Below are 72,089 nucleotides of genomic sequence, written 5' to 3' on the forward strand. Positions count from 1 at the left end.
TTGTTTGTATATGCTTCGAGATCGCATACACCAAAAATCGCAAAAAACAAACATTCAAAGATTAAGTAATGAGACAAAAAATTTCGACGGTTATCAACGAAAAATCACGATTTAACAGTTATTTTAACTCTGATTTAGATGATTTTTTTACAGCTACACTCCTTGACCCTAAATGAATACAATGAATGAACTCGATCCTCAATTTAAAATATTTACAATGAATGAATGAACTCGATCTTCAATTTAAAATATTTACACTAATGAAAGTATAAACTCTTAAGTGTTAATGAATCTATTGTTTTGATGGGATACGCATTCTACGAAACTAGTTTCAACAATCTAACCATCAAACATGTTTGTATATACTTCAAGATCGCATACACCAAAATCGCAAAAAAACAGAAATTCAAAGATCAAGTAATGGGACAAAACTTTTTAACGGTTGTAAACAAAAAATCACGATTTGACGGTTATTTTACCTCCGATTTTGATAATTTTTTACATCTACACTCCTTGATCCTATATGAATACAATGAACTAATTTGATCGTCAATTTAAAATATTTACACAAGTGGATACCACAAAATCTTATGTTATACCACAAAGTTATTAACTTTGCACGACGAAGGTGTGCATTCGTCACGCAAAATAGCTTTGCGCGACCTAGATGCACCTTCGTCATGCAAAATAGTTTTGCATGACAGCAGTCTTCGTCACGCAAAGCTATTTTGCGCAATGAATGCACACCTTTGTCGTGCAAAGTGGTTTTGCGCAACAACCCCATCGTGGCGTCGCACAAGTTATATTTAAAAAAAAAAATTAAAATTGACTGAAAATGTGACTTTACTCCCTTCAAATTCTTTTCTTTTTTTTTCTTTTTTTTCTTTTTTTTTACATAAAACCCACAATAATATATTTTTGTAACAAAAACTAGATCCAAACTACAATAATAAATTTAAAGCTACTTAATAAATATATATACCATTGAACTTGATCGGATATGCATTCTACGAAACTAGTTTCAACGATCCAACCGTTAAACATGTTTGTATATACTTCAATATCGCATACGCCAAAAATCTCAAAAAACAAACATTTAGAGATTAAGTAACGGGACAAAGTTATATTTTTAAGAACCAAATGCCATCCAAAATCCAATCATAGCCCCTCTGAATTCTTTTCACGCCATACGAAGATGGACAGGCCATTCCATCTATTTGTCAAGCTAGAAGAAAATGCATCTATTAGGAAGATATTCTTAATCTAATATATATGTTGATTGTTGACTGTAAAATACACGAACAAATTATCCAACATATTAACTCATATGTTCACAACAACTTTATTTACAAACACAAAAGAACAAGGTACAGCAACGTTGTAGTTATAGAATTGTTAGCAAAAAGCTAACCAGACTCTGATTCTTTACATGAAGAACAAAGTCATCGATCTAAAGCAGAAAAGTACGGAGCTTGTTGGGACTTTCTTTTCGGAGTTTGAGAATTCTCATCCTTCCTTGAGCTTAATGGTGAAGTTTGTGGCATGAGCTCCGACAATCGAATTCTTTCATTGCTTATTTTGTTCTCTGGAAAACAAAATATTGGGATCATGCATGTAGCTTATGTATATCTTTCTAGTACAAAATCAATACGGCTGATCTTCACTCAAATAAACTAAGACTTCATCCTAAAAACTTGATTTATAACCAAAGTGAAAGGTACCTGAAGAGATAACGAAAAAAAGGACGGGAAGCAAGAAGCCTAGTGGAAGCGACTTTATGGTACTGGTGAGGTTGCATATAAAGAGTCCTTTGGAGGCGGGGATGGGGGTGCTGATAAGGGTAGGGAAATGGAGAGCATCCTGGAGACGCCGGTGGGGCTGGTTAATGGGTTAACTTTGGTGACTTCTTCATCATCTAAATACACAATATCCTGCATTGTCAGCTGGTGGTATTCCATAATTTCCCTAAGGAACTGATTCTCACGTGCATAAACTGAATTCTCGTTAGCTAATCAAGCATTCTCTGCTAGAAGTGTCTCCAGGTGAAGGTGGATCTGATACAATCCCATATATATACACGTCAGAAACATTTCTAAATTACATTTATTGATCTAAGAAGAAAACATTGAGAAAAGAACATACAACAGTTTCTGGATTATGGGGAGTTGCAATCATAAGGCACTTGTCCTCATTTAAACAGCTCAATTGCAAAAGGGAAAAGACTAAATCAACTGAATGTGGAAAAAAGAAGGTCTACAATGTATACAGGTCCAATCACGAATAAGAGATTAGAGAAAAACTAAATTATTTTGATAGCTACAATGTCATAAGGTTTAGCACATTGTTAACCAGGAGCCCTTAATCAAGAAAATTACAAAATAGTTAATCAATAGTTAGGGTACTGATGCCATACCTTCAAGAAGCAAGAGCGCATGTCAATCGTTGAAATCATCTTAGCTCTTTGTACCAAACCAAAATTAGGAGAATTCTCCCAAGAGATATAAAGTAATTCAAGTGGTATCTTGCTCCATAGACAATATCCTCCTGCATTTGTTTTTCGTTTTTTTCTAGTTTTTTTCTTTCTTTTCCATGCTGTCAGAAAGTTTCCGATAAAAAAAGAAACGTTAGTGATAGATTCACGGGTCTGGACCAGGGCTGCAAATGGGTGGTATGCCAGGTGGCGGTGCGGGCTCCAGAACGACACAACGCGGATGTGGCCAAACTAAGAAGAATCGATGAGATCGTGCAGCAGTAGCTATGGTCCGGCGTGCTGGATGACTGGTTGGCGGGTCAAATCGCAGTGTAGTTGTAGGTTTGGTCAAGCAACAGTTGCGGGAAAAAAAATAATAATAATAAAAAAGACAAGTTAGTGATAGAAAGTCAGTTTTCCAATCTTTTGCTGCTTCGGTTTTTAACTTTTTATTACCCTGAGTTATGGAGAAAAAAAAAAAAAAATTAACGAAAATCTTTCGTTACTGTTCATTTTAACAAAAAATCACATTTTTACATTAAAAAATCAATCTTATTATTATTCACTTTACCCTTTATTTTGTCATTTTTGTTAAAACTCAAAGTTTTCAAACTATTTTCATTAGTTTTCCTAAAAAAAAAAAGTTTTAGCATGTAGCGTTGCTGCGGGATTAGAAATTGCATGAAAGATCATGTTTAAAATATAAAAAAGTTTGTGTTATAGTAAATTGTTTCAATTTAGGTACAATGAATTGAAACTTTTAACAATTATACCCAATGTTATGAGAATAAAGGTTTTGGCTGGAATAACACTGATTTTTTTATGTGTTCCCTTTCTGCATTGCGGTTCCTGCTAGAATAAGAACAAATTTACCAAATGATTGCATATTTTGGTAAGAGATTAACAAATCAGGTATAATTTATGAGAGTAAATGTAAGAACGGATAAAATACTATAAATAAATATAAGTTTTATAGAAAAGCTTTTCAATCCAACCTAATAGCATCTCTCGAACCATTCATTATGCATGTTCATGTCATTTTAATATCGAACATTTTAGGAATCTAAGCTCATCAAAACGTAACTCCGACAAAATACACATAACAAATCAACACTTAATTTCGCATGATACAACTAAAAAGAGTATAGATACACCAATGAAGCAACTTTTTCGTTCCCAATGGTCATTTTTATGTGTTTTGCTTGCTTTTAGCAACCCAACAACAAATAATCATTTTGCGACTTGAAGCACAGAAATGCAAAATATCCATAGCCAAAAACTCAATAAAAAAGCAAGGAATCGATAACCCAGTAAGGAAAAACAACAAAGAAAGACATTGGGTTACCATAGTCAAACGCTCTCATTTGCCTTGAAATGGGGGTACCACCATAGACACATATCCAAACCAGAAGCAACGGCTCATATTCTCTTAATCCATTGGTTTATCAAACACAAAACACATAGCCCTAAGATCCTGTAGTACGATTTGGATTTTTCTTGTGCATGCATACACTACAAAAGTAATATAGTTAATTGAAAGAAAAAGACTCTGACTTATCACTTGCAGCCATGTTTCCATTTGCTTCTTGTGTTTTCTTAATTTTTCTTCTATAATTAAAAATAAATCACATACATACTCCAAAAACCAAAAAGAAATTGTTGCAAAGGGGAAATTAGAAAATCATACCACCATCAAACATTGCACGGAAGGCATCTGAAGAAGCAAGCACGAAAATTCTGTGATCATAGAACCGTCTATCTGTAATTGGTCAGTACACAATCAAAAATTTAAAGAGGTCCTTTATGTTAACAATGCAATCACTCATGCTAATTGAATAGGAAGAGCTTAAATAAAGATAAATGATTTAAACCTTCGACTAAAAAAATGACATTGGACAGTGTAGGATTGTTTACATACTGCTTCCCCAAATAGACCTGTATGAAGATTTATCCACCATCACAGGCAATTCAAACCAAATAAATACTGCTAATCGGATTAAATAGCTACAAAATGATGCTTTCGTCATTTTGTGCAAGAAAGTGAGTGAGAACTCAAGATCGGAGATCCAAAAAATGCGAGGTTTCAGAACAAAAAAAAAGAAAAGAAGCTAAAGGTGAGGTTCAGAGCAAGAAAAGCTTTAGTGAGACAGATATTGAAAAGGAGGGAAGGCTCGAGAACTTCTGGAACCAAACCAACGTGTCGATATAGTATAGAAATAGACAGACGCGTGGCTTGTGAATAGTGTTAGAGCAATGAGGGACAAAAAAATGAAACCAGAAGCTGGAGCAATAACGGACGTGTGGGTAATTAGGCCATCTTTAACCGAGGACCGGTCAGAGGGCTTGTTTTAGCCTTCTGGCTTTTCAAGACATTAATATTTTAATAAACAGTACATGGTCATATTTGCCTTCATCTTCAACCGAGGGTCAAAGGGCCAGAAGGCTCGTTTTAGTCCTGTTACAAAAAACCGTATTCAACCGAGAGCTATAGGACCAAACATAATTTATTATTTAAATTTAAAAACTACAACGACTTAAATTAAAAAACAACTTATATTTAAAAACTACAACTAAAATTTAAAAACGACAAATCAAATTTAAAAACTACAAATTAAATTCGAAAACAACATTAACTTAAATTTAAAAACTACAACTTAAATTTAATATCCTTAATCAACATCATCTTCATCATCCGCCATCGTAGGAGTATGGTCAGAGGTCAACAGCTGCTGTCGGCTCATAATTTTTTATTTTTTTTTATCAAAATAGGTCTTACTCATTGAAGTGTAAGTTTAAGTGTTCCTTTCCATATTCTTATCATCCATCTCTTCTTGTATTTGTTTGGCCCATTCTTTATGCCTACACTTCCTTTCTTCCGCCTCAAGGGCATTTTGCTCCGCCAATAATCACAATTAGGCACCACTTCATGTTGAGCAGCGTAATCATCATTTGCCTTACCATTTTCCTTCAACCTCCACGCCTTGTTTCGTCCCATAGCCCTAGGTATGGAACCTTCACCCGATGACGGATTTTCTACCCTTGTTTGTTGAATGGTTGGAGATCCATCTTCATCCATATCTGCAGCTGATGATGCAGTTCCAAACACCGACATAGGAGCTCTCTGTGGTGGATCTTCAAATAACACCCACCCTTTACAAATTTCCCAACAACTGTGAAATTGAAAGGGTTTTGTGCTGCTCTCCATATACAATTCCTCCGCTTGGCGTACCTAGAAAAAAATTAAAGGAAATTAATTTATGAAATTAAATGTAATATAATTAAATATTTAAAATAAATTGTGAAAACACTTACTTCGTCGTAGTAATTAGCACCGCTTTCATGTCTACTTGCGGCTACTAACAATGCTTGATGCCATTTGTTCAAACTTGGCTGAAGATATTTCTTCCATCTTGAAGAACAACTCTCGTGGTTTCGAATATTCACTGGAGTGGTGCCTTCATAGAACTCTAAGTATTTTTTTGGACACACGAGTCCAAACACCGTCATTTGTTTGACAATTCCCCTTCACACTATCTTCCGACACCCATCTATAAGCCTTGCAAAGAGCTTCATCTTCTTTTCGGGTCCAAGCCATACCCTTCATTGCAGACGAGGCCATTTCAAAATTATTAAAAAAATTGAAGGATAGATTTTTGAAAGAGGAAGGAAAATATGAGAATTGAAATGGTGTAGGAATGGTGCAAATTTTGTGTGGAATGGTTCAGGTATTTATAGGAAAAAAATAGAATTTATAAAAAAAAAAAAAAAAAAAAAAATTGAATCTAACGGTAACTGGCGCCAGCTAGCCGTTAGATTCAAAATTCTTTTTAAGAATTCCTGTCGGTTATAACTGATAGGAAAGATGATTTTTCTGGCCAGCCTCGGGCTGGCTAGCTGGCTGCATGCAGCTAGCTCTCTAACCCTCCAACCCTCCAGTCCTCTCCGATTCCGTGGGGCCCTCTCAGATTCCACAGCCCTCTGGCCTAGCCCTCGATTGGAGAGCTATTTTCAACCATCTGGACCCTTCGGTTGGAGATGACCTTAGGGCAAAAAGGTCTTTTTACTATGGAAAAAGCGCAAAATATCGCATACAAAGAAGCATTCAGAGGGCGTTTTAGCCCGTTTACTGTTAATGAACAGTGATTTTGCATTGAGTTTTAGTAGAGGTATAATAAGCTTTTTTTGGTATTGGCTTTTTAAAAAACGTCAACAACACCAAAGTGGTACTAAATAATCCTTAGCAGTCGCTTAACACTACAGTGTGATGGTATTCCTCTTTACTAGGAGAAATTTTTCCAAGTGACGGGAACACCATGACACGTGGTGTTCCCTCACACATTAGGATTTGACATCTTGAATATCTTTCAATTTTATATTTCAATAAATAAATAAAACTAAATCTTAATGTGTGAGGGAACACCACGTGTCATGGTGTTCCCGTCACTTGGAAAAATTTCTCCTTTACTAGGAAGTAGGTCTTAGGTTCATATCTCGTGGATGACGAATTCAGTACTAAATTAGGTTGCCCATTGTATGATTTAGTCGAACTTCCTTTCCCTTTTAGTGTAAACATGTATCGAGGTACTAAAAAAAAGGGTAAACTACATTTTACCCCCTCGAGTTTGGGTGTAAATGCAACCTCATACATCATATTTAAGACATTTCAATGTCATACACAAACTTGTATTTAGTTGCAATTTCATACATTCGATAGTTAAACCGTTAATTTAACAATTAAGTAACGACGTGACAAATGTATAACCTATATTTTTGCTCACAGTTAAATTTTTCCACGTAGATTAAAAAATAAATTTTAAATAAAAGGTCAAATGGGTTTAAAAAGTTGTAGAATGTTATGGAAAAGGAAAATGGCATCTTCTAAGACTTCGACATGTCAACACCGAGGATCCTCAACGGACTGGTTAGACCCGTTCCCAACGACCCACTTCCACTGGGCTTCACCCGTAGCGGCAGGCTTTGTAGGCCTAAGCAAATTGTCTTCCTGCAGTGCACCTCCCTCTTCGTCTCTCCTGTTGGGCAGATTTGAGATTTCAAAAATTTTGAATTTCTGTGTTCGAAATAAAATACCAGATGGGTGTGAAGGGGTTTCTTCACCGGAGGAAGAGTGAAGGGTGGAGCAGCAACCACAAAGATGGTGAATCGAATTCGAGGTTGTCCCCGGTGAGGAACTCCAGGAGGACGCGCGGACAAATCTCAACGAACTAGGATCTGATTAAGATTCCAGCATCCATCAATGAACCTTCCAGATCGGCAATGAACACCACATCTGCCAATCTGTAATTCGTGTTGAGCATTGGAAATATTGGCGAGTGCTACTTCTCCTACAACAAGCCACATAAAATAAATAATACTATAGAAGTATTTTCATTGCCACAATTAATTACATAAAATAAACAAAATAAGATAAAAGACTTATCTTTCGTAAGTAGAGAACGTTCTTCGTTGATTCTTGATTAGAATAAGACTTTAGGTTGAGGCGTATACGTTCACTGTCTTTAAGAGTATATTTTGCCCATCAGAGACAATGCCTCGGTGTAACAAGTTATGACACTCTACCTTTCAGGATACAACAACCTATGATACTTGTAAGCATACACTCGCAATACTGAAATCGGATGAACAACTCGATTTTTCCTTTGGTACAAAACAATTGAATAATATAACAACACTTCAAGGAATAAGAAAATGGTCGTATGAAAATTGGAAAAACAACTCCCTCTAATGAAATACCCGTACCCTTGTTATATATATCTTTCCTTTGTTACATGTTTTCATAATAATAAATATAATAATTATATAGCTATTAATATATATTAGAAATTAGGTAACTTAATTGTTCAAAACAAAATGGAAGGATAAATATCTTATCATAAATCAAGAGTAAAAGCATATAAAGACAGCAACAATAAGATTGATATAATAGCCAACCAAAACTGAAAATAAAGTAAATCAAAACACATTTAGTGGTTTGCAAATAACCAATTCAATAATAGCAATTATTGCGGAATAAAAATATTTTAATTTGAAAACATATTTTAATTATATTTGCAAAACATATTTGCCGTGAAAGTTGATCAACATGGGATTGGAGACTGTTTGGGTGATTATCTCCGCGTCAACGTTGAACTTAACGTGTTTCAACCATTACGCAGGATTCTCAAAGTCCGTCTTCCCAATGGGATTAGGGTGGATGTTGATCTCCTATACGAGAGGCTTACTGCCTACTGTTCCTTATGCGGGTGTTTTGATCATGTCAGACTTGGTTGTCAGCGGTATGCTGGTGGTACTATCAATGCAGCAACGGCCCCGTACGGATCTTGGCTTCATGCTGAGGTTAAATGTGCTGGCCGTCGCAACCTTCGTGGGTGTAGATTTGGCCTGGGTGAAGAGGATTTTTTGTGGATTCCGAGGAGGAGCGGTCGCCGGAGAATGGCCCACCACTGAATCTTGATCGTAAGAATGATGCGCCCATTTTGCTCCATCAACCTCGGCATTTGGCTCCAGAAGGAGAGAGTTTGATTGAGGAGAATCCCCGCGTTGACTTGGCGCCATTGATACCTAATTTAGATCTTGCATGTAACTCCCCAATTCATGGTATGCCTAATTCAGGAGAGGTTTTTCAGTGTGACCGTTACACGAGATGGTACACCACGTGTTGCTATATAAATGGTGAGATATGTGTTTTAAAAAGTTAATAACTGAAAAAATAAAATTTCTCACCACTTACATAAAAACACATGGTGAACGACCCGTGTTCCCGTCATAACTAAAAATTTCTTCTAATTCAGCTCCTTCTGTTTTTATGGACCCTCATGATTTTGTACACGTGGTGGGCCCAGTGTTACCGGGTAAGAGTTGGTAACACGTCTCGACCTCGATATTCCCCGAATATCCGGATAGGCACCTGCTAGCCGACACCTGAGGGTGACGAAAGTCATTTATTGAATACAAGAGTAATGATTAGGAGGAAATATACACGAATAAATAATCATAGAGGAAATTAAGTGAATTAAACAGAGTTTAAGAAGATAGCTAGAGTGCACAGAACATGCTCGATACGAAGATCACAAAGAAAAGATCATTACAAGATATCACACAAGTGGATGATAGACCGCTACTGGTAGGGAAATGCCTCGTACGTTGTGTCGTAGTCCTCGTTTCTAAGACCTGAATGGGGGCGCAAAACAAAGGTGAGTGGACCAAGTTCATATATACAATAATAATAAAACAGTTATCAAGATACTAACCCCCACAGTTTATATAAAGAAAACTACTAGCATAATAAGTGATAGGTTTACTGAAAACCCTAGCACGCCAAAAACATCTCAAAAGACATATCGCAGAAAAACATCACGGAAATCAAAATATCAATCATCTCACAGATCGTCTCGTAAGCACGGTGTGCTGCTAGTAAGATCATTGAATAAATATAACTCCCGGCCCTATGCCAGCACCGTGGTCTCTGCGCCCGTAGCCAGAGATTACCAACTCCCGGCCCAATGCTTGCTCCGTGTCCCTCAGCCCGTAGCTAGGGATTATTTTTCCCGGCCTAACTGCCAACACCAGATCCTCGCCCTAGGCGGCATAGTGTCCTCTAGGTACGCACAAATAGTTACGCCTCTTATAAATAACCACTTCATAGTATAAAGTCATTCATCATCTATACTATAAAGAGGGGTTTCCAAATATGTTCTAGCATCCTATCGTCATCCATCAGATAGTCTACCAGTTCATGGTTTTTATAGAAAATACGATATATTAAAATATAGCTTAATATAGGCCAACAATTAATTCCTTACAAAATAACGAGACGATAATCAACATTTCAATAAACATGCTTAACATAAATTAAATCCATAAACTCGTAATGCTTTTCATTTATGCAGTTAAACTATGAGATCATGTAATTTTAGAAGGGGTCTACTCACAGATACTCCGTAGTAGCAGAGTTGTGCGGAAAAGGATTAAGGAAATCCCCACTAGCAAGTTCACCTAAGCACAAAAATGTACAATTTATCAAACTATGCCCAAACGGTAGAATTTTAGGAAATGGACACCAAAAACAGATTTAGAACATCGAAATTGGCCTAGGAGAGATTTTGGGTTTTTGGATCCTAAGGTTTTTGGTTAAAAAGGGTTAGGGTGAAAATGGGTGGTTTGAGCTTAAGCCCAAACCAACACACACACACGCACGTGCACCACACACACTCACACATGCTTACACACACACACACACATATTCACACGGACACACATACACACGCTGCACACACGCACATGCACGGCATGCACACGCATATGCACGGCATGCACACCCACACACACAATCCACATACACACGCACACACTCACGCACTGCACAGCCTAAAGGCCTCACACACGGGGCCGGGCTTTAAGCCCTTTCTAAACAAAAGCGGCCCAAGGCCCTTTGGGTCATTAAAATAACTAAGAAAAATTAATTAAAAGACAAGGAATGGGTTGGGTTTGGTCTACGGGCCCAAAGCCCGTGGGTGTCCTGAATGGCCTGAAGGGCCTGCATGCTGATCGGAGAAGAACGCCAGAAAATGGTGATCGGAATTCGTCCCGATTCCGATTTGGACCTAAAACTAAGTAAAAATAGGAAGTTAAATCATAAAAATGATGCTGAAAAAGAAGGGAAGCAAGATTTTACCACAAATATAATCAAATGAGGTCGAGATTGGCCGAGTTTGATTCCAAAGCTCACTAGATTTTCATGCCGGGTTCTGGAAGAACGAAAATAGAGTGCATGCACAGATTAGAACCTTCCATTTGGACTGAGAACAACTCAGCAAAATAGAATAGGGCAGCGAGCCTTACCTGTCTTGGAGTTTCAGAGATTTGAAGCTCTTGGCTTCAATGGCAGAACACACAGAGGTGTCCTAATGATGCATGCAGGATTACAGTTGAGTTCTTCAAGCCATAAGGATTCTAGATATGTGGTTATTTTGTTGGATTTGTTTAGATTTCGAAAAGGGAGGGGACGAGAGCTCTCGGAGCTCAGGGGAAAGTGGAACTTCTGAGAGTTAGAGAGAGAAAGAGAGAAAGCTAAGTTTTTCAGAAAATAAGGAAGGAAGAGGATAGGGCTCACGGGTTGGGTCATTGGACCTAACCTTGGGCCTTAAGTTAACACAAAGGGAGTTGGGCTTGGCCTAATGAAATCTAAGTTATTTTGGGTAAGGGTTATCACAGTTGGGAAGAGCCCAATGGGTTTGCAGAGCCCACCGGCCCAAACTTGGACGGGCCTCTTCTGTCTCAAGATGGATGAGTGATTTCTACTCAGGGCTTGATCAACATCTCCAGCTCGGACCCTTTTAACTTAACTCCCACAATTCAATAGGTACTAGGTTCTCCAGCTGGAGCTTCTGCCACTCGATCGAGAGGGTCTGCGCGTGAAGGTTATGGCAAGCGCCGGAGTTCCAGTTCATGATGGCTTGCATCTTCAACAGACAAATTTGGAGATAAACGTGTTAGTGACTCCTCTATGGCAGAGCTTGGTGCTCCTCAAATGACCCCGCATCTTGCAATCTGCTTCTTCTGCTCCGAATTCATCGGCTGCGGCTGTGTCAGGACAGTCCCGCGGGTCGTCATGAATTGTGTTGCCTAAAACTGTCGTGAAGCACTGGAAATCTTGGTTTCCCAGCAGGTTCCCCAAATTCTCTTTCTCATTGAGACTAAAGAATTTTAGAAAGTTGAGGAATTAGAAGGAATTGGAGAGATTTCATAATGTATTTTAAGCATCTACATAATCTTACCCCCTCCCATGATATTTCAAGAGAATTGAATCAAAATTTTATATGAAATCTCTACAAATCAATTAAACTCCATAAAAATCTATAGATTTATAAATCCATTAAAATCTCTCAGTTTGTCAATTGAATACACCTCTCTAAATGTGATGTAAAGAGAATTGATTATCTTAAATTTCATCTTGGTTTCATCGATTATTGTTTTTCAATTCCTAGTAATGGTCGTTCGGGTGGTATTGTGAACTTTTGGAACAATATTGTGCCTCAAGCAGTTTCATTTTGAAGAGGCTTGGCTTCAATGTGAGGACTGCGCTTAAGTGGTTTCCATTGGTTGGTCTAAGCGGGCTTTTGGAACGCCATCCTATCGGGTTTGTGAGAAGATCAAAGCAGCTCGTATTGAGTTGTTAAAATGGATAAGATCTTTGGCGTCAGTGTGGGAAGAAACAAAGGTTGTTAGAGATCAGATGTAAGTTCTCTTCCAACACCCCACGGATTCGGTGGAATGAGACCGTGGGAGTACTTTGCATAGCAAGCCTGAGTCCTTATTGTCTCAAGAAAAGTCTCACCGAAGCAGCGTTCTAAAATAGCTTGGTTGCGCAATGGTGACCGTAACACTCGATACTTCCACCAAAAGGCTTCGAATCTTCGCCGAAAAAATTTATATCAAACGTCTTTTCAACGCCAATGGTATCTGGCAATCGCATCTAGGGGACATCGAACATGTGGTAGTTGAGTATTTTACCTTTATGTTCACTTTTAATGGAGAGTCTCCATGTGATGAGATTTTGGATTCAGTCCATGGGCGAGTCACCTCGGAGATGAATCGTACTCTATGTGCTCTGTATTTTAACAAGGAAATCAAAGAGGCTCTTTTCCAAATGGATCCTCATATAGCCCCGGTGCCGGATGGCATGTCTCTTTTTCTTTTTCTTTTTTCAGAAATTCTGGGATATCATCAATGCCGATGTCGTTTTTGCAGTGAGGTCCTTCCTTACTTTCGGCTGTACTCTCAAGCAACTCAACTACACGATGGTTTCCCTTATTCCGAAGGTTGCTAAACCTCAGCATATATCTCAGTTAAGACCGATTGCCTTGTGTAATGTTCTACATAAGATTGGGGCCCAGGTTATTGTTAACCGTTTAAAAGGTATCATCGATGTCATTTTTTAACAACAAGGAGGTTTCATGCCAGGGCACCTTATTTCAGACAACTCTCTTGTAGCTTCTGCACTGGGACATTATCTCCATAATCTCCAAAGAGGTAAACGGGGCTTCTTAGCGCTAAAGCTCGATATAAGCAAGGCATATGACCGTGTGGAGTAGAGTTTCTTAAGGAAAATCATGTTAAAACTCAATTTTGATGCACATTAGACTAATATTGTTATGACCTGTGTTAGTTCTATCTCATACTCTTTTCTGGTTAACGGTGAGATTACTGGATATATATCCTCGACTCGTGCCCTTAGACAAAGGGAACATCTTTCTCCCTATCTATTTTTGCTATGTGTTGAAGGTTTGACCAGCTTAATTGCACGGAATGAACAGCTGGACCGAATACATGGTGTTTCAATTTGTCGTGGGGCTCCCAGCATTTCCCACTTATTGCTCCTATGAGCTCCTTTAGGAATGTTGGATCCTTAAAAAGATTCTGAGATCTTATGAGTTGGCTTAGGGTCAATGTATTAATTTTGAGAAGTGTGCAGTTTCGTTTACCCCTAACATTAAGTGAGATATTCAAGATCAGTTGGCTGCTTTCTTGGGCGTGGTTTGGGTGGATGTGCATGATCGTTACTTGGGCCTTCCTATTGTTCTTGGGCGTAATCATTCAAAGCGGTTTTCTTATATTAAAGATCGTTTCTGGAAGAAGTTGAAGGGTTGGAAGGACAAACTTCTCAGTGCAGCAGGTAAGGAAATTCTTATTAAAGTGGTTGGTCAGTCTTTTCCTATATACTCGATGAATTGCCTTTTACTCGCCAAAACTTTTTTGTGAGGATCTACAATGCATCTTATGTCGTTTAGGTGGGGTGATAGCGACGACACTAATCAAATACATTGGCTTTCGTGGGAGAATATGTGTAGGCTGAAGAATGAGGGGGTCTTGGTTTTCGTTCAATCTATGACTTTAACTTGGTCTTACTGGCCAAACAAGGCTGGCGTTTGCTCCAGAACCTCTAGGTATTGGCATCTCGATTGCTGAAAGCAAAGTATTTTTCCCATAATTCCTTTTGGCAGGCGTCCTTGGGGGCCTTACCATCTGTGTGTTAGAGAGGTATCTTGGAGGCTCGATCAATCCTTGAGAAAGGTTCTCGTTTGCGCGTGGGAAATGGAGGATCGATTTGTATTTGGCATGACCGGTGCCTTGACCGCCGTACCTATTCCATCCTCTTGATGATTGTGGGGTGGATTGGTCTCTAATTTGATTCTTCTTGCGTCGGCTTCCTGGAATCATGAGTTGGTTAATGAGTTGTTTCCATCAAGCGATGCTTCACTCATTCTTTCTATTATGTTGAGCGGCAGACTACCTCCGGATAAGTTGATGTGGCACTATGATTCGAAGGGTCTATTCTCGGTGAAAAACGCCTATAAAGTCACCTACAGCATGCGTAATCAAGCTTCTGGTTCGCAGCTGAGCGCTATTCGTATTTCTATGTGTAAGGTGTAAAAACTTTAGCACACTCAGGATTCACTTCAATTGCATACCCAATCAATAATGGGATGCATGTATTTATAAGAACACTACTACAAAAGGGGATATTACTGTCGGAGTAAAAACAACAAGAAACACTACTTACTGTCGAATTATTGGTAAAAATCCGACATTAAATCGTGCAATGTCAAATAGAGGAACCGACACCAATGCTATCGTCACAAAAAGAGTATTGACATCGCTAAGGCTCGTTAATCCACCACCATGGAGTAAAGTAATATAAAACAAAAAGGAACAAATGCGTCACTTAAAACTAACATAGGTACTGACGTCGCTTATAAGCGACATAGAAAGGAACAAAGGCGTCACTCCAAACCGACATTAAGTAACACAAACAATTAAAATATCACAATTACCGTTGCTTCCAACCGACATCACTTGAGTTAAATAAATAAAATAGTCAAGCTGTTGTCGGTCGTAACCGACATTACCTAACATCTCAATAAAACTGGTAAAGGTACTGACGTCGCTTATAAGCGACACTAGATATACTAAAAATAAATAAATAAATAAATCTTTCTTAGGGTCCGCCAACCGTTTAGCATTAGCTTCATCATTCCTTCTCAATTCATTGTTCTCAGTCATCAACACTACTACTGAACTCCTGGATGATCTTCTGGAAGAATTATTTTGCACTAGTTATGTGGTTCATTGTTTTCAATCGCCTATTATGCTTATTTTTTGCAGCAATCTCCTAAAAAAGAAAAAAAGAAAAAAAGAATTTATTAAACAAATTTCAAGCTGTAATAAAATAAATAATAAAAAGTTTTCCTTTGTTTTTTCTTTATTCCAGTAGGACACCAAATCAGCCCACTGTCGAGGATTCATATTAGGAGGTGTGTTCTTGTGCTCCTCGATCGGTTTATCAGTATAATGTTTTCTTTTTTTTTTTGCCATATCATCTTCTTGAAAAATAATAGTTTCCTATACTCACCAAAAAAATCAAGCAAATTAATTATTACTATAAGCATTGACTTATTATACTCTCTTCAAGTAACAAAAATATTTATACCTTTATTCTATTCCAGAAAGCTTCCCCGCGATCTTCCTTGATCATGCGCTAATCTCTCACCAACAGAATATTTCTAGAATCTCTAACCTCCGCCGGTACATGTTTTGAACAAGCACTAGAATTTTCACTAATGCATTTTCCAAACACATCAAAAGAACAAGGTTGTTCCTTCCAATTGGGAATTGAGGGTCCCCGTCCTCGTTGAGTTGTTATCAATACAGAAAAAAAAGAATTAAAAACCAAGGACCAAAAAAAAAATTTCAATTTGGGCATCATACTAGTTAGACAACAAAACAAAAAATTGAAACTAATAACCATAATAAATTAAAAATGGACCACCTTCGACTTCTTCCTCTTCGAATTGGATTTCGTCAGCATGCTCGTCTTCAAAATGATCCATAGTAAAACAATCTGCAAGAAGAACTACAAAAACGAAAAAGTGAAAAGGGAGATGAAATGGAAGCACGGATGAAATTGGGAAGGAGAAGGAGAGACTAAAATAAGGGAAAAAACGAAAGCACATATGAAATGGGGAAAACGGGATTTAAATATGGATGCTGAGTTGGCGTCGGTTGAAACCGACATTATGTCCCTAACCTCGTATTAAAACCCACTGGCGTCGCACTAAGTGAGGCTTAGTGTCGGTTGAAACCGCCACCCACTTCTAACATGCATTACGTCAAATTAAATACACCCACTTTTTTGACAACATTTATTGGACCAAACTTGATGTCGGTTTAGTCAAACTTGATGTCGGTTTAGTTAAACTTGATGTCGGTTTAAACCGACACCATCACTGACACACTTTACTGTTACATTAAATTGAACAACCACTTTCTGACATAGTTTTTTAAAATTCACATGGCGTTGCTTTAGTTAACCTTGGTGTCGATTAAAACCGACACTATATCAGAACAAGCGGGAAAGTTCCTGCCTAGTGTATTTCAAATTATCTGACCAATGCAAGGAAAATAGTTTTTTTTTTTTTTTTTTTAATTCCACATACAAAAAAAAAATAATGAGTGTTTTTTTTTTTTTTTGGTTACCTCATATAACATTTTAAGATTTTATTAAATAAAATTGAACTTAAATAAAATACATAATAAAAAACAAAAATATGGTCTAATTAATACTTAAAACACATAAAACAGTTAATATATTTATTCCATGTCATCATAGGTTATGTCGTCGTCGGCATTGGCATAACTAGCGAACTAGGTAGGCAACGGTAATGATTCATGAAAATGAGTCTCTTCCACGCCAACCCTTGTATGAAAATTTTCATGGTCAAGTATCTGATCATCCAAATTTGTTATGGCATAATCATCAATTGCATCGTTATCCTCTAATACGTCAAACATTCAGATATTAAGTGACGGCACAAAACTTTTCGACAATTATACACGAAAAATCACGATTTAACAGTTATTTTAACTCCGATTTTAATGATTTTTTACAGCTACACTCCTTGATCCTATATGAATACAATGAACTAATTTGATCGTCAATTTAAAATATTTACACTAGTGGATACCACAAAATCTTATTTCATAGTTAATGAAAGTATGAATAAACTCTTAAGTGTTAGTGAATCTACTGTTTTGATGGGATACGCATTCTATGAAACTAGTTTCCACGATCCAACCATCAAACATGTTTGTATATACTTTGAGATCGTATACACTAAAAATTGCAAAAAAACAAACATTCAGAGATCAAGTAACGGGACAAAACTTTTCGACGGTTATAAACGAAAAATCACGATTTACGGTTATTTTAACTCTGATTTTGATGATTTTTTACAGCTACACTCTTTGACCCTGTATGAATACAATGAATGAATTCGATCTTCAATTTTAAAATATTTACACTAGTGGATACCACAAAATCTTATGTCATACTTAATGAAAGTATAAATAAACTCTAAGTGTTAGTGAATCTATCATTTTCATGGGATAAGCATTCTACGAAACTAATTTCAATGATCCAACCATCAAACTTGTTTATATATGCTTCGAGATCACATACGCCAAAAATTGCAAAAAACAAACATTCAGAGATCAAATAACAGGACAAAACTTTCCGACGGTTATAAAATGAAAAATCACGATTTAACGGTTATTTTATGACACACCCCGACCGAGATCAGGGCATGCTGGCCGTCACGTGGAAGTAACGTAACCATGTGCAAAGTGCGGAAGCTAAGAAATAATAATAAAAGTATGAATAAAAATAGAACTAGCTATACACAAAGTAAATAACATACATGTGCAAGCATATGTGTGAGAAACAAAGTTCAGAGCACGGAAGACCTAGTGCAGTCCGGGAGAAACAACACTAAATAAACACACCCAAAAGTGGTCCTACACTGGTGATAATCTATCAGATAAGCTGGGAAAATCCTCTGGGGAGCCACCAAAAGCGCTAGTCAAACTAGAACCTGGAGGGGCGCAAAACAGAAAGCGTGAGTGGGCAAAAACAAAGCTTTTCAAAAATCATTTCATAAACAAAGTTATAACCCCTCGTCGTAAAACCAGTATACTTCCCAGAAAAATATAATATATACATATATATAAATCATGCTCAGAAATATGCCATGTCAAATGCCTCGAAATAAAATGCAAGTACTCAGGTAATGCCAAACAATGCCATGTAATCTGTTAGGCAGAGTCACCTAACGTGACCTGTACGGCTGAATCTAGAGCTCAAATCTCCAACTCACTAACTACACCTGCACACGAGTCGGAACCACCTAAAGTGGTATGTACGACAGGATTGGGTGTATAATAAGTACGCTCAAGTGCTACGATCACGTGAAGATTGGGCGAATGATCGCGGGTCACCTACGAGTCGGAACCACCTAAAGTGGTATGTACGACAGGACTGTGCACCTAACTTGGATCCAAGATGAGCGTGTGGTGCGGGAGGTGAACATCACGTGAAGGACTGTGCCCAACACTGGGCGGGAGCACTAACACCAGGGGTGCAAGTTATGAGCTCTCTATGCATCTCAAATCACTACTAAACATAAACATAAACCATAACTTACCTAGTACTTACCTATGCGTCTGCAGCACCAAACATATGTATATATGCAACTAATAATGCATAATTAAACAACAAATATAATGCATAGCATATAAAACATCTAAACGTTTCATTTCACTTTCTAGGAAAAACACAAGTATATAGGTATATACGGAAAACCAAAAGCCCACTCACTGGTATGTAGAAGGGTCATAACCCCCTTGCCTCGAGTGAGCGCGCTCGTCCTCAGGATAGGTCTCACCTATATGCGAAACAACTATAAAAACGTAAATTTTAAAGCACATAACCAACATTACGAAATAACTTCTCATACAATGCTCAAATGGGGTGTATGAATACACCAACGCGATCTACTCAACCTCACGAACATCCCCATATTTTTCAAATACTTTTTCCAACACCGCACATGCCCCCACGCACCAGCCAAGGCACGGCCACACACGCCGCCCACGCGCAGGCACGTGCCTAGCACACTGACGGCGTCAGTTAACGCCGCCAAGAATATTCTGTTAAGTTTAACTGATTCCGTTAGCGCCGTTAGGAATATTCCGTCAACTTCTCCGGCCAACCTCCGGCGCCGGAAAACCGGGAAAATTTCAAAACTTGATATCTCACTCGTTTTTCATCCAAATTCCACAAAATTGGTACCAAAATGAAGCTTACAACAAGAGGAACAAATCCTTACCACTTTCAAGCACTAAAACCAACGGAATCTCGCCGAGAAAACACCACCAACTCTGACCAAACCTGCAACTCACAATCCCGACATCCAAAACCTTCAAACGAACCACCCCGAGCCTCCTAAGGACCTCACCAAGCTTCCTACAAGCTTGAAATTCCCAAAAACATAAGAATTAACGTGTGCATGAACAGTGACCAAATCGGGGATCTCGAGTTAGACGTGAAAACGAAGGTATCCTTACCTGAAATGGGTATGGTTAAACTCCTAACAACCTCACGAGCACAAATGTATAGTTTGTTTCCTCGATCTACCACGTTCTCACTTGTTTTGGTGTTGTCCGTACGTATGGAGATAGGAAAGAGAGAAAGAGAGAGAAGGACAGGGATACGGGACAGGGAAGGGATGAGGGTGAGTGTGGGGGTGTGTGTGTGGTCCAAAATCAACCAACCAAAACCCCAAAATGACCACACAACGAAACAAACATACTAAGCTGTCATTCCATCCCTACAGTACGAAAAGTTCGGAACGGGCTGTCACATTTTAACTCCGATTTTGATTATTTTTTTATAGCTACACTCCTTCATCCTATATGAATACAATGAATGAATTCGATCTTCAATTTAAAATATTTACGCTAGTGGATATCATAAAATCTTATGTTATACTTGATGAAAGTATAAATAAACTCTTAAGTGTTAGTGAATCTATTGTTTTGATGGGATACGCATTCTACGAAACTAATTTCAACGATCCAACCGTCAAACTTGTTTGTATATGCTTCGAAATCGCATACGCCAAAAATTGCAAAAAAAAAAATTTAGAGATCAAGCAACGGGACAAAACTTTTCGACGGTTATCAACGAAAAATCACGATTTAATGGTTATTTTAACTCCTATTTTGATGATTTTTTACAGCTACACTCCTAGACCTTATATGAATACAATGAATGAACTCAATCTTCAATTTAAAATATTTACACTAGTGGATACCACAAAATCTTATGTTAATACTTAATGAAAGTATGAATAAACTCTTAAGTGTTAGTGAATCTATTGTTTTGGTGGCATACGCATTCTACGAAACTAGTTTCAATGATCCAACCATCAAACATGTTTGTATATACTTCGAGATCGCATACACCAAAAATTGCAAAAAACAAACATTCAGAGATCAAGTAACGAGACAAAACTTTTCGATGGTTATAAATGAATTAGCTCCGATTTTGATGATCTTTTACAGCTACACTCCTTGATCTTATATGAATACAATGAACTAATTTGATCATCAATTTAAAATATTTACACAAGTGGATACCACAAAATCTTATGTCATGATGATCGATGAAAATTGAGGACTTTGTAAAAGGAATAACATGCAAGCTTTGAGTTCCATTGGTGAGGTTTAAACTTTTGAGAAAGGCTTCACAACCTTGAAAACAAAAACTCTTTCATTTTGCATATCCTTGCACATTTAATATTTTGTAATAGACTAGTAGTGTATGGATGTTTGTTTATTAGGCTCTTATTTTCAAGTGTAGATGTAGTACTTAAACGACAAATGTGTTTTACTATTTTGAAGTAATATTTATGTGGCAATGTGTGGTATGTGCAAATTTAAGAAAAATATTTTTTTTTTAACAGGTCATAACGGGTCGGGTCACTTTACCCGACCCATTAAGATAACAGGTGTTACACGAAAACGACACTAACACGACAGACACGACCTGTTTGCCAGGCCAATTCTAGAGGGTATATAAAGGTCACCAATCTGTCGCCTACAACCGCACCAGGTTTCAAAATATTTTAAAAAAATTAAATCTATGTCGGCTACAAGTGACACAGGCTTTGAAAATATTTAAAAACTTTCTCTAGTGTCGGGTATAAGCGACACTAGTCTTCTTTTAACCGACGCTAACTTTATGTCGATTACAAGCGACACAGGATTTCAAAATATTTAATAAAAATTAAAACTCATGTTGGCTACAACCGACACTGGCTTTGAAAATATTTAAAAACTATCGTTAGTGTTGAAAAAATGTGACACCAGTCTTCTTTTAATCGACGCTGACATTATGTCGGTTAAAAGTGACACCACTATTAAAAAATATTAAAATCTATGTCGGTTATAAGCGACATTAACAGTTTATGTTGGTTATAAGCGACAATAATTCCGACACCATGTAAAGTAGGTGTCGTAATTTCTTAAGCGCCACTATGTTTTATAAAAGCGACACCAGCCACCAACACAATAAGACCTTTTTGTAGTAATGCAACTTCAATATTACAATATGGGTTTGAAAACCCTGGATACAAGGAGCTTTTTAAAATACAAACAGAAACACAAGATTACATACACAACTTTGCGTACAACAAATATTTGAAATACAAGTCCTAAAAACTAGGAGTATCAGAAAGGATAAGCGTTTGATCAGAATCCTAATTCCTCAGATTACGATGAGTACAACTTGACCTTGACTTCGTTTAACACCCCCCTGGCAAGCTAATAGGTCGAGGAACAATTGGAAGCTTGGACACCAATAATTTGAATCGAGACGAAGACAAACCTTTGGTAAATAAATCAGCAAGCTAATCTTGTGAACAAATGTAATTAACTAACAGTTCACCACGAACCATTTTCCCCCTGACATAATGATAATCAACTTCTAAATGCTTAGTTCATGAATGAAACACAGGATTCGAAGCAAGAGCAATTGAAGACACATTCTCACACCATATATGTGGTCGCGCAAGATGTAAATGCAGGACTCGGAAAAAAAAACCTTAACCATGAAAGCTCAGCTGCTATGTAAGCTAATTGCCTATACTCGGCCTCCGTACTCGACCGAGAAATAGTTTTCTGTTTTTTTGAACTCCAAGACACAGATTTGAACCAAGATAAATACAAAATCCACCAATGGAATGCCGAGTATCTGGATTCCCGGCATAGTCCGCAACAGAGAAAGTAGAAAGGTTTGCAGTACCTGACTTGTATAGAAGACCATGGCTATTTGTGGCCTTTAAGTAACGTAGAATCCGTTTCACTGCCATCCAGTGGGCAGTTGTTGGAGCATGAATGAATTGGCATACTTGGTTAACTGCATAAGATAAATCAGGACAAGTGATCGTTAAGTATTGTAAGGCACCAACAACACTACGATACATTTCTGGTTTATTAAATGGATCTCCAACATGTGCACTTAGTTTTTGGCCAGAAGACATTGGTGTAGAAATTGGTTTGGCATCCTTGAATTTGGTGTGTGATAATAAGTCTAGAGCATACTTGGATTAACACAAATGCATATGACTACCATTATACTTAACCTCCACACCCAAGAAATAATTAAGTGCTCCTAAATCCTTCATGGAGAACAAAGTGCCCAACTTCGTAATTAATTTGGACATCTAATGAAGACTATTGCCAGTGATCAAAATATCATCCAGATAAATAAAAAAGGATAAGATACATCCATTTGTGATTGAACACAAACAGACTATAATCACACGTTGATTCCTAAAAACCAAGTTAAAGCAAGAAATCCCAGAACCTCTGAAACCATGCCCTCGGGGCCTGTTTAAGACCATAAATGCTGCGTTGAAGTTTACAAACATGATTGGGTAACTGTTGATCAACAAATCCCAAAGGTTAGCGCATGTACACTTCTTCGTTCAAAAAACCATGCAAAAACGCATTTTGGACGTCAAGCTGCCTAACGTGCCAACCTTTTGAAACTATAAGACTTAACACAAACCTAATTGTACTGTGCTTAACCACGGGACTGAAGGTCTCGTTATAATCCACACTAGCCTTCTGATGAAAACCATTGGTGACAAGTCGAGCCTTATATCGCTCAATTGTACCATCTGCATGTCTCTTCAGTTTGAACACCCATTTTTTGGGAAGCAAATTCATTTATGGATGAAACGAAACCAAACTCCAAGTTTCACACCTTTGCAGTGCATTAAATTCCTGTACCATGGCATTCTTCCATTCTTGAGATTTGACAGCTTGATTGAAACAGGTTGGTTCAATAGGAAATTTGTCAACAGTCATATGCATGGCATATTTAGGGTTTGATTTTTGGATGCCAAACTTCAATCGTGTGGTCATACGATGGCCTGGATTATTTGACAACACTTGGACAGGTTCCGTGGATACTAAAACTTGTTCATTTGAACGTATGGTTGATGATTCAGGAAAGGACGATAGGACGAGATGTGACAATAGTTGTGTTTGGGTGAGGTTGAAACTGTTCTATGGTCGGTATGGAAATTATATCACTGAAAGGGCTTTGTGGAATGGCAGGGATCTCGGGTAGGTTAGGTATGGCAATTATATCACTGGAAGGAGTTTGTGGAGTGGCATTGATCTCGGGTAAGTTAGGTAGTTGAGATATACTAGGTGGGCTAGGTAAATCAAAGTTAAATAATAACACGGGAGAGTGAGAGTTACCTGCTTCATTGACATTTTCTGAGGTAGATGTGAGTCCCTTAAAAGGGAAAGAGTCCTCATCGAATAGGACATGGCGAGACAAGTAAACTCGTCTTGTGGACAAATCCAAACATTTGTAGCCTTGGTGATTCAGTGAATAGCCTAAGAAAAAATAAGCTTTTGATTTGGGTTGCAGTTTATGTTGTGTATAGGGAACTAACCATGGAAAACATCGACAACCAAACACTTTTAACAAGTCATACTTTGGACAAAAGTTTTTTTGGCATACGATTTATCAAGTACGTAGTTGTGGAACAAGCATCAAACCAAAATTTATTTGGGACGTGAGATTAAGAAAGCATGATGATACTTGTCTCAACAATATGTCGATGTTTTCTTTCTGCAATTCCATTTTGTTCAGGATGTTTAAGGCATGAAAAACGTTGTGAAATCCCATTATCAGTAAGAAACTTCTGAAAAGCACGACTTTTATATTCCCCCCTTCGTCACATTGAAGAGTTTTAATTGAAAAATTACACATGTTTTCAACAGTAGCCTTAAATTTTACAAATATCTCAAAGACTTCACTTTTGTTTTTCATGGGAAAAATCCAAGAGTATCGAGAGTAGTCATCCACAAACAACACATAATGACAAAAATCTTCATTAGAAATAATTGGGGAAGACCACACATCAGAGTGCAAAAGTTGCAAAGGAAACTTAGAAATAGACTCAGACACGTTGAAAGGTAACTTAGTACTTTTTCCTAAGGGACATGACTCACAAAAGGTCAGAAATACCATGAATTGGTACTTATTTGAAATTAAAAACTGAATTATTGAATTGGCAGGATGACCAAGCCTAGCATGCCATTTTTGGACTGAACACCGTACTCCTACCAAGGCTGAAATTGAAGACTTGAACTATCCACTGCCACTAGGAAATGGGTATAACCCATTCTCATATCTCCCTCGAAAAAACGTCTTCCATGTCTTGAGGTCCTTAACAAGGAAAAAAATATGGAAATATTAGTAGATAGTAATTGTTGTCTAAGGTAAACCTATGGGCAAATATGATGTTTTGAGAGGTAGTGGGACAGTGAAGGATATTATTCAAATCAAATGAACAAGCTTTAGTATGTAGTTGATTGGAACCCAAATGAGAAATAGTGATGCCAAAATCATTACCTACACCCCCAATAGTTTTCATTACCATTGTATTTTTTGGGATTAACCAAAATTTGAAGTTTAGGAGTGACATGTGCATTAGCACTAGTGTTTAATAGTCAGGTACCATTAGATTGCTTATTCAGAGTGATTGGCGAGGAGTACATGGTTGTGAATCTTTTGGCAGGAATCCTACCTTCATAAGCAGTGTTCATCCTTTGGTAACAATCAAGGGCAGGATGACCTAGTTTGCCACAAATTTGGCAAATGATACGCTCACCGGGATAAAGAGGTCTCTCACCACTAGCGGGCTGATTGCACTGGTTGTTGTTGTTACGAGGACTGTATCCTCGTTGATTAGATATGGAACCACGATTAAATGGAGATGTACCTTTTCCAGTCCCACAAGAGCATCCACCATCACATCCTCGTGTAGCAACAAAGGCATTAACAGGTGCAGGTTCAGCCAAGGAAACATTCTGATCCGCCATTCTTCATTCGGTAGTCAACAGAAGTGCCTCAAGGGTGGGATAGGTGATAGGAGTATCTCGAGCTTGAGCAGTACTTACTGTCATTTCAAAAGCAGGTCCTAGATTGTTCAACACAATCTGCACGAGTTCATCATCATTCATAGGTTGCCCCGCTAGGGCAAGGTTGTCAGCAATCGCATTCATGCGATCTAGGTAATCCGCAATAGAAAGATCACCTTTTTTGGTCTGCAAAACTCATTGCGCAGGAATAAAATTATGTTATGAGAACTGGTGGCAAACCTTTGCTCCAAAGCTTCCCAAGTGGCACACGTAGTCCTCTTACTTGCTACAGTAAACAAAACAGAAGCAGTCAATGAGCCATTTATCCAACTGAGAATCATTTGATCTTGTTGGTTCCATGTAGTTTACGCAGGACCCACAATGGTAACACCAGGTAAGTTTTTGGGAGGGCATACCAAAGTATCATCCATGTACCTCATCAGATCTCTACTTTTGAGAATTGGGAGAATTTGAGCCAACAATAGTGGGTAGTTGGTTCTGTCAAGTTTGATATTGACAACAGTGGAAAACGGATGGAAGGGAGTGGTGGTAGGTGGGTTGGAAGAGGTGGAGTTAGAAGAGTTGACATTCTTTTCAGCCATTGAAGCGTGGGAAAAAAAAACAAGGATCTAGTCGTTAGACAGTAAGGCTCAATAACATGTAAAAACTCAGCACACTTAGGATTCATTTCAATTGCATACCCAATCAATAATGGGATGCATGTATTTATAACAACTTTAGGATTACAATATGGGTTTGAAAACCCTGGATACAAGGAACTTTTTTAAATACAAATAGAAACACAAGATTACATACACAGTTTTGCGTACAACAAATATTTGAAATACAAGTCCTAAAAACTAGGAGTATCAGAAAGGATAAGAGTTTATCAGAATCCCAACTCCTCAGATTGCGGTGAGTATAGCTTGACCTTGACTTCGTTTAATAGAAGGCTATATGAAAGCTAATATCCTTGGTAAGGCGAAACTATGCGTATGGAAGGCTTGCCTCAACATTCTGCCCACTCGTTCTAATCTGGAGACAAAAAGGGTGTCGGTGGACAATAATTGTGTTCTTTGTAGTTCCTCTTCGGAGTCGGCGCTACATGTGTTTATTGATTGCCCATTTTCTTGATCGATTGATTTCTCCTATGATTTGAATTTAGGTCCAAAGCCTCCAGCGCACTCCTTTACTTGTGATTGGGTGTCTTAGTGTGTTTCTTCCCTTTCTTCAAGTAAGTTGGCCTTATTTTTTTATGCTCATCCATTCCATTTAGTGTGCAAGAAACTCTCTTCTTTGGGATGGCAAAGTCGACAACTTGGCTTTGGTAAGCCACTTAACCAAACTAAATTTCAATGATTTTACAAAGGCCAAGCCTGCATTTCAATCTCAGCATGTTCAAGTTGCGTCCTGTTGGTGTCCCCCTCTACCTGGATAGGTTAAAATTAATGTGGATGACTCCTTTATTATTGTTACGACTCTGGGAGGTGTAGGTCCACTATTTCGCAACGAAGCCGGTAGCTATGCTAGAGGTTTTGTTCGTCAAATATCCCTTGCATCAAATCCCATGATGGTAGAACTACTAGATGTTCGTGATGGTGTTTGCGGGGCCTTGCAAAGGCATCTGCCGAGGTTTATCTTAGAGAGTAATTAGTTACAGGTTGTTCACTAGTCTCAAACAAGGGTCTTATTCGATGGACCTATTAGTAGAGGACATTAAGGTTAGCTTGCGGGGCTTCGAAGCTTCACGTATTTTCTATGTTCATTGTTCTACCAATGTTGTGGCACACTGTATGCCCAAGTTGGTTACTTTTGACAACCCGTCTCTAAAATTTCATTTTTATTTATTTTAATCGAGGGAATTGACGAAAATGCCCTAGAGGCAAGGACTTTGATTTCCGTTGACCATCGTCTAGAGAAACGTATTGATAGGAGCATAATTAGGAGACTTAGCTAGCTTATTCTTGTGCATTTGTGCTATTATTTCCTAGTTAATGTCGCATTACAACTCAATTTCGTGTGTTTGTAGGTCCTATGGGTTAAAGTATCAAGAAAGTGCATTTTGGAGCAATTTTGGACACTATGTGGATAGCTTGCATATGGGCCAACATGGATGGACGAATTTGGACTTCAAGAGGCTAGAAGTGTGATAAGAAGAGGAAGGAACTAAGCTAAAGACAAAGTGGATAAGGAAGAGCTCAAAAGAGGAAACCCTATCCAAAACCTTATCTAAAACCTTATCCAACATTATCCAAAACATTATCCAAACATTATCCAAACCTTATCTCATCTTATCCTATCCAAACCTTATCATGTCTTAATCCTAGTTGCAAGGAGACCTAAATAGATAATTCTAAAACCTATTTCTAGAAGCATCCTCTTCTAGAAGGCCCAAATCAGCCACGAAACTCATTCCTTCTAGAAACCCGACAAAAGTGGCGCATCAAACTCTTCTAGAAGGCCTTGCCTTGCCTTGCAAGCCAATCCACCCTTTCCCCCACTTGTGCCGCACCTTCCTAGGCCATATCCCCTTTGGATTCTGATTTCTAGGGCCTAATCCCTTTTGGATTTGGGTTAGACAAGCCTTATATGAAACTAAGTGGGCCAAACCCCCTCCTAGGTGGATTTGATCACCTATAGTCGAATTCTAGGGCCCTAATCCACTAAATCTGTTAAGTGTAACCCTAATCTACTTAACCCTAGGACTATATAAACATAAAATCATCCAAAATTTCGTACACCCCTTTATGTTATTCAGAACCCTTGTGCCGCAACCCCTATTCTCCATTCTTCAACCTCCATACACCTCCATACACATTTGCCGCACCCCTACCACTATAATCAACCATCCTCCATCCCTCTCAACAAGAGCACACCATCCAAAACCCCCAAATCCACCACACACACCTTGTGCCGCAGCAAGGAGGAGGAAGAGAAGCCCAAGCCGTGCATCAAATCCATCTTGGAATTGCTAAAACGTTTAGGTGTAATCTTTCTTATGATTTCAATGTTTAAATTCAATAATCTTTGTTTTGCAAGCATGAGGAACTAATCCCTTTTTGGCTAGGGGGAATTTCGAAACCATGGTTATATTTGCATGATGATTTGATTACTTTCAGTTGTGATTTCATGAATGGTGAATTCAATTTACTTATCTGTTTTAATTAAAACTTGTTTATGTGTATGAATTGAGAGTGCACACTTGATTTGCATGCATAAATCTGATGCTAGGGGTATAAGGAAACTTCACCTAATCGTTGGGAACTTATATTCATGAGTAGTTAAGATTGTTGGTCACAATTATGTTAAGTAAATTCTTGGCATAAGTATCATGCGCTTTCATAGTTACAAATGCCTCGTCAACACCTATGATTTCCATAGAACCTAATGATCTTTGATTGTTTTTCTATTATGCGCTTTCATATAGAGAACTTTTAAGGAATAATTTGATTGCAATGCACTAAATCCATTCAATTCAATGACCTAAGGGAAATCTGAGAGTTAATTTAAGCGTACCTAATTAACTTGGGGTGTTGAGGTTCATAATTCATTGAATAAGCAACTGAAGATTCTGTTGTATGCAAGTATGCCATGTGTGGAGAAAAACCTCCTAGCTATCTCACCATCCACCTAATTCCATCAATTTCATCTAAATCTGCCTAGTTTACATTATTGTTTTGTTTGTTTGATTTTCGTCCAAAACCAAATCCCCAGTTGTCTTAGAGTGTCTAATTGGTTCAAATATGTTTTAGATTGTGTTTTTAAGAGTTTTGAGTCAAGTTAGAACCAATTTTCGTCCAAGTTTGTGTTTAGGCTCAAAACTGCCCAGTTTGTGTTTTTAGGCAGTTTTGAGTGTTTTTAGCTTATTTTGAGTCTTGTGAACTTGCTTTGAGTCTTTTCAAGTTGAGTTAAGTGTTTTAAAGGTTAATTTTAGTTATTTGAGTCAGTTTAAGGTGTTTGGCAATCCCTCCTAATCCCCGATGTAAGAACGACCTTACTTATTTATATGCTATAATTGTCAAAAGAGGGTTAATTTGTGTGTTAAGTTAATTTTCACATCAAATTTTGGCGCCGTTGCCGGGGATTAGCAACTTTGCTAATCCCTTGTTATTTCTTTTTAGTTATTTTCGTGTGTTATTGGTTTTAGTTTCTGACTTGTTTGTTTTCTTGTTTTAGGCACTAGTTTATGACTCGGAGTTCTCAACCGGTTCATGCGCATATCTTAGACTTTGACGACGATTTTGAGCGAGCCTTGAGAAGAAAGAAGAATCAACAAGAGCCTCAACCATCTCAACCTGCACCTGAGCTTGAAGAGGACGAAGTACAAGTGGGAGAGGAGCCTACGGCAAGGGTTTTTGAGGAAGAACAAGTTATGGCAGCCGACAACCGAACAATCAAGGAGCTTTCCGCTTCGAGATTGGATAATACCATGCCTCTATGCATTCAATATCCAAGGGCAGCCCCAGACAAGACTGACGAGTTCCAACTCAAGTCCAGTTTATTGCACCATATTCCAATGTTCCATGGGTTGTCCATGGAAGATCCTAATAAACACTTGAAGGAGTTCGAGGTTGTTTGCTCAAGTATGACCCCGGTGAATGTTGATGGGAGAATTTTGAAGATGAAGGCTTTTCCCTTTTCTCTCTTAGAAAAGGCTAAAGATTGGTTGTATGACCTAGCCCCCGGAACTGTCACATCATGGGAGAGTATGAAAAGGGCGTTTTTGGAGAAGTTTTTCCCAACTTCTCGAGTCATTCTTTTACGTAAAAGGATTAGTGGCATTCAGCAAAATCAAGGTGAATCATTCCCAAGTTATTATGAACGTTTTAAAACCCTTGTTGCTTCATGTCCACAACACCAAATGAAGGAGGAGCTTCTTCTTCAATATTTCTACGAAGGGCTTCTACCAATTGAACGTCAAATGATAGACGCCTCAGCGGGTAGAGCTTTAGTGGACAAAACACTTATGACCGCCAAGACTCTCATTGCCAACCGAGCTTTGAATGCTCAACAATACGAAGGCGTTGGCCAAAGAGACATGTCACGGCAACAACAAGTTAATGAGGTAAGTGCTATTTTCGAACTTCAAAATCAAATGGCTAATCTTACTTCTCTTCTTTCGCAGGTGGTTGAAATACCAAAGGTACAAAGTGTGGCTGTTTGTGGCGTGTGCTCCATGAATGGACATCTCACGGATATGTGCCCTTAATTGATTGAGAATGGAGGGTGGGAATCTGCCAATGCTGTGGGTTATGGGAGCCAAAACCAACCAATGAGTGATCCTTTCTCTTACACATACAATCCCGGTTGGAGAGATCATCCAAATTTCAAATTGAGGGAGCCATAACAACCCCAACAACAAAGCACATTTAGGCAGCAACCTCCGGGATTCTACCAAAGGTCGTATGCACCCACATCACCCCAACCACAACCTACACAACCCAAATCAGGTTCGTCCATAGATAATGATCAAATCTTTCAATTACTAACTTCTATGGCGCATGGAATGCAAAATAGGGACAAAAAGGTTGATGAATTAGAAAAGCATGTAGGGCAGATTGCGGAGTTCATGGGCCAATTCAGAGAGCAAGGCAAGTTGCCTAGTTCAACCGTTGTCAACCCAAAAGGAGGTTTCGAATCTACCAAAGCAATCATGTTGCGGAGTGGAAAACAAGTTGGAACGGCCTCACAACCCTCTAATTCAGCCCCAATGGAGGATGAAAAGTTGCAATTCGAGGAGGGGGAGCAAAAGCAAGCCACGGTAAGGGTAACACCACCCATGCCGCAGCCACCCAAATTACACCATTCGGCTTCCAAGGGTAAGGATGTTCCAAATTCGATTATTTCTAATGTTATTCCTCCAAATGTACCATTTCCTCGTAGATTCATGCAAACAAAGAAGGAGGAGGCTGAAAAGGACATTTTAGAGACATTTAGAAAAGTACAAGTCAATGTACCACTTTTGGATGCAATTAAGCAAGTTCCAAGGTATGCCAAGTTTTTAAAAGAACTTTGCACTACTAGGAAGAGAATTTCAAACAAAGAGGTTGTAAAGGTAAGTGAAAATGTCTCAGCCATCTTGCAACGTAAATTACCCCCTAAATGCAAAGATCCAGGTAGTTTTACAATTCCTTGTGTTATTGGCAATAATCGTTTTGAACATGCCATGCTAGACTTAGGTGCATCTATTAATGTTATGCCTTACTCAATTTATGCATCTATGAACCTAGGTGAGTTAAAAAATGATGGCGTGATTATTCAATTGGGCGATAGATCTAATGCGTATCCAAAGGGTGTGTTGGAAGATGTTTTAGTGCAGGTTAATCATTTAATCTTTCCGGCGGATTTCTACGTGCTGGAAATGGAAGAATCAAACCATTCCCCGTCATTGCCAATTCTTCTTGGCTGCCCCTTTATGAAAACTGCCCGCACGAAGATTGATGTGTTTAATGGGACTTTGACAATGGAATTTGATGGGGAAGTTATTAATTTCAATCTTTCTGAATCTATCAAGTACCCTAAAGATGATCATTCATGTTTTGCTATTGATGTAATTGATTCGTTGGTGCAGGACCATTTTGAACAATTGAACGAAGATGCACTTAAATTGGTCATTACAAGAGGAATGGAACTCAAAAACAAGGAAGCAGGGCCATTGACTACCCAGGGCATGCATGGAGAACACCATGCCGTGGCCCCTAGTGTTGATATGATTGAGATAATGGCTGCCCTTGAGTCATTGCCATTACAATCTGGTAAGTCTTCGGACCCAATTTCAATTCCAATTTCGACTAATAAGCCCATTCCTTCAGTTGTGCAGCCACCTTCCCTTGAACTTAAACCATTGCCGAGCCATTTAAAGTATGTGTTCTTGGGAGACCAAGAGACCTTGCCCGTCATTATATCATCCTCACTCACGGCACAAGAAGAAGGTAAGTTAGTGAGGGTGTTAAAGGAGTACAAAACTGCAATTGGGTGGACCTTGGCCGACATCAAGGGAATAAGCCCGACCACGTGCATGCATCGTATACTTTTGGAGGAGGGGTCCAAAGCATCTCGAGAGGCTCAACGCCGACTCAACCCTCCAATGATGGAAGTTGTGAAGAAAGAGATAATCAAGCTCTTGGATTGTGGAGTGGTCTATCCAATTTCGGATAGTCGGGTGTCTCCAGTTCAATGTGTTCTAAAGAAATCCGGAGTAACTGTGGTGACAAATGCCGCAAATGAGCTTGTTCCTACTCGAATCCAAATAGGTTGGAGGGTTTGTATCGATTATAGGAAGCTCAATGCCACTACAAGGAAGGATCATTTTCCCTTGCCATGCATTGATCAAATGCTTGAAAGGTTAGCGGGTTATGCTTTTTATTGTTTTCTTGATGGATATTCAGGTTATAATCAAATTGTGATAGCTCCGGAAGATCAAGAGAAAACCACTTTCACATGCCCCTTTGGTACATTTGCTTATCGTCGCATGCTATTTGGTTTATGTAATGCACCTGCCACATTTCAAAGATGCATAATGAGCATATTTTCAGATTATGTTGAGAAAATTATTGAGGTTTTTATGGATGATTTCAGCGTTTTTGGTGATTCATTTGATGGTTGTTTGAATAATCTTAGTTTGATTTTAAAACGATGCATTGAAACTAACCTTGTGTTAAATTGGGAAAAATGTCATTTCATGGTTAAACAAGGCATAGTTTTGGGTCATATTATTTCTGAAAAAGGTATTGAGGTTGATAAGTCAAAGATAGATCTTGTGCGTCACTTACCCTCTCCTACGTCAGTTAGAGAGGTTCGTTCGTTCCTTGGACATGCAGGTTTTTATCGAAGGTTCATCAAGGATTTCTCGAAGGTCTCCCAACCTCTATGCCACCTCCTACAAAAAGATGCACCTTTCGACTTCACCAAGGAGTGCACGACAGCTTTCCAACTCCTCAAGGACATGTTAACCACGACACCCATCATTGTGCCACCGGATTGGAGCCTTCTATTCGAGCTCATGTGTGATGCATCCGACTATACGTTAGGGGCTGTTTTAGGCCAAAGGAAAGACAAGAAGCCGCATGTTATCTACTACGCATCCCGGACGTTGAATGACGCTCAACTAAACTATTCGACCACTGAAAAAGAACTTATTGCCATTGTCTTTGCTTTAGATAAATTTCGATCATATTTGCTTGGTACTAAGGTTATTATTTTCACTGATCATGCAGCTTTAAAGTACTTGTTCACCAAGAAGGAAGCCAAACCACGGCTAATTCGATGGATGCTACTTTTTCAAGAGTTTGACATCGAAATCAAGGACAAAAAGGGAAGTGAAAATGTGGTGGCTGACCACCAAAGCTGTATGACACATGAGGAGGAACCGTACCCTATTGCAGAAACCTTCCCCGACGAGCAATTGCTCTCCATTAAGGTAAGTGAGCCTTGGTATGTGGATTTGGTGAATTATTTGGTGACTAAACAAGTTCCAAACACTCTAAATAGAAACCAACGTGATAAATTGAAAAAAGATGCTAGGTTTTATGTTTAGGATGATCCATACTTGTGGAAATATTGCTCGAATCAGATTATACGTAAGTGTGTGCATGACATGGAATTCAATTCTATTTTTACATTCTGTCACACTTATGCATGTGGGGGACACTTTGGGACACAACGCATAACCCTTAAGGTTTTAGAATGTGGATTCTATTGGCCAACTTTATTTAAGGATGCTATAAACTTTTGTATGTCTTGTGATCGTTGCCAAAGAATGGGTAACATTAGTGCAAAAGATCAAATGCCACAAAATGTCATACTTCCTGTTGAAATTTTTGATGTTTGGGGCATTGATTTTATGGGTCCTTTTCCTTCTTCACATGGTTTCCTTTATATCTTACTTGCTGTGGATTATGTGTCGAAATGGGTGGAAGCAAAAGCCACCCGAACTAATGATTCTCGAGTGGTTGCAGATTTCATTAGAACTAACCTATTTGCAAGGTTTGGAATGCCACGAGTGATCATAAGTGATGGAGGGTCTCACTTTTGCAATCGAACCATTGAGGCTTTGCTCAAGAAGTACAACGTCACACATAAGGTTTCAACACCTTATCATCCTCAGACCAATGGGCAAGCCGAGGTTTCAAATAGGGAGATTAAGCAAATTCTAGAAAAAACTGTGGTTTAGGAGGAGGAAGAGAAGCCCAAGCCGTGCATCAAATCCATCTTGGAATTGCTGAAACGTTTAGGTGTAATCTTTCTTATGATTTCAATGTTTAAATTCAATAATCTTTGTTTTGCAAGCATGAGGAACTAATCCCCTTTTGGCTAGGGGGAATTTCGAAACCATGGTTATATTTGCATGATGATTTGATTACTTTCAGTTGTGATTTCATGAATGGTGAATTCAATTTACTTATCTGTTTTAATTAAAACTTGTTTATGTATATGAATTGAGAGTGCACACTTGATTTGCATGCATAAATCTGATGCTAGGGTATAAGGAAACTTCACCTAATCGTTGGGAACTTATATTCATGAGTAGTTAAGATTGTTGGTCACAATTATGTTAAAGTAAATTCTTGGCATAAGTATCATGCGCTTTCATAGTTACGAATGCCTCGTCAACACCTATGATTTCCATAGAATCTAATGATCTTTGATTGTTTTTCTATTATGCGCTTTCATATAGAGAACTTTTAAGGAATAATTTGATTGCAATGCGCTAAATCCATTCAATTCAATGATCTAAGGGAAATCTGAGAGTTAATTTAAGCGTACCTAATTAACTTGGGGTGTTGAGGTTCATAATTCATTGAATAAGCAACTGAAGATTGTGTTGTATGCAAGTATGCCATGTGTGGAGAAAACCCTCCTAGCTATCTCACCATCCACCTAATTCCATCAATTTCGTCTAAATCTGCCTAGTTTACATTATGTTTTGTTTGTTTGATTTTCGTCCAAAACCAAATCCCCAATTGTCTTAGAGTGTCTAATTGGTTCAAATATGTTTTAGACTGTGTTTTTAAGAGTTTTGAGTCAAGTTAGAACCAATTTTCGTCCAAATTTGTGTTTAGGCTCAAAACTGCCCAGTTTGTGTTTTTAGGTAGTTTTGAGTGTTTTTAGCTTATTTTGAGTCTTGTGAACTTGCTTTGAGTCTTTTCAAGTTGATTTAAGTGTTTTAAAGGTTAATTTTAGTTATTTGAGTCAGTTTAAGGTGTTTAGCAATCCCTCCTAATCCCTGGTGTAAGAACGATCCCTACTTATTTATATGCTACAATTGTCAAAAGAGGGTTAATTTGTGTGTTAAGTTAATTTTCACATCAGGTATGACTTATTCTTTTAGCGTATTTGTGTATTACTCGTTAGTACGAACGCAAAGGCGAAAACCGTTTGCAAGTCCGGATTATAAAGGTATAGTTACGGACGTTTGAAATTGGTTACTTACATTTTAGATTATAAATTATTTGAACTCCCACCTTGTGGGAAAGAAGCCCAATCAGTTTCAAGGAAAGAAAATAGGGACCAATCAGAAATTAGTGAGAGATGGATTAACCAATCAGGAATGAGAGAGAAGAACCCTTCCCTTTCAACTCGTGCACAACCTAGTTTCGACCTGGCCAAATTCCGGCCAATCTTCGCCATTTTTCAAGCGATTCATCCACATCCACCACCTGCAACCTACTCAGCTACCCTCCTTCCATCTCCACCAAAAATCAAGAGTTTTTAAGGCATAAACCGTGAGGAACTTCACCAAAGCATCGGAGGTGCTCGACGACGTTTCTACCTCTCTGACGAGTTTCACCACCCACCACCACCCTTAATAAACTCCCCTTGGACCCAAGAACAAGACCCAACCAGTTGTAGGGGCATTGGAACACCGAGAAAGGAGAATCGAAGCTCACCCATTCTAAGGTTTCCGACGGATCAAGGGGAATTTGAGATGTTTCCCGGCTAAATTGGCCTTGGCCACATGTATAAAAGTTGTTCCTCTCATTGAGATCTTCATCTTTGTAAAATTTGGTAATTTTTTAGAAATAGTGGAATTTTCTGGCGAGTCAGGGCGGCCGGCCATCAAGTGCACCGGCACGTGGGCCGAGACCCCACCTGACCATCCTAGGCTAATTTTGATGTTCCAATTCCATATTTGACATCCATTTAGTGAAATTATGATGTTTTAGTATAGTTTCGTAGTTGACCACCTATTTGGCCTCCACAGGACCCTTGCATGCATTGATTATTCGAGTGTTGGATCGTCACCAAACCTTATACCTTTATAATATGAAATATTTTAGGACCATAGGAACTGATGGATCGAGAATCTGGCGTATAGATCTTCCCAAAATGGAGTTGTAAGATGTAAAATAAAACGTTGACCGCCACTTGAATTTGCAATTGGTGGAGATCTAACTGTTAGATCGTAATGAAATTTTAGTATGATGTTCTAGAAACATAATGTGGTTCTTTGGAAGATACGGATCAGAAATTTGAGGTGTGGATCTTCCAGATTGGGTTACGTAGGGTTGTGGATCCTACAGTCAATCTTTGATTGACAGTTGACTTTTGGTCAATGGGATTCAAATCATTCTAGAACGTCCTTGGGGATGTGCTTTACGTAAGTTATGTGTTCTATCGATAAGAATTATGAGTTGTGAATTGATATTTGTTTTAGGCGACGATCGTTCGTGACGCCTTGATATTCCTGCTAGGGAATTGTAATGCGGACTCCAGGTAAGTGGGTCTTTTCCTTTTTATAGTATATATATATGATTGACAGTTTCCACAAATTCTTTTAAATTGATTTATGCATATCATGCCATGATTAAATAATGTTATAAGAAATGTTGCACTATTGTGAAATGCCCAAAATAATCCTACATGATACGCAGGTAAGTTCAGGTAAGTTCAGGTAAGGTTATGTTGATTGAAATTGTTGAATCATTATGGCGTTCTTTTCATATAGAATGCTCATCATTGCTACACCCCGTTGTTAGTGTTCTCGCCAAGGGCCAGGGCTAGTCCTTCACATGTATGTTCACCTCCTGCACCGCACACTCGCCTTGGATCCAAGTAGGTGCTAGTCCCATCGTACAAGTCACATTAGGTGACTCCGACTTGTAGGTGACTCGCGCATAGTGCTACTTTTCATGTGATCGTAGCACTAGAGCGATTATTATTACACCTAGTCATGTCGTACAGATCACATTAGGTGACTCCAACTCGTGTGTTAGCATATGACTGATGAGTGATAGGTGCAGTTGTACAGGTCACATTAGGTGACTCCGACTAACATGCTAGTATAGATTACATCACATGATCATATCTATATTGCTGTTAAGTATTTTTGCTATGGCATACTTATGGCATTATTGTTTATTTGCAGTTGTTTTTATACTTATACGTAGTATGATTTCTTGGAAACTATACAGGTTATACAGCGAGGGGTTATAACGTTTTCAAAAGGTTTTTATTAAAATTTTATTTTTAGGTCCACTCACCCTTGTTTTTCGCCCCTCCAGGTTTTAGCAGCTAAACTTTTGTATCGACAAGGATTCTTGGCAAATCACATTGTAGACGATTACCTTCGATGGTATAATTCTCACCCTATCTTATTGTACCCTATTTATGCTCTTACGTCACATGTGAATTGGTTTCATTCCCACTCACCACGCACTCTTGTATTTAGGCACTTTTAGGTTTAAATTTAATCTCATTTTTCACATCACTACACTTTATGGCTTCGTCACCTTCCAGGTGTTGGCCAGCACAGCTCAATTCAGAGTCCTAGTGGACATTCCGGGTCGGGATATGTCAGTTTGGTATCAGAGCATAAGTTGGGCAGTATTGCGTTCATCATATGCGTGATGTAAGCATTCTCGGTTCTTGAGCCTAATGTTCGAATCTTACCACCTCGTCGAATACAAAAAATATGTTAGCTTTTCCAAAGTTTTTGGCAGTTTTGTCGACTTGTCAACATTTTAGAAGATCACTTTGGTGAACACTTTTAGACTTAAAGCGAAGAACTTCCCTACCAAGGAAAGATGTTGATTTGAGACAAGTTGATGGCCCTAAAGCAAGGCTAATGTATCGATAACAGTATATCACCAGGGATCTATAAATCAATCCCATCATTATTTTCATGCCATCATTATCAACCTTTTCGACATAGAAAACCATAACTGATTTTGATTCCTTGGTAGTACCCATTAGCATACCATCTATTAGGATTCCTATGAAGTTTACTTCGTCAAGATTCCAAAATTGTCTTAAGCGACAACCTGGTGCTAAAGTGGTAGCACTCGATGGAAGAAACATCTAAGGGACAGTCACTTTTGGTCCTCGATAGCACTAATCTTTTCAAACGCATCAAGAATCATTCTGGATCTTTAGAAGGAAGATCGACTTACGTTTAAGTCTGTCCTAAAGTAGATTATTAGCAAATTCCTTTTCCGGCCTTTGGACATACTAACCAATACTAATTTCCCACATAACTTTTGGTGCTATACTCATCATTTTGATGAGCATTGGCACGGGAGTAAGAATTGTTATATCTATGGTCAGTAGAAATTCTCGAAGTAGTAAGTATTTTCCCTAGAATTATGGAACCACCTCACAGGACCAATTCCTTATCAGTTGTCCAAAATCACCCACCCGAACGCGCTTTAGCCTATAATCAGCCTATGGTGGCGCTACTAAGTGATGATATTGTTTGATATCCAGGAAATATCAACCAGTATTTAGGCGGTATGATTTCTGATACCGTATACACATACTAGTATCTGGGAGTGATACCCTTATGCCAGAATGCTGGTTCACAGTTTTAGGGTAGCGAACAATATCAAAATATCACATGTGCGTTAATTAGCGACGTGACTAATAGGCCGATTAACAATTACTACTTGAGCCGAAAAAACTAAATCGTGGAAACTTGGGAGAAAACTTTGTATTAAGACAGTAAACTCATGGTTATGTTAACCATATTACCTATTTAGGTAATCAAAACTTCTTCGACTAGCCACCTCTCGATCACTTCCACAGGTAGACAGTAGAATCAAAATACGAGATGATATATCATTGTTAAAGTGATTTAAGTGTCGAGAAAACTGTGAAGACCTTTTAGTTCGTGTCGTAGAGTTGGTTAGTAGTATAGTACGTTTTGAGGATGTATAGCGTCATTTCTCAAAATTTTTACTTGGGATGCCACCGAATGTGAGAAGTAGAATACACCATCGATCTACCTTGTTAACACCACATTTATTCTCCCTATTTCCTATCGAACAACTACTATATCTGTTTTCCTTATGACTTTTCGAACAAGTCCTACTTCATTGAGATAACCTAGTTGCTACAGCTTACCAATTAGGAATTTACCAACCAGGGACTAAACACTTTATCTTGGAAGCCTCAAACTTACCCGTGAAGGCAAAAGATTAAATCTTAGGGTCATACCTAGACCTGGCAATTTCTTACACGACCCGTTAACACGACACGTAAACGACACGAAAATAACAGGTTTCGGGTCAACACGATAACTAATCGGGTCATTATCGGGTCACACGATAATAACCCGTTAATAACGGGTCCTTAACAGGTTTACACGAGAGTGACACGCGGGTAACCTGTTTCGACACGATAAGAAAAATGCTATTTTGATGATTTTAATTTTTTAAACTACTAAAAAAAACTTACTATAAAATGCAATAGATATAATGAATATGTATATATTGTTTATTAATTATTATTCTATATAAACTTTAAATTTTAAGTTTTATTTATTTATTTATTTTTATAGTATATTATAGGCAAAGATTGAGATTAAAAATCATAAAACACATTAAAAATAAAAATATCAAGTAATATAAAAATACCAAACACATAAAAAAATTATAATAATCAATTTCCCGCCTAATATTTCAAGAGTTTCATCCATTTCCCGCCTAATGTTTGGGAAATTTTGCAGCCTATATCCATCCATTTCCCGCCTAATATTTAACCCAAAGAAACTCTAAGTGTTAGTTAATGTATCGTTTTGATGGGATACACATCCTATGAAACAAATTTCAATGATCCAACCGTCAAACTTGTTGATATATGCTTTGAGATCGCATACGCCAAAATTTGCAAAAAACAAATATTCAGAGATCAAGAAACGAGACAAAACTTTTCAACGGTTATAAACGAAAAATCATGATTTAACGGTTGTTTTAACTCTGATTTTGATGATTTTTTACAGCTATACTCTTTGACCCTATATGAATATAATGAATGAATTCGATCTTCAATTTAAAATATTTACATTGGTGAATACCACAAAATCTTATGTTATACTTGATAAAAGTATAAATAAACTCTCAAGTGTTAGTGAATTTATCATTTTGATGGGATACGCATCTTACAAAACTAATTTCAACGATCCAACCGTCAAACTTGTTTATATATGCTTCGATATCGCATACACCAAAAATTGCAAAAAACAAACATTCAGAGATCAAGTAACGAGACAAAAAATTTTGACGGTTATAAACGAAAAATCACGATTTAACGGTTATTTTAACTCCGATTTTGATGATTTTTTACAGCTACACTCCTTGACCCTGTATGAATACAATGAATGCATTCGATCTTCAATTTATAATATTTACACTAGTGGACATCACAAAATCTTATGTTATACTTAATGAAAGTATAAATAAACTCTTAAGTGTTAGTGAATCTATCGTTTTGATGGGATACGCATCCTACGAAACTAATTTCAACGATCTAACCGTCAAACTTGTTTATATATGCTTCGAGATCGCATACGCCAAAAATTGCAAAAAACAAACATTTAGAGATCAAGTAACGAGACAAAACTTTTCAACGGTTATAAACGAAAAATCATGATTTAATGGTTATTTTAACTCCAATTTTGATGATTTTTTACAGCTACACTCCTTGACCCTATATGAATACAATGAATGAATTCGATCTTCAATTTAAAATATTTACACTAGTGGATACCACAAAATCTTATGTTATACTTGATGAAAATATAAATAAACTCTCAAGTGTTAGTGAATCTATCGTTTTGATGGGATACGCTTCCTACGAAACTAATGTCAACGATCCAACCGTCAAACTTGTTTATATATGCTTCAAGATCTCATACACCAAAAATTGAAAAAAACAAACATTTAGAGATCAAGTAATGAGACAAAACTTTTCGACGGTTATAAATGAAAAATCACGATTTAACGGTTATTTTAACTCCGATTTTGATGATTTTTTATAGCTACACTCCTTGACCCTATATGAATACAATGAATGAATTCGATCTTTAATTTAAAATATTTACACTAGTGGGTACCACAAAATCTTATGTTATACTTGATGAAAGTATAAATAAACTCTTAAGTGTTAGTGAATCTATTGTTTTGATGGGATACGCATCCTACGAAACTAATTTCAACGATCCAACCGTCAAACTTGTTTATATATGCTTCGAGATCGCATACGCCAAAAATTGCAAAAAACAAACATTCAGAGATCAAGTAAAGAGACAAAACTTTTCAATGGTTATAAACGAAAAATCACGATTTAACGGTTATTTTAACTTCGATTTTGATAATTTTTTACAGCTACACTTCTTGACCCTATATGAATACAATGAATGAATTCAATCTTCAATTTGAAATATTTACACTAGTGGATATCACAAAATCTTATGTTATACTTGATGAAAGTATAAATAAACTCTTAAATGTTAGTGAATTTATCGTTTTGATGGGATACGCATCCTACAAAACTAATTTCAATGATCCAACCGTCAAACTTATTTATATATGCTTCGAGATCGCATACGCCAAAAATTGCAAAAAACAAACATTCAGGGATCAAGTAATGAGATAAAACTTTTCGACGGTTATAAATGAAAAATCACGATTTAACGGTTATTTTAACTCCGATTTTGATGATTTTTTACAACTACACTCCTTGACCCTATATGAATACAATGAATGAATTCGATCTTCAATTTAAAATATTTACATTAGTGGATACCACAAAATCTTATATTATACTTAATGAAAATATAAATAAACTCTAAGTGTTAGTTAATGTATCGTTTTGATGGGATACGCATCATATGAAACTAATTTCAATGATCCAACCATCAAACGTGTTTATATATGCTTCAAGATCGCATACGCTAGAAATTGCAAAAAACAAACATTCAGAGATCAAGTAACGAGACAAAATGTTTCGACGGTTATAAACGAAAAATCACGATTTAACGGTTATTTTAACTCTGATTTTGATGATTTTTTACAGCTACACTCCTTGATCCTATATGAATACAATGAATTAATTTGATCGTCAATTTAAAATATTTACAGAAGTGGATATATACCACAAAATCTTATGTCATGATGATCTATGAAAATTGAGAATTTTGTAAAAGGAATAACATGTAAGCTTTGAGTTCCATTGACAAGGTTACATGGTCGTTTAGAATTTTAAAACCCTCCAAATCTCATGAACAATGTTATTTATTTTAGTGAAAAATTAATAAAATTAATAATAATTATTGTAGAAGTGTGAAAAATGTAATCACTCGTAATAAAAAGCTTTACAACTTTCATTAAGGGGTCAACTCCGAAATTTAGTATGCATATACTGATTTAGTATTATGTTTTACATATTTTTTGGTCAAATTATGTTTTTCATTTTCATTTTTATTGATTTAAAATATATTTTTCTTAACGGGTAACGGGTCGGGTCATATTACCTGAAAATATTAACGGGTTGATTTCGGGTCGGGTCATATTACCCGTTTACTTTAACAGGTATTACACGACACGACCCGTTAAGCTATCGGGTATGACACGAAAACGACACGAACACGAGAAACACGACACGAATGCCAGGTCTAGTCATACCTAGATTTTAGCAACTTCCTCGGGTGATGATTAAAAAAATAAAAAAATAAAAATAAAAATAAAAATAAAAACGTTATCCCCTACTTCGAGTTGATGGTCTAGCCGACCCACCTTTATAACTCAAGTTTTCTTCCATAGCCTAACGAATTCATAGTAGTTTTTTGGCATCTTTCTCATCTACTTCAGCTGTGAGACCAAATTCTCTAAGCACTGTTACTCAACTTTATACCCAATTCTTCAACTGTAAACTTTGATTAAATTGGTACTCTTCTTGGGAGACGTGATCTCAGTGGACGAGATTCTTTTCTTTTCCCTAAAAAGGTAGTAGCGGAACAAAGTTGAAATTCTCACAAGATGTTGTGAAATTCGAGACAATCTTTGGTCTTGTCGACCTTATTGACAAATTGTTATCGATTTTTTTCGACTATAGTGTTTTTCCTCACTTGTCGACCGAGGAAGACTAGTTTAGGTTGGGATGTTGATTATGAATAAAGTTTTTGACAACTGAACTGTTGTCTCACCTTACCTTTACTTTACACCTTCTGATGACCTTGATCATTTTGGAAATCCATGATGACGTGTTCTTTGGATGTTTTGGTTGTGTAGATGCAGCATGATGGAGTATCACTTATATTTCCCAATGGATAGAACCGTTCGAAATGAACCACCTTGTTCATGACTTAGAGTCAATTGCTATTATCTTTATTTGAGATAAGCTAAAATTTTTTATAATGATGATGGAAGAACCAAATCAATGCCTACAATTGCACTATCATGTATTACCCCAGTGGTGTGAACGTAGTTACTGAACACCTTTAGCTTGTCCTATCCCACCTCAGTTGGAATTCACAAGTATTATTTTGACGTTACTTCTGAGATATCAATAAATTGTTTGGATGGTTATAATCACTTCTTGTATCTGTATGAGGATGGGAAATATCACCATAAACTTCCAATATGAGGTATCTTGTACATGTGGAATTATGATGATGTTTTAGTGACCATCGACTGACGCGACAAGTTAGTTCACTTTCGTTGGTCCAGATGGACAACATTTTAGGTCTCTTGGTCAATTGCTCATCCTTGAATTTATCGAATTTTTTCTTGACGTTTTGATCAACATCTACTTTGATCGTGATTCCATAGTCACATCTTTATGCCGGAAGACATTTCAGTCAACCTTGAATACATGTTTACCTTACTGGATTTTGTATAGCTTCTGAAGCAGATAGACCGTCTAGGAGAATTTCGCTCAGACTTTGGAGTTTAGTTGTGATCATTAATTTCTCAATCACCTAACAAATACTCTGCTAAACGAATCTTAACCGTTGGTAATTGAATGTTCCAGAAGCTACCGTTGTAGCGAGATGTCATGCATTAATTTCAATTACCTTGTATTCTAGATTTGTTGGACTTGTTTGACCCTCAAATTCTTGATTGTTCTTCTTGGCGTAGTTTTGCTAAATTTGAGAGGGAAATTCAATATAAAGCTGCTCCTTAAGACATCGTGAACTACATTATTTGACTACTTGGTGTGCATATCATGATTGCATCTCTCTGTGACACGCGTTTTATTTCCCAGTCTTGGGAAGCCTTTTTGAAGGTCATGAGTACTAAGTTTGTATCCGATACCACATTTTTACCCTCAGACCAACGGCTAGTCCGAATGAACTATCCGGACCTTAGAGGACATATTGCCTTTGAATATTTTACAGTCTTAGCCATCTATGGTAGGCACTTACCTTTGTTAGAGTTATGTGTAACTGCGGTTACATTTTTGGTTTGGCTATGGTATTGCTTGAGCCTTGGTATAGAGATTTTACACACGTAACATGTTTGTCAGAAAAGTATTGCGAATAGGTATTTGATTGATCGAGATTACGTTATAGAAAATTTTATATTGTTGGCGATGTATGTGTATTTCCCAATAGGGGGCATGATGGTAATATTGCAGCCTCAGAAATTATTTGCTTGTTTAACGTGACAACAAAGAGTTGTCGATATCGCTGGCTGCAGACCGTAATATCAAGAACTTTTTTGTTGGATTCGTTAAGCAAATGAATAGGTAGGTCTGTTTACGTTAGTATAATTATTTATTTATTTATTTATTAGATATTTACCTATTTATTGTTTGGGATTGACCCAAAGATACTGTGTACATACCTCTGGAGTATGTGACACTACAAGTGCATAGGTAAAATTTTTCTATGCTCAGTTTTGATTTCAGTACAACTATTTCTACATTATTACGTATACGTATTTGGACGTTATGCTTTTATACGTCTATTTTTGACCCTATGTTTTTTTTTAAATATTATATTTTGGCATTGTAATGAAGGAGAAGGAAAGTTTGAGTTTGGAGACATGAAAAAGGAATCACTGCACTCCGATCGCGACGGAATGACATTCTCTTTTATGCAACCGCTCTAACTTGATACCTTCTTTACATATATATCTTTCTGCTGTCTTTTCACTACTTTTGTTTAACAAATGATTTTAAATTTCGGGGACGAAATTTATTTAAGGTGGGTAGATTGTGACAACCCGTCCCTAAAATTTCTTTTTTATTTATTTTAATCAAGGGAATTGACAAAAATACCCTAGAGGCAAGGACTTTGACTTCTGTTGACCATCGTCTAGAAAAACGTATGACTTATTCTTTTAGCATATTTGTGTAGTACTCGTTGGTACGAACGTAAAGGCGAAAACCGTTTGCGAGTCCGGATTATAACGGTATAGTTACAGCCGTTTGAAATTAGTTACTTACATTTTAGATTATAAATGATTTGAACTCCCACCTTGTGGGAAAGATGTCACATCCCGGCCCAGACCCCCACCACATCCCGGGCTCGACTCCATCGTAACACGATATTGTCCACTTTGGGCCCCTACCACACCCTCATGGTTTTGTTTCTGGGAACTTACATGAGAACTTCCCAATGGGTCACCCATCCTGGGATTGCTCTCAAGCGAATTCGCTTAACTTTGGAATTCCTACGGAACCCGAAGCCAGTGAGCTCCCAAAAGGCCTCGTGCTAGGTAGAGATGGGAATATACATATAAGGCTTACATGATCCACTCCCCTGGGCGATGTGAGATGTTACAAAAGAAGCCCAATCAGTTTCAAGGAAAGAAAATAGGGACCAATCAGAAATTAGTGAGAGAATGATCAACCAATCAGGAAAGAGAGAAAAGAACCCTTCCCTTTCAACCTGTGCACAACCCAATTTTGACCCTGCCAAATTCAGGCCAATCTTCACCATTTTTCAGGTGATTCATCCACATCCACCACCTGCAACCCACTCAGCTACCCTCCTTCTTCCATCTCCACCAAAAATTAAGGGTTTTTAAGGCCTAAACCGTGAGGAACTCCACCGGAGCACCAGAGGTGCTCGACGGCGTTTCCGCAGTTTCGACGAGTTTCACCACCCTTAATCAACTCCCCTTGGACCTAGGAACAAGACCCAACCAGTTGTAGGGGCGTTGGAACACCGAGGAAGGAGAATCGAAGCTCACCCATTCTAGGGTTTCCGACGGATCGAGGGGAATTTGAGGTGTTTCTCAGCCGAATTGGCCTTGGCCACAGGTATGAAAGTTGTTCTTCTCATTGAGATATTCATCCCTGTAAAATTTGGTAATTTTTAGAAATAGTGGAATTTTCTAGCGAGCCAAGGCGGCCGGCCGTCGCGTGCAGCGGCTCATGAGCCGAGACCCCACCTAACCATCCTAGGCTAATTTTAATTTCCCAATTCAATATTTGACATCTGTTTAGTGAAATTATGATGTTTTAGTATAGTTTCGTGGTTGACCACCTAGTTGGCCGTCACGGGGGCCCTTGTATGCATTGATTATCCGATCGTTGGATCGTCACCAAACCATAATATTTTATAGTACAAAATATTTAAGGACCATGGGAATTGACAGATCGGGAATCCGACATACGGATCTTCTCAAAATGGAGTTGTAAGCTTGTAAAATAAAACTTTGACCGCCACTGGAATTTGCAATTGGTGGATATCCAACTGTGGGATTGTAATGAAATTTTAGTATGATGTTCTAGAAACATAATGTGGATCTTTAGAAGTTACGGATTGGAAATTTGAGATGTGGATCTTCCGGATCGAGTTACGTAGGGTTGTGGACCTTACTGTCAACCTTTGACTGACGGTTGACTTTTGGTCAATGGTTTTCAAATCATTCTAGAACATCCTTAGGGATGTCTTTTACGTAAGTTACGTGTTCTATCGATAAGAATTCTGAGTTGTGAATTGATATTTGTTCTAGGCGACGATCGTTCATGACTCCTTTATATTCGTGCTAGGGAATTATAACGCAGACTCCAGGTGAATGGGTCTTTTCTTTTTATAGTATATATATGATTTATAGTTTCTACAAATGCTTTTAAATTGATTTATGCATATCATGCCATGATTAAATAATGTTATAAGAAATGTTGCACTGTTGTGAAATGCCCAAAATGATCCTACGAGATGCGTAGGTAAGTTCATGTAAGGTTATGTTGATTGAAATTGTTGAATCATTATGGCATGCTTTTTCATATAAAATGATCACCATTGCTACATCCCGGTGTTAGTGCTCATGCCCAGAGGCAGGGCTAGTCCTTCATGTGTATGTTCACCTCCCGCACCGCACGCTCGCCTTGGATCCAAGTAGGTGCTAGTCCTATCGTACAGGTCACATTAGGTGACTCCGACTCATAGGTGACCCGCGCATAGCGCTAGTCTTCACGTTATCATAGCACTAGCGTGATTATTATTACACCTAGTCCTATCGTACAAATCACATTAGGTGACTCCGACTCGTGTGTTAGCATATGACTGATGAGCGATAGGTGCAGTCGTACATGTCACATTAAGTGACTCCTACTAACATGCTAGTATATATTACAACACATGATCATATCTATATTACGGTTAACTATTTCAGCTGTGGCATACTTTTGGCATTATTGTTTATTTACAGTTGTTTTCATACTTATACGTAGTATGATCTTCTAGAAACTATACATATTTTACAGCGAGAGGTTATAACGTTTTCAAAAGGTTTTTATTAAAACTTTATTTTCAGGCCCATTCACCCTTGTTTTTCGCCCCTCCAGGTTTTAGCAGCTGAACTTTTGTACCGACGAGGATTCTTGGCAAATCTCAATGTAGACGATTACCTTCGAAAGTATAATTCTCACCCTATCTTACTATATTGTACTTATGCTCTGACGTCACGTGTGAATTGGGTTCATTCCCGCTCACCGCGCACTCTTGTATTTAGGCACTTTTAGGTTTAAATTTAATCTCATTTTCCACATCACTATACTTTATGGCTTCGTCACCTTCCAGGTATCAGCTAGCATAGCTCGATTCAGAGTCCTAGTGGACATTCCGGGTCAGGGTGTGTCAATACTTTTTCGAATTTTGATTTTTGTTGGTTTGAAGAACCTCCGAATTGTATTCTGCATGTCCTCTTAGAAACTGTATCAACCTCCTCTATTTCTAATAAAACCACTATCGTCTCAAAAAATAAATAAATAATTAAAAAAGATGAACAAATACCAAGAAACGGCTATATAGTTGTTAATATGGTTGTTGTAGAAGGTAACGGTACGTTATTAGTGATGGATACCAACCAAATTGATAATATTAACAACCATAATTTTTAGGAAGTAAAAAGATATGTATTTTGAAATACCTTAAAAAGTCTAACAATCCCCCACATATTTCAAAATACAAGAAGAACCACAATAAAGAATTTGGGGAACACAAATTTAAATAGGACAAGGAAGTACCAAGGGAAGGGGAAAATCCATTGCATCAGAACTAGAGTATTTTGAACTATGAACCAGCCTTAGGAGAAGCTAGCCATAACTCACAAAAATTGGATAAAATTAAATTTTCTATGAACCAAGATTTCCTTGTGTGAATCTTAGGACTAACCATTCATATTGAATCCCCGAAATCGAGCTTGTTCGAGCGGGTTGGTGCAAATAGGCCATGTGCCCACCTGGATATGCTTTAGAGAACCTGCCTAATCTCTCATAGGAAGTGGCCCCACTCCCACACTCATATAGGTGAATCCATTGAGTGTGCACTACAATCAAGCACACCACCCATGTATAGGCTATGATATTCATTAAGAATATAAGTTCAACCTCACACGCCACAATAGTTGCATTATCTACACCATAGGGACACTCAATAAAGTTATTGATATAAATCGGTAATGCACGCCCAATCAACAAGGGACTTATTCTTACCCATATGAACCTACTTCATGGGATCTCTATTCACATAGGTTGCGTTACCATCACTTTTGATTGATGTTATAGGCATACGTCTCACCCCCTCGATGTGATATCATCACTAGCATTAAGCTTTGTGAGTTTGCCAGAGGATTAGCCAGATCCATTTTTGACCTCAAACGTATTATGTCGAATGCATATATGCAAGATAAATTTATATTTAGCTCAAGCTCTCATAACTAGGCTATCGCCAAATATAAACACAGGTAAACGTCTCTTCCACAAACAGTGGGATAGATCAATAACAGACATATCAAGGACTAGTCTCTTCCATATAAAGGATTTTGGAAAAATTTGTCCTCCTATTTAGTCCTCCTCTAAGACTCCAACTTGTATTTCATAGTGGACGTGCATATCTAATCTGAATAGCTCTAGAACATTGCATCTCAACATATCAAGTACAAAAGTTAAAATAAGCATCGTTATAATTTTATGCATAACAGAACATTCACCACTCAACATTCAGAAATTAAGAGGTGGCCCTCAAAGTTTTAGTACTTGCTACATGACTTCTTCAGTCCATGAAACTTTTAAGTGTATCTGCTCAAGATCTCAACTGTATAATGAGTTAGATAAATCAATATAATACATACATGATGGATTTATACACTCACTTCCAGATAAACCCATGATATATATGCAGTGGTTTTAATATACTTCATATGGGTGTTTCATCACATACGAAATGACGACCACGTATGGTTGTTGTCTGGGTATCCCTCACATGTTCATGTATGTCATCACCTGCAAAAAGATTTTTCCGTACAAGGGATCTTCACCCCCACAATTTGAAATGATATTATGAAATTTGTTAAAATGTTACCAATCTCACTCAGTTTTCTACTGACAAGATAGAACATTAGTCTCAAAGACTAATTCAAGACAAACGTTTAGTACAAACAAATTTTGTTCTTACGCCAAATCATTATATGAAGACAAGAACCCCCGCTATTTCGACCAAGTAACAAAGTCCAAGTATGACATTCATTATACTACTTTTCAACCATGCTCAAAATGCATCAGAAGTTCAGCAATATTGTTAATTGCAATTACTTAGGGTATACACAACCAAACCTGCAAGTATTGTATCAAAATTGTCTCACCGCACTGATAATAATTTAAATGTAATAGGCTTTAAAATAAATAATCATAAATTAAATGCTAAAATATGTTTTTGTAAGTTAATTTCTTCCATAGGAATTAAGTGTCTAGGCCCTTAGACGGAGTTTTTGACTTAAACTCCACATGCAAAAGCACTCCCTTGTCAGATGGATTGAAACATTCTCGACCTCTAGTTGTCACCAAAATTATCACAACAATTTGCACCACCGCTCCTTTGTAATGGCTCTGATTATGCTATCAGTATAGCTCAACCACAAAATCATTAGAACCTTATGAATTTGAGATCATAATTCATTTTAAGCATCAAATAATACACGATATAACATTAGATTGAAAAGAAAGAAAAGTAACTCCACGAATAAAGTCGAGACTGGAAAAGGATTGTCTAAATAGACTATAACGATAACATCACTTGATAAATTAAATGGGTCAACAACGAGAAATTGAAAACTCCATTAATAGAGTAAAACTCCTTCCCAAAGCGTAAATTCACTAGAAAGCAGTTTCCCTTTTGTTCCCAACCATGATTAGAAATTAAAATCATGCAAGAATTAAAGATGTTGAGAAAACAAAACCTCATTTAAATTTAAAACTAGATTAAATAGGAAAGGAAACCGGTAAATAACGGAGGTGCTCATTCAAGTTGAAAACTGATGTTTTATAATTCACATGAACAAACTCGTTTGTGAGACATTTAGAAGATGTATAGCACAAATCATATTCAGTAGTAGTGATAATAAATAACTCATAACTAGTGATTGTCCAACTACCAAAAACCTCCAAGTAACTTTTTAGCACCCGCACAATTTGATGGAAGTCTCAAAATCTATTATTACTCAGTATATGACGCTGCAGTATGAGATTTTCTACATTTACCTGATCAAGACTTTTTCTTCTCTACTAATTGAGCGTTAGTATTCCAAGTAATACGTCAAATGGCTGAAGATCAAATTTGTGAGAAATATCTAATTGAAAACTAGCTATAATCAACAAAAGAGTAATGTATTATTCCTGCACATCAGGGTCATTTGAGTGAGAGCTAGATAGAAGACTCGTAGGAACGAAAAACTGGAATGTCATTCAAGTTATATCAATCACAAAGTAGAGTGCATAAGAAACCCCCACAGGCTGAAGATATGAAAATAATTATAATAATTTGCAAGTATTCAACAGTATCTCATATATATTATAGCACGTTAACAAATATTAAAACACGAATACATATCATGTGCAGTAATAGCCAATTAGCAACAGCACGCCATCGTAAGTCATATTTAATAACTAATATAGAACTTTGATAATCATTGTATACCGAATACAAATTACAGGGTCGATCTAGAGATTTTTGAGGTTCGGGACAACACCAAAAAAAGTACCCTAATTTCATATAGGAAAATTATTTATTTTCACATGTAAGACATCGATAACATTATACTTAGAAAAGAACTTCAAACTCAATAATTTAGAAACACAAAAATACTAATTTATTTTGTATCAAGAGAAGAAAACCAAAAAACTCCAAGCTTACAAGTAGATAGATAATGAGTTTTGTTTTCCATCTAAACTTTGAAAGTGTTTTTGTATAAATCGTGAGGTGTTTTTTTCTTATTTACTAATGACACACCCCGTCCCGAAGAAGGGCATGCTGGCCGTCACGTGAGAGTGACGTAACCATTTACACAGTTCGGAAGCTTTAAAATATACAACTTCTAAGATGAACCACCCGAAGGTGAGTTCTCATTTGGTCCATTCTGTCAGAACACCGTTGAATTTCCTCGTAGTCACCACACCTTTGCAATTCTTGAACCTGGAGGGGCGCAAAACCAAAATTGAGTGGGTCAGTAAAACAATTCTTTTCCAAATCCAAACACTTCTCAAAACTTTGTAACCCCTCTCCGTAAAACCTGTATACTTTCTCAGAAAATAAACATATATACGTATGTATAGATATGCCAGTCATGCTCCAAAGTATGTCATTCATGCTTGAGAATATGCCACATCAGAATCTCATAATAAATGTAAATGCTCAAGCATAACTCATATCAATATCATATAATCTGGCAGCCGAGAGTCACCTAACGTGACCTGTACGGCTGCATATAGAGCTCAAATCTCAAACTCAATAACTGAATCTGCACACGAGTCGGAACCACCTAACGTGGTCTGTACGACAGGCTGGTGTAATATATATATATGCTCTAGTGCTACGATCACGTGAAGCTGGGCGATAAATCGCGGGTCACCTACGAGTCGGAACCACCTAATGTGGTATGTACGACAAGCCTATGCACCTAACTTGGATCCAAGGCGAGCATGCGGTGCAGGTGAACATACACGTGAAGGCTATGCCCCAACTCTGGGCGGGAGCACTAACACCGGGGGTGCAGATTATGAGCTCTCTAAGCAGCTTAAACTACTATTGCATACAAACATGAATACCACTTACCTGGTACTTACCTGTGCGTCCACAGCACCAAATACACATATATAAATGTATGCCGCTACTAATGCATGTGATGATAGTATTTCAAATGTAGCTTACCTGGGCCTCCTCAGCACCATGCAACAGTATGCATAATTATGGTAATGCACATATTAAAATATGATGCATATATGACAGGATATTTAATTCATATTTCTTTTAAAATACGTTTTCTGGGAAATACGTCAAGCATACGTATATATATATACTGAAAAGTAACTGCCCACTCACTGATCACATCGACGTCTCGTAGGTCCCTGAGCCTCCCCTAGATTGGTTACATTCTTCTTCTTTATAATTTTCACCTATACAAACAGTAACCAACTTGACGTTATTTAACGCACATACACCAAACATTCGTCCATAACTTTCTCATACGTTGCTCAATTTGGGTGTATGAATATACCACGGTGATCTACACGACGTCACGAACACGTGACAATTTTCAGAACTCAATTTGGAGCTCTCACGCGCCCCCACGCGCCCTGTTCATGCGCTGCCCACGCGCGCGTCTTCTTCCTCGCGTCGCCGGACTGGTTTCGCCGGAGGTGGGTGTTTTGCCGGAATTTCTGGGTAAATTTCAAAGTGTCATAATTTCTTCATTTCTTAACCATTTTCGACGTACAATATATCAAAATGAAGGTATTGACGAGACGAACGCATCCATACCTGCCTCGACCCCTAACTCGCCGTGGATTCGCCGGAAAACCCCTCGAAAGCTCCGGCCAACTTTGACCACGATGATCCCGACGTCCAATTCCTTCAAACGAAGCACTCCGAGCTTCCTTAGGACCTCACCAAGCTTCCTACAAGCTTCAAAATCCCAAAAACATGCTAGTTTAAGTTTGCATGAACAATACCTAAATCGGATTACCTCGAATCGACATGAAAACGAAGGATTTCTCACCTGAAAATGGTATGGTTGCACTCGTACGAGCTTCACGAGTCCAAAAATGCCCTTGGTTCCTTCGATCCATCAAGGTTTGGGTGATTTGTGTGTTGTCCGTACGTTTTTGAAGAAAGAAGAAGAAAGAACGGAGCTCGGGAGAGAGAGAGAGAGACAGAAAAGAGACAGAGGGAGAGGAAAACACGGGAAAGTGAGACGGGGTGTATGAGTGTGTGTGTGGTCCTACAACACCACACAACACAAAACTACACGTAAAGTAACGAACTAGGGGTAAAATTGTAATTTCAAATGTACGTTTCGATATTTCCGGGACGGGATGTCACAACCTACCTTCCTTAATAGAATTTCGTCCCGAAATTCAAAACAACCACATATAACCCCTAGTGATCGAAGAACAATCTAGGATACAAATCCCTCATTCGATCTTCTGTCTCCCATGTAGCTTCTTCGACTGAATGATTCCTTCACAAAACTTTCACCAATTACACTGTCTTAATTCTCAATACATTCTTTTTCCAATCCAAAGTTGTCCTTGGTTCCTCAACCATTCTAATCCAGATTAATTCTCAATAGTTGCACCGGAACTCCATGTGACGAATCTGCCACCTAGTGACAACACATCGAAATATAATACATTATGCACCTTAGCCAATTCTGAAGACATCACCACTTGTATGCAACTTCATCGATTCCTTTAGTGGTCAAAAACGGTCTGATGTGTTTAAGACTTATTTTGTCTCCTTTCCAAATCTCACTATTTCTTTTCGTGATGAAATTTCTAAAAATGTTGAATCATGAAACACATCATGCTCTTACAATAACTCTGGAAGTAATTCAAGCAACTTCACATACTCTTCGATGATCACATAAAGTCCGATGTACTTAGGACTTAATTTGCTTTCCTTTCCCAGCCGAATCATACTTTTCTAAAGTGAAAACTTCAAAATTATAAGATCATCTACGTTAAACACTCGATTAGTGACATGTTCAACTATTAATCTCTTTTGCCATTCCTGGCTACTCTCAGGTTAAACTTAATCACCTGAATACTTTGAGAAGACTCATCCATAGTTTCAGGGCCTACCAAAACTCTTTCGTGATCGAATCTTCTCTATCCAGAAGCAGTTCTTCCACAAATCAGCAAAAATCGACACATTTCATGGTCTTTATGGCGTTACATCGGAAACTGCGCAACTAACATACTTAAGAAACTCAGCAGTTCCGTAACCCAAATCTCTTCTCCATAAAACATATAAGTACTGTTGCACTGTGGTTGTTACTCAACACTGGAGTAAATGTACTAACTTAGTACATTGATCAACTATCACTTCAAGTTCAATCATAACCATCCTATTCTCGAACTCAGCAATCTTTCTTTTTCCCTTCTTTCTTTGCCTTGGTTAATTCTTAATTTTCTTCGTTAACCATTTGAGTCTTGAGTATGACCTTACTAAAAAGACTTAACTTGAAAATTAGCAATTACAACTTCTTCTCAATCTTCCATTCTCAACTTTACTTCAGTTGATTTCCAATCCACAAGAAGACAATCTTGGCAAGCGTGCCAGACATTAATTCTTACCGCAGTCTTCTCACCAAGTGCATCAGCTAGAACAATTTTACGATCACCCTGGTCGTACAATCATGTTCATTAAACAATTCAATCCACCTTCGCTGCCTCATATCAAAATCCTTCCAAGTAATGGATATTGGAGACTTTTTGGATTCCTAAAAATCTGGCATTCTTACTAAATATAATGTCTTCATCACTTCACAGCAAGAATGGTAATCATGACTTCCAAATCACCAGTAGGGTAATTCATTTCATGAGGTTCCTTTTGTCGTGAAATGTATGTAATCACCCTAACATTTGCATCAACATGCATCCAATACCATTCAAGAAACATCACTAAAAATTTATGATTACCACTATTCTCTGGGAATACTAAATTACGTGCATGAGTGGGGAAATGCTTCAGTTGTTGAATCATTTGCTCAGAATTTCCTTCCCACTCATACATAACCTCTTTTCTCAACAATCTCGTCAATGACAAAGCAATGACTGAAAAATCTTTCACAACCATCCGAGATAGTCTGGTAAGCTAAGAAATTCCGAATCTCAATTACGGCTCGTGGTTATTCCAATTTCTCAATTCCTGCTGCCTTTTAAGGATTCACTTGAATACCTTCAGCAGATATAGCAAATCTTAGAATGCCACTTGATTCATTTAACTTTAGCATTTGCTAAACTTAGCATACAACCAACGTTCTAACAATCTTTACTTCACCGACTTAATATGTTTACATGCTCTGCTCTGGCTCAGAATGTACCAGAATATCGTCCATGAAAATGATAACAATTTATCAAGGCATTCCTGGAATACTTCATCCATCAACTTATGAAACAGTATGAGTATCCGCATAGCATCACCAAAATTTATAAAGACTATAACAAGTCCAGAAAACAATCTTAGGATCAACGTCGCTCAAAATCTTCAATTGGTAATAGACAGACCTCAAGTCGATCTTTGAAATTACACAAATACCTCTGAGCTGATTCATTAAACATCAGTACACCATCATGGATAACGGTTCTCAATCGTTACCTGATTCCATGGTCTATAATCAATGGATAGTCTTTAAAGTCCATTTTCTTTTTCACCAACGAACTGGGCTCCTCAAAAGTGTGGTATTAGGTTGAATGAAACTTTTATCAACCAATTCTTTCAACTAAATTTCCAATTCTCTTAACTCATCATGAACTAATCTCTAACATAAAATTTTATACCTGGAAACAAATCGATATTGATCTTCACATTTCTGCCTGAAGGCAATCCAGGTAAACTTTCAGGGAAAACATTGAAAAAGTGTCCAATCCCCTTTTACATTTTTCATATTAGTAGGAGCAACATTATGTAGTACCGCATAAGATGAGTACCCTTGTAACCTTCTGATAACAATCTCTTTGCTCTCACAGCAATGTTAACGGCCTAACTCAATCCACTTTGCCTGTCCACCAAAGTAATCTCTGATCAATCAAATCGATGGAAAGTAACTAAGTTCCCGTAGTAATCCATCTTGTCATGATTTAACGCCATTAAACTGTGCCTAAAATCACTTTCAGTTCCTCGATATCCCACAAAATAAAATTCACTGGTATAACTTTAACTTTCACCTTTATTGAACACCTTGAATAACACCCACTCATGTAGGTAACCTACTTGTTTACTTGCTTAACGGATCCAACAAATAAGTTATAAATATTACGGTCTGCAGCCCGCAATACAGATAAATCACTGTTGTCTCGATAAGTAAGCAACAATTCCTGAAGGTGTTACATTTCCATCTTACTCCACACAAGGATAATTACTTATAAACACCTCAATCATGCTCCATCATCACTTTCTTTGGCAACATCATTCATAATACGAAATACATCAGCCAGAGTCAACTAGAATGACTTGTACGGCTGATTCTCTAGCTCAACTAGTTATGCTAGCATATTAGCCGGAGTTACCTATAGTAACCTGTACGACTTACTCATCAATTCCCAATGTGTCAGCCGGATCCACCTTTCGTGGTCTGTTCGGCTGAACATTCAACTTATCAAACATCTTGGCACCCACAGTTCATATAACCCAAACTAATGATCCAAACACCTGCTGGACTGATATTGGTGGTATCAAGGAAACTGTCGGATAATAACTAATTCTAGGGACAATTCATAATTCTATATCCCTTCTGTCTATACAAACACATTCACTGATTCCACATTTTCCAAAGTGTTTAGTCTTGTACCTACTGTACAAGGTACATTTCCCTTACTTGAGTCACCTTGACTCTGAATCTGGAATTTCCAGTAAATCTATCACTTTGACTTTGACCAGTGGCATTAAAACCTCAGTTGGAAGAATTAGCTCTAGCTTCACTTCTCTTGAAGCTCTGAATCTTTCTATATTCTTGATATGACGAATCATTAACTTTATCGTCCTCTTTTGATTCCCATTCTTTTATCATTCTTCTTTACTCTCGCTGAACATGTTCTCAGAGTCCTCAAGGCTCAACAACATCTTGTATACTCCTGGTAAGAATTACAATGGATAGTGGTCACCCAAAATACCACTGCCTTATGCCACCCAGCCTAAAACAATATAACACTTTAATCAAAATAGCAGCAATATTCGAATGGGACGAGGCAAGTCTGAGAACTTTCTATAATACTCATTGATCGTCAGTTTTCCTTGTCTCACATTTGCAAATTCTTGCTTTCTACCATCATAAGATGCCGAAGGAATAATTCTTTTCTTTAAACAAGTCCTTAAACAATTCTCAATCGGCTGTTTCCTTCGGTGACAACGAATTATACTCCTGTTTCCACCAGGATACAAGTTCATAACTCAAACCAGGTAGTCGTCTCAACCCTTCTGTCAAAAGGAAGATTCCTTTGACTTGCATAATCTAAAACAACTTTTCCAATTGGTTAATCCATCACTTTGCTCCCTCAGGTTCATCATTTCATAAGGTGATTCAAATTCAACTCATAACCCCTCTTAAAATGTCCCCTTAGATGATATACTGAATCACCCAAAATAATAGTTTCCCCTAACAGCTAAATCAGGGAGACTAAGTTCCTCTAACTACGTGGTTTGCTACGAGGCGGTGTAGTTCTGACAGAATTCACTAGAACTTCTCAAGATGTCCAAGATTGAAACTAGGCTCTGATACTAACTGACACACCCCGTCCCGAAGGAGGGCATGCTGGCCGTCACGTGAGAGTGACGTAACCATTTACACAGTTCGGAAGCTTTAAAATATACAACTTCTAAGATGAACCACCCGAAGGTGAGTTCTCATTTGGTCCATTCTGTCAGAACACCGTTGAATTTCCTCGTAGTCACCACACCTTTGCAATTCTTGAACCTGGAGGGGCGCAAAACCAAAATTGAGTGGGTCAGTAAAACAATTCTTTTCCAAATCCAAACACTTCTCAAAACTTTGTAACCCCTCTCCGTAAAACCTGTATACTTTCTCAGAAAATAAACATATATACGTATGTATAGATATGACAGTCATGCTCCAAAGTATGCCATTCATGCTTGAGAATATGCCACATCAGAATCTCATAATAAATGTAAATGCTCAAGCATAACTCATATCAATATCATATAATTTGGCAGCCGAGAGTCACCTAACGTGACCTGTACGGCTGCATATAGAGCTCAAATCTCAAACTCAATAACTGAATCTGCACACGAGTCGGAACCACCTAACGTGGTCTGTACAACAGGCTGGTGTAATATATATATATGCTCTAGTGCTACGATCACGTGAAGCTGGGCGATAAATCGCGGGTCACCTACGAGTCGGAACCACCTAATGTGGTATGTACGACAAGCCTATGCACCTAACTTGGATCCAAGGCGAGCATGCGGTGCGGGTGAACATACACGTGAAGGCTATGCCCCAACTCTGGGCGGGAGCACTAACACCGGGGGTGCAAATTATGAGCTCTCTAAGCATCTCAAACTACTATTGCATACAAACATGAATACCACTTACCTGGTACTTACCTGTGCGTCCACAGCACCAAATACACATATATAAATGTATGCCGCTACTAATGCATGTGATGATAGTATTTCAAATGTAGCTTACCTGGGCCTCCTCAGCACCATGCAACAGTATGCATAATTATGGTAATGCACATATTAAAATATGATGCATATATGATAGGATATTTAATTCATATTTCTTTTAAAATACGTTTTCTGGGAAATACGTCAAGCATACGTATATATATATACTGAAAAGTAACTGCCCACTCACTGATCACATCGACGTCTCGTAGGTCCCTGAGCCTCCCCTAGATTGGTTACATTCTTCTTCTGTATAATTTTCACCTATACAAATAGTAACCAACTTGACGTTATTTAACGCACATACACCAAACATTCGTCCATAACTTTCTCATACGTTGCTCAATTTGGGTGTATGAATATACCACGATGATCTATACGACGTCACGAACACGTGACAATTTTCAGAACTCAATTTGGAGCTCTCACGCGCCCCCACGCGCCCTGTTCACGCGCTGCCCACGCGCGCGTCTTCTTCCTCGCGTCGCCGGACTGGTTTCGCCGGAGGTGGGTGTTTTGCCGGAATTTCTGGGTAAATTTCAAAGTGTCATAACTTCTTCATTTCTTAACCATTTTCGACGTACAATATATCAAAATGAAGGTATTGACAAGACGAACGCATCCATACCTGCCTCGACCCCTAACTCTCCGTGGATTCGCCGGAAAAACCCTCGAAAGCTCCGGCCAACTTTGACCACGATGATCCCGACGTCCAATTCCTTCAAACGAAGCACTCCAAGCTTCCTTAGGACCTCACCAAGCTTCCTACAAGCTTCAAAATCCCAAAAACATGCTAGTTTAAGTTTGCATGAACAGTACCTAAATCGAATTACCTCGAATCGACATGAAAACGAAGGATTTCTCACCTGAAAATGGTATGGTTGCACTCGTACGAGCTTCACGAGTCCAAAAATGCCCTTGGTTCCTTCGATCCATCAAGGTTTGGGTGATTTGTGTGTTGTCCGTACGTTTTTGAAGAAAGAAGAAGAAAGAACGGAGCTCGGGAGAGAGAGAGAGAGAGACAGAAAAGAGACAGAGGGAGAGGAAAACACGGGAGAGTGAGACGGGGTGTATGAGTGTGTGTGTGGTCCTACAACACCACACAACACAAAACTACACGTAAAGTAACGAACTAGGGGTAAAATTGTAATTTCAAATGTACGTTTCGATATTTCCGGGACGGGATGTCACAACTAACCTTGTCAATATGGGATTCAAAAAATAGTGATGTTTTCGAGTCTTTAATTGATATGTATTAATAATTAATGGGCACTAAATTAAACTTTTTGATGACACGTCATATAATTTGTAAATTTGCTCTAAAAATTTGGTCTACATATTACTCTTTGTTAAATATTAGACTTGAATTGAAACGAATATTTAAAAACAACAACCCACATAGCTACTAGCTAGTAACTAAAAATAAATTAACAACCAAACAAAAATTTGTAAAAATTGAAAAGAATAAACATGCACATAGCATTTCAAACTTAGGGCCTCTCTTTAATTTTAAACAACAAAAACCATTGATTCTAATTAAACTTCTTGATCCTTCAAATCAAATTTTATAAATTTATACTCTTATGAAAAAAAATTTGTAAAATTGGAAAGTAAATAAGCACAAGTGGTGTTTTGAACCCAAGACCTCCTCATTATTTTCAAATGACAAAAACCACCACTTCTAGTTAAATTTCTGTGTAATTAAACCAAATTTTATAAATTTATATTCTTATGAAAACATATATTATACCACCCTAATAATTTTGGTGCTCCCAATTTTTTGGGGCCCCGAACGGTCGCCCTGCCCACACTGGACCTAGACCGGCCCTGACAAATTGAGAGTAAAAACTGAATTAAATGCATACCAATATCACACCGGTAAAACTGATGCAAAAAAAAAAAAAATTATATCATATGCCAATGGTTATAAGAAATTGTCTAAATAAAATGTATTGGCATAGTCAAAACAGCATAGCAGCCAAAGAGACCAATAAAGGAAAAACTAAGGGGCAACGACATGTTTTATGGCATTAAATCATGACTGCAAACTTGGATACTCCAGCTTACTAAAATAATAATATCTCCACCAAAATCCCAGTACCAAGAATTAGACCTGACAATTTCTTACACGATCCATTAACACAATATATAAACAACATGAAAATAATAGGTTTCGGGTCAATACGATAACTAATTGGGTTATTATCGGGTCACACAATAATAACCCATTAATATCGTGTGCTTCACAAGTTTACACAAGAATGACACGTGGGTAACCTGATTTGACACGATAAGAAAAAAGTTATTTTGATGATTTTAATTTTTTAAACAACTAAAAAAAAACTTACTATAAAATACAATAGATATAATGAATATGTATATATTGTTTATTAATTATTATTCTATATAAATTTTAAAGTTTAAGTTTTATGTATTTATTTTTATAGTATATTATAGGTAAAGATTGAGATTAAAAATCATAAAACACATTAAAAATAAAAATATCAAGTAATTTAAAAATACCAAACACATTAAAAAAAATTATAATAATTAATTTATTTGTGCAAAAAATATGAAAAAATATGCAAACGCTCGTAGTCGCATCATTTACGCTTTGAGGATGGGTATATGATAGTTTGAATTTTTAAAACCATACAAACTCTCATGAATGGTATTTTTAAGGGAGTTCAAAATAAACAAAATTCATATTCATTAATGTATATGTCTGAAAGATGTGAAAGCATAATAAACGTTCATATTTGCATCCTCAATGCTTAGACGATTGTTACATAGTCATTTAGATTTTTAAAATCCTCCGAATCTCATGAACAGTGTTTTTTTTTAGTGCAAAATTATTAATAATTATTGTAAAAGTGTAAAAAATGCAATCACTCGTAATGAAAAGTTTTACAACTTTCATGAAGGGGTCAACTCCGAAATTTAGTATGTATATACTAATTTAGTATTATGTTTTACATTTTTTTTGGGCCAAATTATGTTTTTCATTTTCATTTTTATTGATTTAAAATATATTTTTCTTAACAGATAACGGGTCGGGTCATATTACCTGATAATATTAACGGGTTGATTTCAGGTCGGGTCATATTACCCGTTTACTTTAACGGGTATTACACAACACAACCCGTTAAGTAATCGGGTATGACACGAATGCCAGGTCCACCAAGAATGTTTGCAAAATACATAAAAACAAGTGAAACGGTGATTACTGATTAGTCTCAAAAAATACATGTTTACAAAAATACTCCCATAAGATAATATCAAATCATCACGATTGAGGAACTAATAAGTTGCAAACCCCCACAATTTAAAGGCACCAAAAACTGATATTTAAATATCTCATAACAGATGGAAAACGCAGCAGAGGCCACATAATATTATATGCTTGTAACGAACTAGGAGAAAAATATAGTTTGTTCAAACAAGAAGGAAACCAAAGCCCCATTAGATATCAGAAGCCAATTATATATTTGCTTAAAAAATGATATAGCATTCCATACAATTGAAATAGACTAAGGTAATTAATTAATAACCAAGAAGGATCTTACCTGTCAAAGCTTCATCCTTTATATTCACCAAAGGTTGGATCTTTTGCTCTCGGACTAATGAGAGGTCATAAGAATAACGTATCCCCTTATTCATTTGGCCCATGACAATTCCCCAGTGCCACTTGAGCATGGCTCATGTTATAAGATTACTAGCCTTCATGCACAAGCTCACGCACGTGCAGAAGGTATTTTTTGAATCACGGTGTGTTACGCATGACTTACACGTTTTAAATGTATTTATATGCGTTAATTGATAAAAGAAAAGTCAAATATTTGAAATAAATGAATAATCTTAGATCATGCTGGAAAAAACCCCTCACAAACCAATCAAAGCAGTTGAATTCACATAATAAAATCAGTCTTTCAATTTCCATCTACATTCTATTGAATTTACATTAAGAATAGAGAAAATAATATTTAATAACCAACAGATTAAATCATATTATGACACACCCTGACCCGAAATGTCCACCTAGACTCCGAATCGAACTGTGCTGGCCGTCATCAGGGGGTGATGAAGCCATAAAGTGTAGTGATGTGGAAGAGTGAGTAAATTTAAACCTAAGTGTACCTAAATGTGAGAGTGCGCTTATGAGCGGGAATGAACCCAATTCACGCGTGATGTCAGAGCATAAGTAAAGTACAGTAGAGGGAAATGAGAATTATACCATCGTAGGTAATCTCCCGTACTAAGATTTGCCAAGAATCCTCGTCGATATGAAAGCTTGGCCACTAGAACCAGGAGGGGCGAAAAACAAGGATGAGTGGGCCTGAAAATAAAGTTTAGTAAAACCTTTTGAAAGCATAATAAACCCTCGCCGTAAAACAAGTATAGTTTCCAAAATATACATACTACATATAGTAAGAAAATACTTACCGTAATCTGCAGTATCTCAATAATTCAATACGGCACCATAACTCGTAAATAAGTGCATGATGTCCAAAACCACATAAGCAAACATATCATATCGAGTGCTCAACAATCTATTATATCACACAAGTCGGAGTCACCTAATGCAACCTATACGACTGAACTGATGCTCATCAATCTATTCTAACACACAAGTCAAATCTATGCTAACACACAAGTCAAAGTTGCCTAATGTAAGCTGTACGACAGGACTAGGTGTAATCATAATATACGCTCTATTGCTACAATCATGTGAAGACTGGCGTTATTCCCGGTCACCTACGTGTTGGAGTTGCCTAATGCAACCTGTACGACAGGACTGGCACCTACTTGGATCCAAGGTGAGCATGCGGTGCGGAGGTGAACATACACGTGAAAGACTGCCCCTGGCCCTAGGCGAGTACTAACACCGAGGTGCAACAATGATAAGCAGACTACATAAATATAAGCATGCCATGGTAAATCAATAATTTGATAATTCACTAATCCTAGTCAATGAAATACATGTTGAATAGAAATTTACGGCTTGATTTTCATTGTATTGCATAATTGAAAAATATATACAAGATACAATCCTTGTTCTATAAGGAAACAATAAGGGACACCCATATATATCCTTCCTAATAAAGGATTCCTAATTTTTACAATATATTTACATGCCCTTTTTAATTTCAACTCACGGCAACACTCCCCCTCAAGTTGGAGCATAAATATCACACATGCCCAACTTGGAAAGTAAGTCACAAAAAGATCTACTACACATGACATGAGTGAGGATATCCGCAAACTGCTATTCTGAGTTCACAAACGATATTGACACAATCTTCTTCTCAAACTTTTCCTTAATAAAATGACTATCAACCTCCACATGCTTTGTTCTGTCATGTTGTACCGGGTTCTCTGCAATCTCCTGTGCAGATTTATTATCACAATACAAGCTTATGGCCTCCTTTGCTTTGAAACCTAGATCCCAAAGTAACTTACGTAACCAAAGAACTTCACATACTCCATGGGCTATACCTCTGAATTCGGCCTTAGCTAAAGACCTTGACACCACATTTTGCTTATTGCTCCTCCAAGTAACTAGATTCCCGTCAACAAACATAAAGTATCCAGATGTAGAGCGCCTATCAGTCACATCACCTGCCCAATCAGCATTGGTAAACCCCTCAATCCTCAGATGATCGGAATTTTTATACAAAATTCCTTTTACTGGAGCCGACTTCAAATAAGCTAAAATCATCATAACAGCTGCCATATGATCCACACTTGGCGAATGCATAAATTGACTTACCACACTTACTGCATAGGCTATATCCGGACGGGTATGAGCTAAATAAATTAGTCTTCCTACCAATCTCTGATATCTGCCTTATCTACTGGTTCTTGATCTGGATAAATTCTCAAGTAATGTTTCTCTACAATAGGAGTATCCACGGGTTTACACCCAAGCACACTTGTTTCCTTCAATAAATCTAGAGCATATTTTCGTTGAGACAAGAAAATACCTTTGGATGAACGAGTAACTTCAACTCTAAGAAAAAACTTTTAGTCACCTAAACTCTTCATCTCAAACTCGGCGAAAAGGTTCTTCTCCAGTTTGACAATTTCATCTGAATCATCACCTGTTATTATCATATCATCTACATAAATAATCAAGGCTGTTACTTTACCGTTTCTCCGTTTCACAAATAAAGTATGATCAGAATGACTCTGATAATACTCATTCTTCCTCATGGCTTGAGTGAACCTCCCAAACCATGCACGAGGTGATTGCTTAAGCCCATAAAGTGACTTTCGCAATCGGCACACTCCCGTTTTTCCTTCGTTACTATACCCTGGAGGAAAAACCATATACACTTCTTCCTTTAGATGTCCACGAATAAACGCATTTTTTACATCAAATTGTTTCAATGATCAATTCAAATTTGCAGCTAATGAGATAAGGACTCGTACCATATTCATCTTAGCCACGGGAGAGAAAGTTTCCTCATAATCAACTCCGTATGTTTGAGTATACCCTTTCGCCACAAACCTTACTTTATACCTGTCGAGTGATTCGTTAACCTTGTATTTAACTGTAAAAACCCATCGGCACCCAACTGGTTTTTTTTCCTTTTGGCAGCTCAACTACTTCCCATGTATTCTTTTTCTGTAATGCCCTCATCTCTTCATTCATTGCTTCGGTCCATTCTCGACTCTTCAAAGCGTCTTCTACTCGAGTTGGTACCTGAATTGAATCCACATTATTCAACCAAGCTTGACGTTCAGATGAAAGATTTTTACAGGACACATAATTGGCTATGGGATACTTCACTTTTCCCTCCGAAGAGAACCTGTCACGAGGTACACCACGATTTTGCCTTAGTGGCAATTTATGTGTACTTATAACATCATTAGTTACATGACTATCACTAGTGCTCACCTCAGGGATATCTAGAGAAGATGGACAACGGCATTGTTGAGCTAGAAATAGGGGAAGAAGCTTCGGTAACAGTGGGCTGACCATCAGTGCACTCCTCTTCAGCAGCACCAACACATGGACTGGCAGCCTCTTCTTCAGTGTGAACCTGCTGACCATTCCCAACAGGTTTAGCAAGAGGAGACCGAGCATCAACTGCATCACTTGACACGGCAGCACCGTGCACTCCCCCTGAAGCCATTACCTCTTGTACATCCAACCATTCGAAATCACCATCAAGATCACAACTAGAACTCTCCCCTTTGTGATCGAATGGTGGTGATATAGGAGCATAAAAATATTCGGACTCGGAGAAAGCCACAACTATGGCTATATACATGTGGTGAGTTGCAGGGGGGTAACACTTGTAACCTTTCTGGTGGGATGCAAAACCTACAAAGACACAGCGAAGAGCACAAGGATCCAATTTACTACGATGAATCTTGTGAATATGAACATAAGCAATGCATCCAAACACTTGAGGAGTGAGAGTATTGGTAAAAACAACCAGAACATGTTTCGTCAACGCTTGGAGTGGAGTACGAAATTCTACAACCTGGGATGGCATGCGATTGATAACATACACGGCATGGGTGATGGCGTCCAGCCATAAACTCTTAGGCACGGACCCACCAATAAGCAATGCACGAGCAGTTTCCTAAATATGACGGTTTTTTCTCTCAGCTACCCCATTTTGTTGTGGGGTGTACGAACATGTTGTCTTATGAATAATTCCTTGATCACGGAAAAAATTAGATAGCTCAGAGTTAACATATTCTCCTCCATTATTAGTATGAAGAACCTTAATAACAGAGGAATATTAAACAACCACCATCTGAGAGAAAGACCGAATAATTGTACTTACATCACTTTTATGTTTCAACACATACATCCATGTCATACAAGTGCAATCATCAACAAACGTACCAAACCACTTAACTCCTAAAACAGTATTAACAGGCGAAGGCCCCCAAACATCTAAATGCACAAGCTCAAATGGAAGCAATCTTTTATTCATACTAGGAGAAAACGAAGCATGATGGCTCTTAGAAAGAATACATACTTCACACTGTAAGTCTGATTCTTTTATTTTATGAACCATACTAGGCAACATACGCCTTAAATAACCAAAAGAAACATGTCCTAACCGACAATGTAACAACCAAACTTCTTGCAGATTACTAGTACGGGATGCTCGAACTGCATTAGCTCTGCCAAAAACGACGTCATCCATATAGGACAACCTCTCTCTCTTAGTGCCACACCCAATTATCTCCTTGGTCTGAATATCCTGAAGCAAACAAAAAAATGGATACATACGTACAACACAATCCAATTGCTCAGTAACTTGGGGAATAAATAATAAACGGTGAGACAATGATAAAACAAGCAAACAGTGGTGTAGAGAAAGAGATGGCGTGAGATCCACTGTGCCGACCCCAGTCACCATGGCAGTGGTGCCATTTGCCATGGCCACACATTTTTTATGTTTCATTGTCATATACTTAATAACCTTTTATCAATTGTCATATGATCAGTTGCTCTAGAGTCCAAAATCCAACCTGTATAGTGTTCAATACCAGAGGCTAAAAGAAACCGCCCATCAGTACCTATATTGGACAACGACTCATTAGGATTGGATCAGGTCAACAAGACTTGACTTGGATCCCCTTGAGTAGGCACGGCATCCTTATTTCCAGTTGTTGCGGTAACCACAAGTAGACGCCTTCCACTAGCTCCGTTAGCAACCCACTCTTTAGCACGCAATTTCTTCTTCAATTCTGGGAACATTTAGGTACTCCATGCTTCTGAAAACACGTATCTTCCGTATGACGTGTTTGCCCACAAAAGGTACACTTCAATTCATCTTTATTTTCTCGAGTGAATGGGCAAAAATCAGTTAATGAAGACGGGCCATAAGGCCGACCAGAAGAAGGAGGCTGTGACACCATAGCCATGGGAAAGGATCCTCCTTGGTTCTCAGCAGCACTACCTCCCATCATAGTAGCATGGCATTGAGCTTCCCGCCTAACAACTGAAAACACTTCATCCACAGATGGAAGAGGCTAAGTTCTCAAAATATCACTACGGACCTTGTCAAAAAAATCATCAAGTCCCGCTAAAAAAGCATACACAAGGTCTTGTTGAACTTCCTCTCGAAGTGTCTTCAAGTCAAGAGTGCACTCCATCTTGATTGGTCTTCTCTGATCTAGTTCTTGCCAGACAGCTTTAAGATCGGCATAGTATACACCAATAGACCGCCCTTCTTGGCAAAGTCGGAATGACTTCATCTTCAACTCATAAATCTAAGAAATATAAAACCCATCATAATACGTCCTGGCAACTTCTTCCCACACTTCTTTAGCAGTACGAAGATGAATGAAAAAACCCATGATAGTAGGATCCATGAAATTAATCAACCATCATTTCACAATTACATTCCTAGTTTCCCAAGCATCATATTCAGCACTGTCTTATTTGGGCTCCTTAATACTCCCTGTCACGAACCCTTTCTTTCCACGCCCAGCAATATGCATCTCCGATACTTTGGACCAAAGAGGATAATTTGATCCATTGAGTTTTACGGTATTTGGTACGTTTGAAGCATCACTTTGAATAACCACGGGATTGACAATTGACCCGTGGGTAGAGCCAAATGCCCTACCCTCCAATTCCAGTGCAGCGTCTCCTTTGTCACTTGCCATTGATCACAATCACACACACGTAGCAGCAAGCACTCAATTTTGCTGTAGGGATGCAACGAAAAAACATGAAGCCTGATGTGATTCTTGTTTCCTACGACAACAACAATACGCACAACAGTCCTGACTCGCTGCAGCGATGCAGCAAAGATCACATACTTGCCAGGATATTTTTCCGATTTTATAGTAACAGCGGCACGGTGGGAACTTTAGGGTTACACTTGGCTCGGTGCCAAATAGAAATTTATGGCTTGATTTTCATTGTATTGCATAATTGAAAAATATATACAAGATACAATCCTTGTTCTATAAGGAAACAATAAACAATAAAGGACACCCACATATATCCTTCCTAATGAAGGATTCCTAATTTTTACAATATATTTATATGCCCTTTTTAATTACAACTCACGGCAACAGTTTGTAGCCGTAAAGTTAAATAAAGCATCCCGTATGATGTATAATGATTTTCTAATTCTCAACGTCACCCCATTTCCTACCAACGTTAATTCAATTACTGCAGTCATATGGAAAATTCATTATTAGATGTATATGTGGAAACTAAATAAATATATGTATATATCAAAGAAAAGACTCACTCACAAATCATGTCATTGAGTCGAACCCACCTTGTAGCATCGAGAGTCCTTGCAAAGCGTTTTGCCTAGAAACAAAACCATTTATGTAAATACGTAACGTACTAACATATAAATGTGTTTTCGTACAAAGTACGGCTAATAAAATAACTAATTTAAAACGGTCGAATTTCATAAAACAAACGACGGATACGAATTCGGCATGTCGAGAAACCTAAGGCGGGACCTTGGGTTCCTCCACGCATCGATGACCAACATAGCCCACATGCATGCGAGCACAGCCGTACTCGCCTTACTCGCGAAGACCTGCGTTCTGCAGGTTGAACCGCCAACTTCCAGAGCTCATTCGGGCTCGATTCTGGACCAAATTCAGTGATTGCGTACTCATTTAAAGTGAGGAATATAGGGAATCGATTTATACCTATTGGAAGCCAAGTAGTGGTCGGTATTGATCGGGAAATTGGGCTGAAAGTGGCCAAATAGCCACGGATCCTTGCTGGAAAAACTGCAGGATTTCTTCCTCCGAGTCAGTTCAACGTTGACCCTTCACCAAAATGGCTGAACTGAGTCACACATCCATAATTTTGATGTTAGGAAGTTGAACCTAGTTTTCTCAGACCTTACCTTAGTCGGAATCGATGAGGAATCACCGGAGACGATCATGAACAGTGGCGATGGCTACTGTGCCGTGTAAGCTCCAAGTATGAGTTTAGTTTTGTGATCTACGTTCTTGGGTTTTTAAGAAAGGCAGAGGATCGAGGAGTGGTGGTGGTGATGAATCTCGCCGACTAAGTTGGGTGGTGGTGGCGTGGTTTCAGTTTTCAGAGAGGGAGAAAGTCTCTGAGGGATGAGAGAATGGGAGAGAGAGTGAAGACGAGAGAGGGAAGAGAAAATGGGAGTCGAGGTGATGGTCCAGTAGAGTGGTTCGCCGGAGGAATGTGGAGGGTGATGGGGTTCTTGGCCTTTCCGGCCTCTCAGCATACATAGATGAAGAGGGTCATGGGGGAGAGAGAGATGGATGAGAGATGACAGAGAAAGTCTTATACTTTTTTTTTTTAAATATGGGGAGTGCTCCAGAAAGAAGAAAACACGAGGGAATGGGGAGAGAATGGGTTGTGGGCTCCACTGGTTCACAAAAGAATGTCACAAAAGAACAAAACAGAAAAATATCATCGCGTTGTGAAATTACCATCGTAATTTCGTAAAATCTTCATCATAGCTTCAAATTTGATTCCGCTTGCGCCTACGCGTTCGGATTGTTGAGTACTTCGAGAATACGACAAAATAATAACTCGTACCTGTCACGAAAAGACTGTCAACACAAGTCAACGATCTCCTCAAGGGGCATTTTCGTCAAATCACTCTTTTAAAATTTATAAAAACATAAAAGTAGGAAGGGGTTGTCACACATTGCTAGCTCATTATGAGGTTAAGCCCACCCAACTCCCCTCCCCCTTAGTGTAAATAATATTGTTTCTTTAAAAAAAATATATCATTTGACAACTAATTTAATCACATTATTATGCGCATGCAAAAGACATTTTTTATAACCGGCATTACACGTCTCTTAAGATGTTTTGAACATGTTTAAAAATAGAAAAAATAATATTTAATGAACAACTTATTGAATCACATTATTGATAGCATGAGGTACTAATTAAAAAAT

General features: G+C 37.9%; 1 protein-coding gene and 3 long non-coding RNA genes across 4 annotated transcripts; 1 reads left to right on the forward strand and 3 right to left on the reverse strand.

Moving 5' to 3' along the window:
- Nucleotides 1–1,382: 1,382 nt before the first annotated feature.
- Nucleotides 1,383–2,604, reverse strand: LOC148693116 (uncharacterized). The gene is made up of 3 exons (XR_015953081.1): nt 2,414–2,604; nt 1,722–2,054; nt 1,383–1,585 (listed from the first exon to the last, which is right to left on the reverse strand). It is a non-coding gene; the product is annotated as an uncharacterized LOC148693116 (long non-coding RNA).
- Nucleotides 2,605–30,017: 27,413 nt separating this feature from the next.
- LOC148693117 (uncharacterized) lies at nt 30,018–45,001 on the forward strand. Its single transcript, XM_088680307.1, has 2 exons — nt 30,018–30,896; nt 44,948–45,001. The coding sequence occupies exons 1-2, from the start codon at nt 30,018–30,020 to the stop codon at nt 44,999–45,001; spliced, it is 933 nt and encodes a 310-aa protein (XP_088536433.1).
- A 7,784-nt stretch (nt 45,002–52,785) lies between these two features.
- On the reverse strand, nt 52,786–54,700 carry LOC148693118 (uncharacterized). Its single transcript, XR_015953675.1, has 5 exons — nt 54,556–54,700; nt 54,318–54,461; nt 54,055–54,217; nt 53,880–53,953; nt 52,786–52,973 (listed from the first exon to the last, which is right to left on the reverse strand). It is a non-coding gene; the product is annotated as an uncharacterized LOC148693118 (long non-coding RNA).
- A 15,469-nt stretch (nt 54,701–70,169) lies between these two features.
- Nucleotides 70,170–71,469, reverse strand: LOC148693119 (uncharacterized). Its single transcript, XR_015952904.1, has 3 exons — nt 71,048–71,469; nt 70,845–70,967; nt 70,170–70,491 (listed from the first exon to the last, which is right to left on the reverse strand). It is a non-coding gene; the product is annotated as an uncharacterized LOC148693119 (long non-coding RNA).
- Nucleotides 71,470–72,089: the final 620 nt, after the last annotated feature.

This window comes from Pyrus communis, chromosome 11, assembly GCF_041283825.1.
Source record: "Pyrus communis isolate YQ-2024b chromosome 11, ASM4128382v1, whole genome shotgun sequence".
Classification (NCBI taxonomy): domain Eukaryota; kingdom Viridiplantae; phylum Streptophyta; class Magnoliopsida; order Rosales; family Rosaceae; genus Pyrus; species Pyrus communis.

Coding starts and splice junctions, on each gene's coding strand:
- LOC148693117 (XM_088680307.1), top strand. CDS start 30,018: ATGACTCGGAGTTCTCAACCGGTTCATGCGCATATCTTAGACTTTGAC. Junction 30,897..44,947: donor GGCAACAACAAGTTAATGAG/GTAAGTGCTATT, acceptor GATTTTGTATAG/CTTCTGAAGCAGATAGACCG.